The sequence below is a fragment of the Haematobia irritans genome, chromosome 4, assembly GCF_050003625.1.
Source record: "Haematobia irritans isolate KBUSLIRL chromosome 4, ASM5000362v1, whole genome shotgun sequence".
NCBI classification, from domain to species: Eukaryota; Metazoa; Arthropoda; class Insecta; order Diptera; family Muscidae; genus Haematobia; species Haematobia irritans.
In genome coordinates, this window is record NC_134400.1 from 92,726,893 (window position 1) to 92,798,981 (window position 72,089).

Genomic DNA, 72,089 nt, shown 5'->3' on the forward strand with positions numbered 1-72,089 from the left:
AAAAGCTCTTCCAAAAAATGTCCTCCAAAGATGTTCTTTATTTAAACTACACACAAAAAAAAATTTTTTGATTTCAATCACGAAAATCGCGGATTCAATCATTTTTTTAATTGAAATGTCTTCAATCACGAAAATGATAGTATCAATCACCCATTTTGATTGAAAACCAACAAGATTTTTAATTAAAAATTTAATTGACTTTTGTCACGGAATCAATTAATTGTGTGATTGAATCAATTAAAAACGTGATTGATTTTTAACATAAAATTCAATCACAGTTTTAATTGAATCAATTAAAATTTTAATTAATGTCGCGACAAAAATCAATCAACTATTTGATTCATTCAATTAAATAATTAATTGAAATTGGCTATAAATTTCGATCAAAAAATTTATATATTGCGACCCCAAAATCGTATTTAGTTTTTTTCTTTTGAAATAAAAGAAAATATGTGTTTCTTATAAAACATATTTAATATTTTATTATTTTTTGAATTATGCAATAGACAAATAAATTTGGTTCTTGTCATTTGTGTTTTGTTCTAACATAACTTACAAATACAACTACTATCAATAACAACTATAGGGTGAAAAAAATAAATTATATAAATCATTATCTTCCTTATAATAATAACCATGTTAGCATGTTCCTTCTAATATGTAGATGCGCCTAGATTTCCAATAAATCAGCAGCCTGTAAGCTAAATTAGTTTTTCTGAAAGTAAACAGAATAATTTGAATTTAATTTTGTTCAATTAAAAGTTAATTTTTTTTAAACATTACCTGCATAGAATATCAAGTTTAATTCTTAGTTCCAGGTTGCAGATTTATAATCTTCTTTTGCAGTTGTAGTCTTTTAGCATAAAAAGGTGTATTAAGGAGCTCGGTAATTTAATTTTAGTAACAATTCCTTTCCAAAATTTCCACACATTAAAATTGTCTATTAAAATTTGAACCAATCAAAGACAAAAATAATGGGAAAGCAATGTAATATTTGGTATTATATTGATGATACTTTGCAAATTCTGGAAATAGAAAAAAATATAAATGGAAAATACATATTTTTATTATTATCGGATATTTTTCATATTTTTAAATCCAAAAGAAAGAACTTTTTTACCATTACATAATTCAGCTCATTAGTTTATATACCAGATATACTGCTCTCTACTTGGGTTCAAACTGAAAAAGGGAGGTAAAACAAAAATGCAATTTAATGCCAACGCTACTTCGCAACTTCAAGGTGAATCTTCCAACAAACCCATACCGCTCTTGGTTTTAAGAAAACTAGGAGTGAAAAAGTTTATAATTTTAAAATCAATACGGTACCCACTTTTTATTGCAAACATATTATTATATATTTGATAAAATGATGGAGTTGATGGGATTGATTGGTCAATTTCACGAAATAAAATTGGTCACTAAAAGAAATGAATAAAAAATATATTATTTTAGTCCGTTTAATGTAAACAGACTTCAATGGAAAACGGTATTCACATTTCACAATTTCTTACCTTCAATAAACGTAGATTATTTTCCATTTTTACAATACCACAAAACACAAACACAGGTAATTTCAAATGCGTTCTGTTATATATTTTTTTCAAACCTTTACCACGTGTCCGTTTGTTGTTGCACACTTTATTTATTTCAACCCTTTGCTATGATTTATGCACACATTTTGAATGCAGCAGACAGAATGTCGCCAATCATGTTTTTCAATTTACGCGAAAAACAAAAACCCAACCGTTCGTTACGAGTTACTTCCACAGACTGATCTCTCCATCATACATTGTTGAATAAATACCCATTCTCTTGTTCTCTTTTCGCTCTTTCCATTGCTCAAAATTATTCAGTTTCAATCACAAAGGTGATTGGATCAATCACATGTGTAATTGGAAACGGAAAAAATGTCAATCACGTTTGTAATTGAAAATTATTTCCGAATTGATTAACAAATTGATTGAATCAATTAATATTTTAATTGGAAACGTAACAAATATCAATCATTTTTTTAATTGGTTTTTATTCGGATTTGATTAAATAATTAATTGAATCAATTAACATATTAATTGAATCCGTTTCCAAATTCAATTAAGTGTTTAATTGTAAAAATTTTGGTGATAATTTTTTGTGTGTACACAGGAAGTTCTTTTAATTCAATTTTTTATAACTCACTTTTTTCATATTTTCAAATGGTAATTTAAAATTTTTTTGTTTCAAATAGGTTAAAAAAGAGTAAGGATTAATAAAACGCTACAAATTATTTAAAAAAATGCTAAATCCATTCTAGAAAAATTGCGAATTTTTTGAAATATTTGAAGTCAAAAGATTTGAACAAAGGTTAGAATGCATTAAAAATCATAAAAAAATATAAAAAAATATTTATTTGGCAAAATATGACAATTTGTTGTTAATTTACATCCAAAACACTGAATTCGAATCACGCCTTAAGAAGTGAAGCAAATTCTGTGCAACGGCTGTGGAAATGGTGGACATCCGTCCTGTGACAAGCCCATGTTCTGCGCCAATTTTGCACCACTTCCGGATTCAAAAAGCACATTTTCACTACATTTTTTGGCGACGCTTTTTTTGCTGGGATTCTATGGACATCAGCGATCTCCCTAATCTTAATCTATCTTGAAGTAACAATCAAATTTAAATTACAACCCTATTGACAAATGCTATAGGTAAAAATTCAATTTAATTTCATTACATTGGATATTTTAGTTTGAAGTTATGCGTGTTAAAACATTAGAAGTATTTCAAGGTTGTCTATAAAATATGGTTTCAGTTCCTTCTTGAAGGAATTTAATACCGATATTCCTTTAAATAAGCTGGAAGTATATTATATTCGGTGGGACCAGCATATTTTATATGTTGCTTGGTTAGTTCTAAGCGACAACGAACAATGCTTAGAGCATGTGCTTGACGGGTCATTCTTTGTGTTATTGATATATTCCTATTAAAGCTTATTTGCTGTTTACAAAGACCTCTAATTGGCAAGATATTCCGAGCATACTCTCTGTAAAGATCAATTGTACGAAATCTTCGTGGAAGGTTGAAAACCATCTTCAAAGTCTATTCTGTGCAGCCTGTAAGGATTTTAAAGATACAGTATTCCTTACTGCATATATCATTGGTAAATAAGATAAATGTGAATGCACAAGAGAATTATAGAGCATAATTTTAGATTCGACGTTAAGTTTGTTTTTAAATTTGTGTAACATTCCTATACCAGCTGATATCTTCGACTTCATTTGATTGATATGACTTTCCCACGAAAGGTTTTGACTCAGATTTACACCGAGGTATTTCACACTTTCAGATTCAAAAATCTCATTTCCATCTAAAGGGTGATTCTTTTGAGGTTAGGATTTTCATGCATTAGTATTTGACAGATCACGTGGGATTTCAGACATGGTGTCAAAGAGAAAGATGCTCAGTATGCTTTGACATTTCATCATGAATAGACTTACTAACGAGCAACGCTTGCAAATCATTGAATTTTATTACCAAAATCAGTGGCAGAAAATCCGCTTTTTTATCGACAAATTTTGTTCAGCGATGAGGCTCATTTCTGGTTGAATGGCTACGTAAATAAGCAAAATTGCCGCATTTGGAGTGAAGAGCAACCAGAAGCCGTTCAAGAACTGCCCATGCATCTCGAAAAATGCACTGTTTGGTGTGGTTTGTACGCTGGTGGAATCATTGGACCGTATTTTTTCAAAGATGCTGTTGGACGCAACGTTACGGTGAATGGCGATCGCTATCGTTCGATGCTAACAAACTTTTTGTTGCCAAAAATGGAAGAACTGAACTTGGTTGACATGTGGTTTCAACAAGATGGCGCTACATGCCACACAGCTCGCGATTCTATGGCCATTTTGGGGGAAAACTTCGGAGAACAATTCATCTCAAGAAATGGACCGGTAAGTTGGCCACCAAGATCATGCGATTTGACGCCTTTAGACTATTTTTTGTGGGGCTACGTCAAGTCTAAAGTCTACAGAAATAAGCCAGCAACTATTGCAGCTTTGGAAGACAACATTTCCGAAGAAATTCGGGCTATTCCGGCCGAAATTATCGAAAAAGTTGCCCAAAATTGGACTTTCCGAATGGACCACCTAAGACGCAGCCGCGGTCAACATTTAAATGAAATTATCTTCAAAAAGTAAATGTCATGGACCAATCTAACGTTTCAAATAAAGAACCGATGAGATTTTGCAAATTTCATGCGTTTTTTTTAAAAAAAAAGTTATCAAGCTCTTAACAAATCACCCTTTATATGTACACTGAGATTTGTATCATTTTTCAAAACATAAGGGCGAAATCTAATAAACTTTGTTTTAGTGGATTTTAATATTAATTTGTTAACTCTCAAATACTCACCTAACACAGATGCATCATACTCAATCTGCGTTTTCAATACTTCTGGAAAATCATAGTTATAAATAAGGCATATGTCATCCGCGAACATATATAATTTCCCGCAGAATTTAACATTCTTTAAATCATCGATATAGATTAGAGCATTGCATCGGTCATATATTTTTGTGTTCGAGAACATCTCGAAGCCCAACAAGTAAGGTAGAGATTTGTAGTCGTTCCCGTTTGGACCGATTTTTGTACGTTCGAATACAACCATAACTCGTTCTCGTTTGTGTTGTATGAAATCAAGCAAACAACTTCAGTCTTCGGGATCAAACACAACGAGTCAAATTGCTTTCGAGAACAGAGTGAAGGAATCGAGGAATCCGATTCTTTTTTGCCCTCATATAGTAACAACAACAACTTTTATATGTATTGTACGTTTGTTTAGTTGTACGTTGCCGTAAACAAAGATTATAGAAGATGAAGATGGGAGATTGGCTACTGAGCACATCAAACCATTTACCACATTAGTTTAATACTCGAACCAAACGCGTATACGCCATGTATTGACATAGCATTAAAATGCAAATAAAAAAAAATTAAGAGCACGAAATAAATTTCCATAAAGGGGAAAATGTGTTGCCTAAAATTTAACATTATTTCATTAAGAATATTACATTTTTCATTAAAAAAATAAAAACTAAAAACAACTAAAAGATTACAAACATGTATTAAACTAATCTGGTAAATGCAACATTTGGTATGACGCAAACCAATCTCCCATCTTCCTCAAATCTATAATCTTTGGCCGTAAAGACGTTTGTGTTCTACGTTTCTATGTAAAGGGTACTAATAGCACAAAAAAATATTGCTCTAGTTGTTAAGAGAAACATTTTGGACAAAAATGAGTTTGATGATATTTTTGGGCAATATACTAAACATTATTTAGAGATGCATTTCACTTTTAAAAGTAAGTTTTTCGTATTTAATTCTGAGAACAAAATTTAAAATAAACTAGAAAATGCGTCGTCTATGCTATGCACAAATGACATTCGTATTTAAAGGCAATAAAATATTTTGTCTTTCCAAATTATTTTTTAGACGCCAAATAAATAACTTCTTTTCTCATTAAGCATAATTCCATTTCTTGTCATAACATACTCGAGAACTTTGCAAATACCCAAAACTACCGTTGAATGTTCGAGTATTCTCGATTATCCCGTTTCACCAAATGCATTTGAATGTTTGCTTGCGAACGAGAATTGGAACGAATGCACAACTTCAGTCAGTGACGTCACGACAACATTCGCTCGATACTGATTTATGGGGTTCATTTCAAACCATGTCTCATTCATACAATTACATTCATTCGAACCGATTCGATCAAGCGAGTGCTCGTATTCTCAGTGATGCCAATTTGGCGCTTTTAGCACAAAATTTAGTGCTTTTTGATTTCCAAAAAGCACCAAATTGCCTTTTTAGTGCCTTTTCAAAAAAAGCACCAACTTGGTGCTTTCTGGCATTTTCATTTAGTGCTTTTGGTGCTTTTTTCAATTTGAACAGTATTAAGTTTAATTGACGGTATCTTTTCATAGAAAAATTCGGATTAGACTTTCAAAAGCTTAAACTCAACTACATTGCCAAATGTAGAATTTGATTGTTATTAAGGTAGTATAACAGGTTGGCTGATAAGTCCCCGGTCTGACACATAGATGGCATCGCTAGTATTAAATGCATATTATTTTTATATAGTACCAACCTTCAAATGATTCGTGTCAAAATTTGACGTCTGTAAGTCAATTAGTTTGTGAGATAGAATGTCTTTTGTGAAGCAACTTTTGTTATTGTGAAAAAATGGAAAAAAGGAATTTCGTGTTTTGATAAAATACTGTTTTCTGAAGGGAAAAAATACAGTGGAAGCAAAAACTTGGCTTGATAATGAGTTTCCGGACTCTGCCCCAGGGAAATCAACAATAATTGATTGGTATGCAAAATTCAAGCGTGGTGAAATGAGCACGGAGGACGGTGAACGCAGTGGACGCCCGAAAGAGGTGGTTACCGACGAAAACATCGAAAAAAATCCACAAAATGATTTTGAATTACCGTAAAATGAAGTTGATCGAGATAACAGAGGCCTTAAAGATATCAAAGGAACGTGTTGGTCATATCATTCATCAATATTTGGATATGCGGAAGCTCTGTGCAAAATGTGTGCCGCGCGAGCTCACATTTGACCAAAAACAACAACGTGTTGATGATTCTGAGCGGTGTTTGCAGCTTTTAACTCGTAATACACCCGAGTTTTTCCGTCGATATGTGACAATGGATGAAACATGGCTCCATCACTACACTCCTGAGTCCAATCGACAGTCGGCTGAGTGGACAGCGACCGGTGAACCGTCTCCGAAGCGTGGAAAGACTCAAAAGTCCGCTGGCAAAGTAATGGCCTCTGTTTTTTGGGATGCGCATGGAATATTTTTTATCGACTATCTTGAGAAGGGAAAAACCATCAACAGTGATTATTATATGGCGTTATTGGAGCGTTTGAAGGTCGAAATCGAGGCAAAACGGCCCCATATGACGAAGAAAAAAGTGTTGTTCCACCAAGATAACGCACCGTGCCACAAGTCATTGAGAACGATGGCAAAAATTCATGAATTGGGCTTCGAATTGCTTCCCCACCCACCGTATTCTCCAGATCTGGCCCAGCGACTTTTTCGTGTTCTCAGACCTCAAAAGGATGCTCGCAGGGAAAAAATTTGGCTGCAATGAAGAGGTGAACGCCGAAACTGAGGCCTATTTTGAGGCAAAACCGAAGGAGTACTACCAAAATGGTATCAAATAATTGGAAGGTTTTTATAATCGTTGTATCGCTCTTGAAGGGAACTATGTTGAATAATAAAAACGAATTTTGACAAAAAAATTTGTTTTTTTGTTAGACCGGGGGCTTATCAGCCAACCTGTTATATTCTTTTTAGAATCAATATTGGTATTTAGGGTATTGTTTAGAACCAAATTGTTTAGAACCAAATTGGCGCAGGCATATTTATACTCATACCTGGTAATAAATGTTCCCATGCAATGCTCTAATATAGATCTTAAATAGCAAAGGTCCTAGTACGCTGCCCTGAGGAACCCCACATAAAACAGGAAGTATATCGCTTTTTTCTTCCCCAACTTGTACATACTGCCTCCTATTTTCTAAATAACTTCTGAATAATAAATGTGTGTTAGAAGATACCCGAATACTTCAAGTTTCCTCAAGAGAATATGATGATCTACCAACTCAAATGCCTTAGTCAGGTCAAAGAATACGCCAGCCACTCCTTTCCTCCCACTGTCTATTCCATTATATATAGTATCAATTACATTAACTATACATTCTTTCGTGCCACTCCACCTTCTAAAACCATACTGACGTCCAAATAACAATCTATTTTATCCTCAAGATACTCAGTCAGCTGCAAGAGTATTATCATTTCCAACATTTTACTAACAGTAACATAGTAAGTGATGATATTGGCCTGTGGTTTTGAATCATATTATTGTCGGTGCATTTTGGTATTAGTATCACCCTCTGAATTTTTAATATATCTGGGAAAACAGCTTCGTTAATCATGGTATTGAAAACCATAGTCAGATACTGTGAAGTAGCATACTTCCTTATCAACAGTAAATTTGCCGTGATTCCATCATAGCCAGGGGCTTTATTCTTACCAATTTTCTCTAGAACATTCTCAACTATATCAGACGATATTGGCTCAAGATCAAACCTGTGATTTGTTGGTGCTAATGTTTGAAAAATATTCACATTGTCAGATCTATATCTCACCATCGCCGAACGTAAATGAGTTATTGTATCCACGAAATATTGGTTAAAATCCGTGGCCTTATCCCGATCAACAGTTAATAGAATATTACTCTCAGCCGAAGTGTCTGGAATACTAGTCTTATCTCTACCTAATTGTCTGTTGAGAAATTTCCATTTTTATACCCTTCACCACTACTGTGGTACAGGGTATAATAAGTTTGTGCATTTGTATGTAACACCAAGAAGGAGTAATCATAGACCAACCTTTTAGTATACGGATCGGCTTAGAATTAAATTCTGAGTCGATTTAGCGATGTCCGTCTGTCTGTCTGTCTGTTGATGTATTTTTGTGTGCAAAGTACAGCTCGCAGTTTTAGTCCGATTGTCCTAAAATTTGGTATAGGGTCCTGTTTCGGCTCAAAGACGATCCCTATTGAAATCGGTTCAGATTTAGATATAGCTGCCATATATATTTTTCACCGATCTGGTCATAATTGGCGTGTATATCAACCGATCTTCCTCCAATTGAGTACATCCGAATATTTTATGGGTCTCGAAAAACTTGCAAAATATCAGCCAAATCGGTTCAGATTTAGATATAGCTCCCATATATAGTTTTCTTCCGATTTACACTCATTTGCCCACAGAGGCCAATTTTTAACTCCGATTTCGTTGAAATTTTGCACAGGGAGTAGAATTAGCATTGTAACTATGGGTGCCAAATTTGGTTGAAATCGGTTCAGATTTGGATATATCTCCCATATATAGCTTTCGCCCGATTTACACTCATATGACCACAGAGGCCAATTTTTAACTCAGATTTCGTTGAAATTTTGCACAGGGAGTAGAATTAGCATTGTAACTATGCGTGCCAAATTTGGGTGAAATCGGTTCATATTTGGATATATCTCCCATATATAGCTTTCGCCCGATTTACACTCATATGACCACAGAGGCCAATTTTTTGCTCCGATTTAGTTGAAATTTTGCACAGGGAGTAGAATTAGCATTGTAGCTATGCGTGCCAAATTTGGTTGAAATCGGTTCAGATTTAGATATATCTCCCATATATAGCTTTCGCCCGATTTACACTCATATGACCACAGAGGCCAATTTTTAACTCCGATTTAGTTGAAATTTTGCACAGAGAGTAGAATTAGCATTGTTGCTATGCGTGCCAAATTTGGTTGAAATCGGTTCAGATTTAGATATAGCTCCCATATATATGTTTTTCTGATTTCGAAAAAAATGGTCAAAATACCAACATTTTCCTTGTAAAATCGCCACTGTTTAGTCGAATAGTTGTAAAAATGACTCTAATTTTCCTAAACTTCTAATACATATATATCGGGCGATAAATCATAAATAAACTTTTGCGAAGTTTCCTTAAAATTGCTTCAGATTTAAATGTTTCCCATATTTTTTTTACTAACATTGTGTTCCACCCTAGTGCATTAGCCGACTTAAATTTTGAGTCTATAGATTTTGTAGAAGTCTATCAAATTCTGTCCAGATCAAGTGATATTTAAATGTATATATTTGGGACAAACCTTTATATATAGCCCCCAACACATTTGACGGATGTGATATGGTATCGAAAATTTAGATCTACAAAGTGGTGCAGGGTATAATATAGTCGGCCCCGCCCGACTTTAGACTTTCCTTACTTGTTTTCTAATATCTCCTTTACATTTCCCTAAGTTATGCACGTAGTAATTATTCATTAATTACTACATTTCTTAATAACATTACTAATCCGTTTCAGACTTGCGCTCAAATCTTTATTGTTCCTATCCTTTCTTCTTCGCGACAACAATTTCTTCTTTAACTTAATTAAAGATTCCAAACCATCGGTCATCCAAGGATTAATTTGACGTCTTACATCAACACGTACCAAAGAAGTCTCTGTGCTATTAACTAAAGCCGGAGAAGATACATCTATAAGACTTCTCACTTTATTGTAATTCTTTTTTGTTTGGAGAAAGAACGTTCCCCACTGCAGGTAGTAACCATCTTGCTTGAAAAGATTCTCATTTCGATTTCTACATTTGGAAATGTGTCGTCAATGTTGTTTTCTTTCAAAAGTTTATATATTTTTAACATAGAATTAGTTCCTCATTTTCACTGTCCACAATTTCCAAGTTAAATGCAAACATTCCATTTGTAATTCTTTCTCATTAACATCTTCATAATAAAATTCAGCAATCTGGCAGGAACTAGGGGGCCCTGGGCACTTGCCCAGAGTGTCCAGTGGAAAAGAGGCGTCTGCCTACAGTAGTTGATGGCTTTATCCTGTTTTTATTGCATGTGAATAGAGCGAGTAAAGTCGAACACATTCTGCTATTTCGTTAATGCATTATATATTTGCAATAAGGTGATAACGTACAATGTCACATCACTAAAAATTGTAAAACAAAAAACAAATAGTGTGATTGACAAAAACGTTTTTTGTAGAGCTCTACTTTCCTTTTATAAACACAAACAGTATGTGACACTTTAAGTTTTCCATGTGCATGTGTATTTCAAAGAAGTTCCACAAATATTTCTGTTGAAATCGTGAAATGGCAAAAATAATACATTTTTAAATGGCGTAAAAATAATTTCCTTTTGCACCATGCCTGAATATATTCTGCTGGAACATAAGACATGAGGAAAAAATAGACAAACATACTGCGCATCTATGGAAATACTCTGGCGACAAAACAGAGGAGCATTTTGAATAGTCACTCATAGGTTCATATTAAAGGGGACCGCTTTGAATACTATTAAATTTGTTTTTGATTTTTACATGTAAAGTTAAATATTGATAGAAGAATTTGTGGGTTTTTATTTGAGGGTTCCGTGTGACGCCACATGTGTGCATGTCATTCACGACTTTTTCTATGGGCGTTTTGGCGTGTTAAGACTTCGATAGACTTCGCTTAATCAGCCTTAACCCTCTAATGCCCAATCCCGCCTTTAGGCGGGCTTCCTTAAATGAGGAAGCTTTTAGTAAAACACACCTTAAGCCAACAAAAATGGGTAAAATAAAAAGAAAACTTAGTTAAAACTGCTCAAGAGGCTTTGCAGCATATACTGAATTTTACCGTATAAATTTTTCTTTTGCCTTTTTCTTGATTTTGTATCGTTAACATTGAATATTTATTCAGCTGGCAAAAAAATTGGCGCATTAGAGGGTTAAGTATCCCTACACATAACGTGCACAAAAATAAAATTCCGTAGTTAAACTAGCGCTAAATTGAACTTACTTTTATTGGAAAAAAATATTTCTTTGTAGTTTTATTATTTTTTGCGAAATTTTCCACAGCCCAATGAAATTTTCGTTTTTTTAAGTATGTCTCAAACATGTTATGAACTAAACGTGGGTATAAAGTTCAATGGCCGTACACATAAGTTCAATATGAACCAAAGCAAATGAAAATTTTCGTACGATTCCTAAAAATAGTAAGAATGAACTAATGTATGATTAAAATGGTCATGATTTGGCGCCAATGATTTTCTTCTTTACTTTTAGTTAACTTTTTCTTCTATGCAGCGTTGCCAATTTAGCTATTTTCCCGCCAAATTTGGCTTTTTTTGAAGTCGTTTAGCGGGAAAAATATGTATGTATATTCAAATCGTAAGCATTTTATGTTCGTCAGCCGGATTATTATCGTGAGCGTGTTTTTTCGAAATTCGTACTCACGCACACTCACTTTCACACTACACGCTCACAAAAAATCGCTTCTGTAACATATACTCCCAAACATATTTTGCTTCAAGCATATACATTTTTGGGTATTGCCCAAACATTTATATGTTTGATCTCTTCCAATATATAATATGTTTGGAAGCATATTGGTCTAAACAATATATGTTTGGGTAGTCTAAGTTCCAAACATTTTGTATTTTTGCATCCAAATTCAATAATGTTGTCTTCCAAAAAACAATATGTTATTATGTGCAAAATGCAAAATGGTGCAAAATGTTTGGAAGCATTTTGCACCCAAAAATATTATATGCTTAAAAAAAATTCTCCCAAACAATATTGTGCTCAAAATTTTATTTATTTATTTATATATTTAAAATCATAATGAATTAGGAAAATAAACAGGTAATATAGGTGCTAACAACATAGGTTTTCGACCTGAATGCTCAAAATTTTGTTTCTGCCCAATTGTATATTCCCCCACATCTTTCTCACTTCCACGAGATTTTTTAGTTCTTAGCACCTTTTGCTGTAATACAAACATTGTAGAAGAAATTATTCAATTGTATGATTTTTTTTATTTTAATTTTACCTTTTGCCGGACGGGGATTCGAACAGCGGACCACACAGTTTGTAAGGATCAAAGAAGTAGCTGATCAATTGCCCAAGGAAAAATAAAATGTTAATTTTGTAATAACAAGCAACAACCACCAACTTAATTCAAGATCGCTCCCCGTTAAATAGCGCTCCAAGCTACTAAACACATATATGTTTATAGGCTATTTCTAAATTAATATATGTTTGCATCCAAGCATATTATATTTAAAAACATTTGATGTCCCAAACATAATATGTTCTAACATATTAACATATATGTCCCAAACATGTTATGCTAGTTTATGAACATTATATGCTTGCACTCAAAAATATTGTGTTTAAAAATTTGTGTTCCAAACATATAATGTTTATAGCCAAACATATGAAAAACAGTCTTTTTCATCCGTGTAGGCTTTCGCTTTTCCAAATCCGAATTGCCGAGCCTCACGCTTGACACCTGCCATCAGATTTTGTACAGCCACCTTGTCCACCTTCTTCGCCGCAGAAAGCCAGGTTGCCTTGAACTGCTGCTCGTCCTAAGCAGTTTTTTTGGTCTTCTTTAGGTTTCGCTTGACAATAGCCCAGTATTTCTCAATTGGGCGGAGCTCTGGCGTGTTGGGAGGGTTCTTGTCCTTGGGAACCACCTGCACGTTGTTGGCGGCGTACCACTCCATGGCCTTTTTACCGTAATGGCAAGATGCCAAATCCGGCCAAAACAGTACGGAACAACAGTGTTTTTTCAGGAACGGCAGCAGACGTTTATTCACTCTTTCACGTAAATTTCTTGGTTGACAGTCCCGGAAGCTATGAAAATGCTGCTTTTCAAGCCACAGGTACAGATGGCTTGCCAAACCAGATATTTCTTTGCGAACTTTGGCAGTTTTATGTGCTTGGAAATATCTGCTACCTTTCCCCTTCCTTTTGACGTATAAAACTCCTGTCCCGGAAGCTGTTTGTAGTCGGCTTTGACGTAGGTTTCGTCGTCCATTACCACGCAGTCAAACTTCGTCACCATCGTCGTGTACAGCCTCCGGGATCGCGCGTTGGCCATCGTATTTTGTTTATCATCGCGATTTGGAGTCACTACCTTCATGTAAGTCGATAGTCCGGCTCGTTTTTGGCTCGATGCACGGTTGTAGACGATACACCCAGCTTATTTGCGGCATCTCGGAGAGAGAGGTTAGGGTTTCGCTGGAAACTACCGGCAACTCTCTTATGTTATGCTAGTTTATGAACATTATATGATTGCACTTAAAAATATTGTGTTAAAAAATTTGAGTTCCAAACATGTAATTTTTACACCCAAACATATGAAAAACAGTCTTTTTCGTCTGTGTAAGAATGGGTTTTATTCTCTTGGGTAAAATTAGTAGAAGTGTACACGTTCACGAATTTATCATTAATTCAGCGGTTTTAAACCAATTAAAACGAAATATATTTATATATTCTAATTCTAGTGCAATTGGATTTGTTGATGATAATTGCAAGTTTTTACAGGGAAAATGTTTTTACTGTGAAATGTAAACGAAGGACTACCAGTAAAAATTTGTGATAGTAATCAAAATGTATCGAGTATGCCAACAGAGCTAATATGATTTAAATATTGTTATAGTTTCACAGAAGTAGAACTAAAATGAATACAATTAAAAATGATATGCATTTTAAGTGAAATAAAGCCTTTAAGTTCGCCAAATTTCAATCAAAAATGTAACTTTTCATACAAAAACAAGTATATACGGCCGTAAGTTCGGCCAGGGCGAAGCTTATGTACCCTCCATCATGGATTGCTTAGAAACTTCATCTAAACACTGCCATCCACAATCGAATTACTTAAGTTGCGGTAACGCTTGCCGATGGCAAGGTTATCTTAAAACCTCCTAACACCATCTTCTAAATTGTATGTAAGTCCATACGTGATATATATTAAATCAAAAAAGATCGATCCAATACGTATATAATTCAGTTTGACAAAGTAGACATAAAATTTTGACAAATTTTTCTACAGAAATAAAATTTTAACAAAATTTTCTATAGAAATAAAATTTTCACAAAATTTTCTATAGAAATAAAAATGTTGACAAAATTTTCTATAGAAAGAAAATTTTGACAAAAATTTCTACAGAAATAAAATTTTAACAAAATTTTCTATAGAAATAAACTTTTGACAAAATTTTCTATAGAAATAAAATCTTGGTAGATTATTTTTGGCTCGAGTGGCAACCATGATTATGAACCGAATAAAATTTAAACAAATTTTTCTATAGAAATAAAATTTTGACAAAATTTTCTATAGAAATAAAATTTTGACAATCATGAAAATTTTATTATGAACCGAATAAAATGTTAACAAAATTTTCTCTAGAAATAAAATTTTGACAAAATTTTCTATAGAAATAAAATTTTGACAACATTTTCTATAGAAATAAAATTTTGACAAAATTTTCTATAGAAATAAAATTTTGGTAGATTATTTTGGCTCTAGTGGCAACCATGATTATGAACCGATATGGACCAATTTTTGTGTGATTGGACCAATATTGGTATGGTTGTTAGCGACCATATACTAACACCACGTGCCTAATTTGAACCGGATCGGATGAATTGTGCTCCTCCAAGAGGCTCCGGTGGTCAAATCTGGAGAATGTTTTATATGGGGGCTATATATAATTATGGACCAATATGGACCAATTCTGGCACGGTTGTTACAGACCATATACCAATACCATGTACCAAATTTCAGCCGGATCAGATGCAATTTGCTCCTCTTTGAGGCTCCGCAAGCCAAATCTGGGGATCGGTTTATATGGGGGCTATATGTAATTATAGACCGATGTGGACCAATTTTTGCATGATTGTTACAGACCATATACTAACACCATGTACCACATTTCAGCCGGATCGGATGAAATATGCTTCTCTTAGAGGCTCCACAAGCCAAATCTGGGGATCGGTTTATATGGGGGCTATATATAATTATTGACCGATGTGAACCAATTTTTGCATGGTTGTTAGAGACCTTATACCAACACCATGTACCAAATTTCAGCCGGATCGGATGAAATTTGCTTCTCTTTTAGCTCCGCAAGCCAAATCTGGAGATCGGTTTATATGGAGGCTATATATAATTATGGACCGATGTGGACCAATTTTTGCATGGTTGTTAGAGACCATATACCAACACCATATACCAAATTTCAGCCGGATCGGATGAAATATGCTTCTGTTAGAGGCTCCACAAGCCAAATCTGAGGGTCCCTTTATATGGGGGCTATACGTAAAAGTGGACCGATATGGCCCATTTTCGATGCCATCCGACCTACATCGATAGCAACTACTTGTGCCAAGTTTCAAGTCGATAGGTGGTTTCGTTCGGAAGTTAGCGTGATCTCAACAGACGGACGGACGGACGGACGGACGGACATGCTTAGATCGACTCAGAATTTCACCACGACCCAGAATATATATACTTTATGGGGTCTTAGAGCAATATTTCGATGTGTTACAAACGGAATGACAAAGTTAATATACCCCCAGCCTCCAAGAGGCTCCGGTGGTCAAATCTGGAGAATGTTTTATATGGGGGCTATATATAATTATGGACCAATATGGACCAATTCTGGCACGGTTGTTACAGACCATATACCAATACCATGTACCAAATTTCAGCCGGATCAGATGCAATTTGCTCCTCTTTGAGGCTCCGCAAGCCAAATCTGGGGATCGGTTTATATGGGGGCTATATGTAATTATAGACCGATGTGGACCAATTTTTGCATGATTGTTACAGACCATATACTAACACCATATACCACATTTCAGCCGGATCGGATGAAATATGCTTCTCTTAGAGGCTCCACAAGCCAAATCTGGGGATCGGTTTATATGGGGGCTATATATAATTATTGACCGATGTGAACCAATTTTTGCATGGTTGTTAGAGACCTTATACCAACACCATGTACCAAATTTCAGCCGGATCGGATGAAATTTGCTTCTCTTTTAGCTCCGCAAGCCAAATCTGGAGATCGGTTTATATGGAGGCTATATATAATTATGGACCGATGTGGACCAATTTTTGCATGGTTGTTAGAGACCATATACCAACACCATATACCAAATTTCAGCCGGATCGGATGAAATATGCTTCTGTTAGAGGCTCCACAAGCCAAATCTGAGGGTCCCTTTATATGGGGGCTATACGTAAAAGTGGACCGATATGGCCCATTTTCGATGCCATCCGACCTACATCGATAGCAACTACTTGCGCCAAGTTTCAAGTCGATAGGTGGTTTCGTTCGGAAGTTAGCGTGATCTCAACAGACGGACGGACGGACGGACGGACGGACATGCTTAGATCGACTCAGAATTTCACCACGACCCAGAATATATATACTTTATGGGGTCTTAGAGCAATATTTCGATGTGTTACAAACGGAATGACAAAGTTAATATACCCCCATCCTATGATGGAGGGTATAAAAAAAGCTTTGTTTTTTTTCTAGCGGTTTTTGGTGAACCAATTCAGACAACGCAGCTTCTATGAGAGGAAGTAATTTCGTGAACAGCATTTAAAATGTACAATAGGACATTAAATTTTTGGGTGGTTGTGGGTGGGGAAAATATTATATACCCCCCTGTTCTGGTTTACGAATTCGCAAAACGTAAATTTTTATACCCTCCACCATAGGATGGGGGGTATATTAACTTTGTCATTCCGTTTGTAATACATCGAAATATTGCTCTAAGACCCCATAAAGTATATATATTCTGGGTCGTGGTGAAATTCTGAGTCGATCTGAGCATGTCCGTCCGTCCGTCTGTTGAAATCACGCTAACTTCCGAACGAAACGAGCTATCGACTTGAAACTTGGCACAAGTAGTTGTTATTGATGTAGGTCGGATGGTGTTGCAAATGGGCCATATCGGTCCACTTTTACGTATAGCCCCCATACAAACGGACCCCCAAATTTGGTTTGCAGACCTTCTAAGAGAAGCAAATTTCATCCGATCCGGCTGAAATTTGGTACATGGGGTAGTATATGGTCTCTAACAACCATGCAAAAATTGGTCCACATCGGTCCATAATTATATATAGCCCCCATATAAACCGATCTCCCGATTTGGCTTTCGGAGCCTCTAAGAGAAGCAAATTTCATCCGATCCGGCTGAAATTTGGTACATTGTGTTAGTATATGGTATTTAACAACCATGCAAAAATTGGTCCCCATCGGTCAATAATTATATATAGCCCCCATATAAACCGATCCCCAGATATGGCTTGCGGAGCCTCTAAGAGAAGAAAAGTTCATCCGATCCGGCTGAAATTTGGTACATGGTGTTAGTATATGGTCTCTAACAAGTATGCAAAAATTGGTCTACATCGGCCTATAATTATATATAGCCCCCATATAAACCGATCCCCAGATTTGGCTTGCGGAGCCTCTAAGAGAAGCAAATTTCATCCGATCCGGCTGAAATTTGGTATATGGTGTTAGTATATGGTCTCTAACAACCATGCAAAAATTGGTCCACATCGGTCAATAATTATATATAGCCCCCATATAAACCGATCCCCCGATTTGGCTTTCGGAACCTCTAAGAGAAGCAAATTTCATCCTATTTGGTACATGGTGTTAGTATATGGTCTCTAATGACCATGCAAAAATTGGTCCACATCGGTGCATAATTATACATTGCTCCATATAAACCGATCGCCAGATTTGACCTCCAGAGCCTCTTGGAAGACTAAAATTCATCTGATTCAGTTGATATTTGGTACGTGGTGTTAATATATGGCCTCAAACACCCATGCAAAATTGGTCGAAATCGGTCCATAATTATGTATAGCCCCCATATAAACCGATCCCCAGATTTGACCTCCGGAGCCCCTTGGAAGAGCAAAATTCATCGGATTCGGTTGAAATTTGGTACGTGAAGTTAGTATATGGTATCCAACAACCATGCAGGAATTGGTTCATATCAGTCCATAATTATATATAGCCCCCATATAAACCGATCCCGAGATTTGGTTTTGGGGCCTCTTGGAGGAGTAAATTTCCTCCGAGTCAGTTGAAATTTGGTACATTGTGCTAGTATATGGCCGTTAACAACCATGCCTAACTAGGTCCATATCGGTGTATAGTTATATATAGCCCTCAGATAAATCGATCCCGAATCACACAAAAATTGGTCCATATCAAGTTCATAATTATATATAGCCCCCATATAAGCGACCCCCATATTTCAATTCTGGCTCCATACGTACCGTGCAAAAGTCCATATCGATTCGTAATTATTTGTAGACTTACATACCTTTTTGTCTAATATATACCAAGTGTGGACTAACTCACAATTTAGAAAACGATTTAAGATACCACAACCCAAGTAATTCGTTTGTGTATAACAGTCTTTCGTAGAAGTTTCTACGCAATCCATGGTGGTGGGTACATAAGATTCGGTCTGGCCGAACTTACGGCCGTTTATACTTGTTTTCACTTACTTTATTTTTCGAACTACAATTATTTATAACACGAAATTTTTATACACTGTTCTTATGAGTAAGGAATTTAATCAGAAGAAATTTCTTGGTAAAAAAATGGAATAGTTGAGACGTTATTGAAAAATTAAAATTTCGCGTATTGCGAATTCGTAAACCAGAACATGGAATCATTCTGAATATTGAGGCTTGAATGGAAGACATACTATAAATCTACCAGTATTCGATCTCCTCGTTGTGTTTCTGTATAGTTCTTCACAGTATTCCTCTTCTGCGTTCATGGTACTTATCTTTGGCGGCTCTTCCAGTTTCCAAAATTTCTTAATTCACATCAAAAACACTGAATCGCACCTTAAGAAATGATGCAAATTCAGTGCAACGGCTGTTAAAATGGTGGACATCCGTCCTATGACAAGCCCATGTTGAATTCATCGCTTCTGCGCATATTTTGCACCACTTCCGGATCCAAAAAGAATATTTTCACCACATTTTTGGCGACACTTTTTTTTGCTGGGATGTTTTATCTCAATAATAAGGGGCCTCCGTTTTGTAGCCAAGTCCGAATGGCGTTTCAAATTACGTTGAAAACATTTAAACAAGCTTTGAAACACTCAGAATTAGCACAAGCCTTACTGAGAGGGGTAAACCAACCTTTTTAAGGCGTTTCACATTGCGGAGCCCCATTACTTTCATTTGTATCGGGAACAACGTTTACTACACCATATATACGAGGTTTCAAATGACGCACATTGGTTCCAAAATGGGCTGCCAATAAAATTTCAAGAAAAATCGTAACTTTTTTCGATAAAATGTAAATAATAATTGTAAATAATATTAGAATCAAACATTTTTTTGGGTAAACACAAACAAGAAAATTAATGTACACAACAATGCATTTTCATAAAAAAACATAACGAAGTCAGTTTTGTATAACAATAAGATTAACATAAAATTCATTTTCTAAAACAAACAAAACAAAATATTTCGTAATTTTTGTATAAAAAACACTATTTTTCCAAAATAATTAATTCAGTAACATTTTTATTTATAAATAAAATATTGTGAAACTCAAGAAAAAGTCCCGTGTTTTCCAAAGCAAATGGTTTTTTATGATGTATCCGATAGATATGTCTATATGTGGTTATTTATTTTTTTTACTGTAAAGTAAAGTATAGTAAAAGTTTCTATTGCACATTCTGGGTAAATCATTGTGGAGGAATCATGATTATTTGTAAGAATTTTGACAAAACTCCCAAAGCCAAAGTAGTCCACGTTTTATTTCCGAATTTTATTTGTCAAAAATTTTCAAATTTATTTTAATATTTTCAAAAATTTCTTCAAAATGTAAAAAGTTTAACTCCTTAAACTGTGTCTAAACAACGAAGCTAATATTGTCAAAATCGGAGTTGTCCATTTTTTTGAGTAAAAAATCGTCAAAATGCCGATAAATCGGCAAAATTGGCAGCCCTACCCACCACTGAAACTTTTTGGTGTTCGTCCAGACTTGGATTGAAACCATTAACCATTGTATGCGCGGTGGGCGTGCTAGCCAATTTTAGTATACCGCCTATCCTATGGAGTATAAAAATTAAATAAAATGTGATTGGAAATACGAAGTGACTTCTTCGACCAACAAATATTTTTTTTTCTAATTTGTTAACTCCGTTAAATTATTAAGTAAATGTGTACAGGAATATTATTAGATATTTTCTTCATGTCAAGAAACTGTTGTAAACATGTTAGCTGAATTGCAATGAGGTTTTAGTTCGGTCCTCCCTAATGTACATCCGTTGCATACATATAGAAATGAGCAGACTTAATTTCTTTAGTTTTAAGTTTTAAAATTTATAGAAAAACTTTCGTTTTGTAAGCAAAAGATTATTATGGAATAATGCAGTTAACACAAACTTTTTGTATCCATCCATTTACACAAGTTTAAAGCATTAAAAATGGAAGTGCTGCAACACTCAGCAAACGTATGTTTGGAGAGGTTTTGCTACAATTACTGACAATGGTACACTTTCATCCCTTTAGAATTCAGTTGCATAAAATAAAACTTATTATTCTACGAAATTGGATTTGAAATTTTCACATATGGAGACAAAAGTAAGGTTTAACATCTGTAAGAAACTTTTCGCATAGGAATTCTTCTTAGATCTCATTAAAAATCGTATGAAAATACCGCGCTTCAGATGCTTCTATATATCAGTTATGTACTTTTATCTCTATGGGCTTATATACATAAAAATATACTCGTGAAAAAAAAAATACATAAGCTACATAAAACAAAAACAAGTACGAGGGCGGTTCGGAAACTTCTTAGCCTATCAATGAAAGAGAATAGTTAGTTTTTCAAAAATATTTTTATTTTTCAATATAATCTCCTGAAACTTCAATACACTTAGTCCAACGCTTTTCTAGCAATTCTATCCCTTCATTAAAATACACCCAGAAAAAAGTGCCTTCGAAACTAAAGGAAAAAATTTTCATCAATATAGTTTATCCATTTTATTTCCATCAAGGTAAATTTTTGTTAAAAATAATAAAATTTACTCGTTTCAGTAAAAAAATCCTAAACTGTAAGCAGTTAGGAATAGTTCATTAACTAGAATAAGGCATGGAATTTTACTCATACTATTTTCTTCGCTGGGTATAAGAATTTACTACTGAAAAAGAAAATTTTATTCACCGATAACAAAGCATTCGTAAAAATAAACAAAAACCGAACTAAAACCAAGTTTCCTCAAAATTAGTAAAATTTCTTATAAAATGATAATTGCGACTTCCTTTATAATAGAAAGTTTTTCATACATACGAACAACACTTGGCACAGAAAAATATTTTAGTTCATTCGTACTAAGAAGTATGCAATCCTTTCAAAACTTAAGGAAACACACTTGTTAGAATATAGGAAACTTTCCTAAATTTCTATTGTCTACCTGTAATCGATACCTGTCATCGTAATCGATGTGTTTGCGCGTGGGTGTAATCGATATGTTTGCGCGTCGGTTGTTTTTCTAGTTGGAATCGCGTTGTTTTGGTATACGGAGAGATTGTTAAAAAATAATATGGTAAAATAATATAATAAATAACAAATAAAATATATAAAATATTTGTTATTTTAAATTAGTGAGAAAAATTTTCGTTTTTAAAAATAAATCTATCAATGTTCGTGATAGTGTATAAAGGAAGAAAACACCAGCAGAATATGTAGGGTCGCTTGTAGCACTTGGATTCATTTTGTTACACTTTCATGTAATTCGAATAATTTGGTTATAATATTGGTTTTATGATTTCATAAATAAAGCTTGGATTTGAATAGTATTTAAAACTTAGTCTACGATATGGTAGACTCAGGTTGAAGGTAGTGTTACAGAATGAGATAGATGTAAATTAAGTATATTTTCGGAGAAATGAAATAAAATAAAATGAAACAAAATAAAATAAAATGAAATAAAGTAAAATAAAGTAAAATAAAATAAAATAAAAAAATAGTATCCTAAAATGAGTTTTTGCCAGGATCCGAACCTGGGCGTGTGTGACCATAGTCGAAGGTGTTGTCCACTGGGCTATCGAAAGCTTGAAGGACGACTTGACTATTTTCATAGTGATTCCCTCTATTGATAACGCTAGAATTGCTAGCTTGATTTATTGATCGCGTTTCTTGAATATGTTTTTCTTTTTTTTTTTGGGTTTGTGGGTGTTCATGCCATTTTCGAAATAGCAGGAATTTTCCAACATTGTTTTTGGAAAAATCCAGCCTACTAACGCTGGCTTTCCATTGCGTTCTCTTGCTATAAATAGGAGTTCTTTTGCCCAAATTCTCAGTTTATCTCGTCAATTGTTCAATTTGAAATCGGACAGCGCAGCGAACATTTAAATTTTTTGTATCCTGAACTAAAAATTTGTATTTTCATTTTGTAAGTATGAAAATAAAAGAATTGATTGTGCTTTGTTCTTTGGATTGAAAACTTGTATGTTATTAATTAGGACGAGATAAATTGGATTTGGACGAAATTTCTTCTATTTGTGGACATTCCTTGGTTTTTGGATTTTTCCCAGAGGATATTCGGTGGCATTTCTCCTGTATTTTGGCCTCCAATAGTCATTTCACCCGCCTGTGATTTGGGCCAGGACAAAATTATCCTGATTTTACCGGGTTTACCATTTTTCCATACCAGGAGCGCAGGTAAACCATAAGCTGTTTTATTTCGCTAAAAGGTAATATACATGTATTGGTTTCGTCCCATCCAAGCATCGATGCTTATTTTTGGAAACCTTGTTTGTGTTTTAGGCATCTTATTTTTTTGAATTTTCCTTGGGCATATCCGACTTGGAAGCACTCTGCATGGGTACGGGCAACCCTCAGCGAAAAACCCGCAACATTTTCCGAATTGACCCCTATATGATCTTTATTATTTTCTCCTGAGGATACCATAGATTTATTGGCTGGTCCAGATCGAACCACGAATATTGTGGAGTGATTGTGTGAAAAGAAAAGTGTTCGCTACAGTTTTTATAGTTTTTGCTGTCCGGTTTAAAGTAAAACAAAGACAGTAAATTTGAATTGAATCCGGAAAAGTTCTTAGTTTAAAAGTAGTTATTTTAATTTTTTTAGTTAAAGTTTTGTAAATATGCAGATATCGTGTTTTTAAATCGTTTCGGTTTCGTATGTATGTGAGTGAAAATCGGTCGTAAATTGATTATTTAAATCAACCAAAAACCACAAAGACAATTAAATACAATTATATTTCAACATTTACGACACCAACACCAATATAAACCAAATTCAAAAATTTAGTGATTTACCGGATATCCCATGAAGGATCCTTCATCGTTGGAACCAATAAGTAGTAAGTCATTTATTTCCTTTTCCTATACTTATTCCCGGCATTACCAACCATCAAAACACTGGTTTTAGTTTTGCAACAAAAATCATTATTTTGCAAAGTCACCAAGAAGGGGAATTTTCTCCTAATATTGATGTTTGGTGTGTAGGTGAATAACTTTTACATGTAACCACGATCAAAAGTCACCCAACGCTCACGTAGTTATTTTGCCAATCAATCAAAAATTAGTTGATAGCCCAGTGAGAGCACTCGCGACTTCCAACCATAAGGTTGGGGGATCGAGCCCGCTTTCGGTCATTTAATTTTTTTTTATTTTCAATTTCCTTGTTTTTAATTTCATCTTGGTTTTATTTTTTTTATTATGTTGTTTTTGTTAATTAATAAAATTAATACTTTTTTTTTTATTTTATAAAATCAAATATTATTTATTATTGACTTTTATGATGGTGTGGTGAATATATATTATAGTGTAATTAAAAACAGTATTTGCCACTCATTATAATTGTGCATTTGGCCAACCATCCATAAGTCATTAGCTAGCTTAGTGGTAAGACTCGCGGCTTGCAATCGTGAGGTCGTAGGTTCGAGCCCGGTTTGGGTGATGTGATTTTTTTTCTTTTGTGCAAAGTAACGCATTTTTTATCTTATTAAAAATTGTTATATATGATTTTGAAAGTAAAAATAGCAGTGATTGATATAAGATCTCGATAATGGTGACAAAGTTTTGATTTTGATTATATGTAAAGTGTATCTTGTATTGTTGTTGTTGTATGGACGTATAAAGCCACACTATCGAATCCCGGCTCAGTTGAGTGAAAATTAATTTTCTTTAATTTTCGGTTTTCTCGTTTTTTTATGATTCGACAATTTAAAATAACGCATATCTTGGAAATTGAGATTCAATATCTTGATCCTAAGCCCTAGTGTGAGAGAGGGTTTTGCTATCGAATCCTATCGTGTTGGAAAAAAATAATTTTATATTTTGCTTAAACTTGATTTTTTCCGTTTTTTTATTATTTTAAATTTCGGAAAACCTAAAAATTAGTAAAAGGTAAAAGTTAAAAATTAATTTAAATCTGTTTTGGTTTAATTTACTTTTTTTCGTTATTAAATATTATTTCGGTTTATCTTTGAATATTATTGGACTTTTCGCGGTAAAAATATATTTAACCACTCATATACATATACATATTTATATATATACCATGATATCCGAACTGGATATATTCTTTTTCAGCTATTTTGTTTCTGTAATTACTCGTGAAATAACCGATCTCTGCATATCAATAGTGTGTTATTTTTTTTCTTGCTTTGCATTTTTTTTGGGATAAAATAGAATATTAGGAATATATTGATTAGTGTTAAGGAAATTTTGTATTGGTATAATTCAGCATTTTTTTCCAAATTTCGTTACGTATTAAATGCTTTTGGATTATTTCGAAATATTAATTGAATTCCTTTGCAAGTTGCCTTGATTTTAAGATGAAATGTTTTCTATGAATTATTCGGTTGAATAAATAATTATGGAGCACTAAATATATATTTTTTTGATTTCCTAACTGGGAGATGGGTTGAAGGTTGTTTGGGACCATGTATAAATTCATTGCATACGGCTCATGGTCAAGGTTGGGAGGGGTAATATCAGATGTCAACATCCACACATCTGCTTAGCATCGAGTTTTCTTAATTTTTCCCGATTCTTTCTATCCTATCCATCTTATTTTATCGCACGCATATTTTAAGTAATAGTTATTCTGTGGTTTTTTTTTTTGGCACATACTGAACCTGGTAATTAAGTTTGAACCCCACCGATAGCCGACGAGCAGAGGCCGGATACCAGATGCGTGCCACTACATATTGGTTCAGAGCAGACTTGCCACTATTAGGAATTCCTAGAACGTTGTATGCTACAGATAATTTATTATTTATGGCGCCCAACGTGGGGCCAACACAGTTTTAAATTTTTTAAATTATTTTTTTCCATCTTTGAATAATTCAAAATATTTCGTGTGGCTTCACCTAGATTTTTTTCTCCTTTCATTCTATTTTTCTTTTTAACTATTTTTTTCACCATTTGTATAGGTGTGATAGATTGTCGTAATTTTTGGCTTGTAACTTTTTAGACTTTGTGCTCAAACCGATCTATTATATCTTATACTCTATATTTTTGTGTTATAGATCTTTTCATTGACGAATTCTGGAATAGTTGTTATTGGATTTTATATGGCTAATGGCAAACCGTCTTCGTTTGTGATAACATTTATAGTACCCTCATCGTTTTTGGTTTTATGTTTTTAAAAGAGCTAGTTTTCAGGATTTTTGTTATTGGATACATTAGGCTAGTAGCAAACCGTTTACATAGTTTTTGGTAAACATGATTCTCTTCTAATAACTGTTTTAAGCAAGACAGGAAATTTTGACAATTTAGTACCGTCTATGGCTTTTCTTTTAATTTTCTTCTATTTTTAAGGAATTTTCGATGCAGAATAATTCTCAACCCATCACCAGTGATGGATTTCAAATTTTATGATATTGGTTATTTTTTCCCTGTCGATACTGTTGAGTATCTATCGTAATTATTCTACCACTCACTGCTAATATTATTTATTATTATTAGGTGTTTATAAGAATTTTGTTGGGATTTTAATTTTTTTTTGGAATTTGAAATTTAGGTTATTTTGTAATTGTATTTTGTTCCGGATTTATTTTTTTAAGGTTTTATTTTGTTTCTTTTGGAATGTCGCAAGATACGGAAAATTTGTCATTGCCTACTGGATCTGAATGTCCACTTTGTAATCATTTGATTACTAGTCCGCTTTATGGCATTGCTTCATCTTGTTCACATACTTTTCACAAGTCGTGTCTTGCTAAATATATTAAGAAAAATAAAAATTGCCCTTCCTGTGGTGTGATAATAACTGTAGCTAACCAACCTTCGCCTATGATGACTCGTCTTCAATCGCAGAGAGCTCTAGATTTCGATACCAGTCGAGTAGGTTTACAGGCTGCTGGCGAAACTTCACCGCCGTCACAAAATCAGGGTCAAGAGAGATCTGTTGTCCAGGAAACATTAGGCGTGGGGGACACTCAGTCTCCGGTGATGAATCGTACAGTTGATCAGGAAAATATTCGTAGCTTGATTACTGCTGCTGTAAATGCTCAACAGGAAGAGATGATGAACCGAATTACAGAACAATTAGCTAGAATGATTGATTCAAGCATTCAGTCCAGTTTAAGTCGATTTAATCAACCCCCTCACACAAATCAGATTTCGTCACCTGTAGCGTCGAATTCTCGGCCTATTAATACTTCTCCTGCAGATCCTTTGTCAGTTCAAACTTTGGAACAATTGTTAGGGATACCAAATGATACGAACCGGTCGTCAAATTTGCCAGCTCGAAATCTGGCCGGCTCAAATGTTTCTAATACCCCGAGTTTAGATTCGTCTATTCGGCCTGATAAAGTTGGTCACATTATTAGTAACTGGAAACTCAAGTTTTCTGGTGACCGAAATGGGATGTCTATTGAAAATTTTCTCTATAGAGTAGAGGCTTTGACTAGGGAAACCCTTGGAGGAAATTTCGAATTGCTTTGTCAACATATTTCTACATTATTTGAGGCAAAGGCTAGCGAGTGGTACTGGAGATACCATAAGTCTGTTTCAACTATTCGTTGGTCTAGTTTATGTTCGGCTTTGAAAATCCAATATAAAGACTCTCGTACTGATGTTGATTGGAGAGAGCAGATTCGTGATCGGAAGCAAATGTCGAATGAGAGTTTTGATTCGTTCTACGAGGCCATTGTCAATATTAGTGACAGGTTGTCTCAGCCTTTAGACGAGAAGATTCTTGTCGAAATTCTTAGGCGAAATCTTTTACCGGAGATCCAGCATGAGATACTCAATGTTCGGATTGATTCCATAGCGCATTTGAGGGATATATGCCGTCGTAGAGAATTTTTTTTACAGGATATTAGTAAGAGACATTTTCCGTCAAAACCGACAAATTTTCGTAAGAACGTTCATGAATTATTGGCAGATTCAGATGATCTTTTAGGGGATTTTGATGAAATATCCGCTCTTTCATTAGTTTGTTGGAATTGCCGTAAAAGTGGCCACCGTTACCAGGATTGTTTGGAAGATCGTTCCATATTTCGCTTTGGTTGTGGTGCTCCAAATATTTATAAGCCCAATTGTTCTACCTGTAATCCAAAAAACGGCCAGCCCAGTGCGCTGAAAAGTGCACGCAAACTGACGAAATCATCGAGCACGAACACCGATTAAAATCTTTTTATGTTGAAGATCCAATTATACGACCGAATACTGGAACTGATTTTCCGATTTCTATTTCCCCAGAAAAAATTTTAAAACCAATTATGTCGACAAATTCGATTTTAACTGATGCTAATAATCAAGTTAATAGCGATTATGTTTCTTCTGATTTGACCAATTTTAATCGATTTTCACCTAAAAGGGGTGAAGTTGGGGAACATCCTCCGACTTACTTTAAGCCTTTCCATGTACGTTTAGCTGAGTATGAGGCTAAACGAGCTGAGATTTTTAACAGTTCACCACTCACTAAAAAGCAATCTCGTTCTACGGAGCGTATGCGTGATTTCTGGAATGTTATTAAACATACGCGTAGGGAACTTCTGTCCGTTGGTTCTGATAAACACGATGATATTAGGCCATATGCTCCTGTTGTACTTTTTGGTAGGACTATTAGTGGTTTATTGGACACGGGTGCAACTGTCAGCTGTTTGGGATCGGATGCTGCTAAAGAATTTTTGGAATCTAAAAGGGATTTTAGAAGATTTAGGACATTTGTTCACACCGCTGATGGTAAGGGTATTACTGTTCTGGGCAAAGTGGATACTGATATTGAATTTAAAGGAGTTTCGAAAGCTATTTCCCTTTATATTGTACCGGATTTGTCTCAAAATCTATATTTAGGTATGGATTTCTGGAAAATGTTTAATTTATTGCCGCCCGATTTGCTATCTTCTTTAGTTTTGCGACCTAGTCCAAATCAGGTTTCTGAGATTTCTATTCAACAGGCATTGTCAGATTTAGATAAACGTCGTTTACAGGCTGTGGTTGATATGATACCATCGTTTGCGAGGCAAGGACTTGGTCGTACCTCTGTTATTTCTCACACGATTGATGTAGGTAATGCTACGCCGATCAAGCAACGGCATTTTCCCGTTTCGCCTGCTATGGAGAAACTAATTTATGACGAGATTGATCGGATGCTAGCAATGGACATCATAGAGGAGTCTGATAGCGCGTGGTCTTCTCCCATGGTTCTAGTACGCAAGCCGGGGAAAGTTCGACTCTGTTTGGACAGCCGGAAAGTAAATTCAGTTACCGTCAAGGATGCTTATCCTTTGCCCAATATTGACGGCATTTTGAGTCGACTTCCTCGTGCTGAGTACATAACGAGCTTGGACCTTAAGGACGCCTTCTGGCAAATTCCTCTTAACAAATCGTCGAAAGATAAGACAGCATTTACCGTTCCTGGCCGCCCCTTGTATCAATTTAAAGTTATGCCTTTTGGCTTATGCAATGCTCCTCAGACCATGTCACGGCTGATGGACAAGGTGGTACCGGCGAATTTGCGAACGGAGGTGTTTGTCTATCTGGACGATTTGTTGATAGTATCCGATTCTTTCGATCGTCATTTAGAGGTTTTGCTAATTATCTCGCAACAGATCAAAAGTGCAGGGTTGACAATTAATATTGAAAAGTCGAAATTTTGTGTTCCTGAAGTTCGTTATCTTGGTCACCTTATTGGACATGGGGTTATTCAGACAGATCCAGAGAAAGTTTCAGCGATTGTTGATTTCCCGACACCTCGGTCTGTTAAGCAACTTAGACGATTTTTGGGTATGTCTGGTTGGTACCGAAAGTTTATCAGGAATTACGCGTCGGTTACTAGTCCTTTAACGGATTTACAAAAGGCTAACAGGAAATTTGTATGGAATGAAGAAGCTCAAAAAGCTTTTGAAGAATTAAAGTCCATATTGTCAACCGCCCCAGTGCTGCATAGTCCAGATTTTTCGCAACCATTTTATATTCATTGCGATGCTAGCAGTACTGGTATAGGAGGCGTTTTGGTGCAAAAATCAGCGGAGGGTGATGAAGTTCCTATTGCCTTTATGTCAAAGAAACTGAACCAAGCCCAACGCAAATATACAGTCACCGAACAGGAATGTTTAGCTGCTGTGCTAAGCATAAAAAAATTTAGAGCTTATGTGGAAGGACATGAGTTTACTATAGTGACCGATCACGCTTCACTGAAGTGGCTCATGTCCCAAACAGATCTCAATTCAAGGTTGGCACGATGGGCATTAAAGCTTCAAGGGTTTAAGTTTAAGATTGAACACCGTAAAGGTTCGAGAAATATAGTTCCTGATGCACTTTCGCGTACTAACTGTGAGGATTTGTCCGAACTCGAGATATTCGAATTGTCCGATGTAGACAGGACTGGAGTTTTCGTGGATTTGAATTCCGAACATTTCAAAAGCCAACAATATTTGGATTTACTAGATAGAGTTGGTAAGACAATTGACAAGATGCCAGATTTAAAGATAGTCGATGGCTTTCTTTACAGACGGACGGAACACTGCACCGGAGATCAATTGCGAGATGATTTCGCTTGGAAACTATGGGTTCCCAAAGAATTAGTTTTGGAGCTTCTTAGGAAGGCACATGATGGTCCACTTTCGTCCCACTGCGGTATAAACAAGACCTTGGAGAGGATTCGTCGTTTTTATTTTTGGCCTAATCTGGTGAACGATGTTCGCGAGTACATTAACTCGTGTGAGATTTGCAAGAGTACGAAACATCCCAATTTTACTATGCGACCACCCATGGGGAAGACTAGCGAGACATTCAGATTTTTCCAAAAATTATACGTTGATTTCCTCGGTCCTTACCCACGTTCCAAGGCAGGGAATATTGGAATTTTTATTGTTGTCGATCATTTCAGTAAATTTTGTTTTCTGAAGCCTGTGAAGAAGTTCACTGCGGATGTTGTCGTTAAATATATGGAGCAAGAACTGTTTCACACTTTTGGTACCCCCGAAACTGTTGTATCCGACAACGGGTCCCAATTTAAATCTTCTCAGTTTGGGAAATTAATGGAGACGTATGGTGTAAATCATGTTTGTACTGCGGTACATTCGCCCCAAGCTAATGCTTCGGAGCGAGTGAATCGTTCAGTACTAGCTGCGATTAGATCCTACCTTAAGCACGACCATAGCTCTTGGGATGAATACCTTAGCAGCATCAGTTGTTCTCTGCGATCTTCGTTTCACACATCCATTGGTAGCTCACCATATTATATGGCTTTTGGTCAGAATATGATCACAAATGGTAAGACATACTGCCTTTTGCGAAGGCTTGAAATGCTAGAGGATCGTGGTGTTCGCTATGATAGGGATGATACTTTGGATATTGTTAGAAAGAATGCCTCTAGGAATATGGCAAAAAGGCAGGAGCAAAACGAGAGGCAGTATAACTTGCGTTCCAGAGTGGTGAATTACGTTGAAGGTCAGGAGGTATATAGGAGGAATTTCAAACAAAGTAACTTTGAAAAGGGTTATAATGCAAAATTGGCTCCACCTTTCCTGAAGGCCAGAATAAGGAAGAAAATTGGCAACGTTTACTATGAGTTAGAAGACTTGAACGGTCGTGCAATTGGTATTTATCATGCAAAAGATATAAGGCAATAGTTTTAATTTTGGATTCATTTGATCCCTCTTGCTACAAGCGGGATCAGCTTTGTGTCTCCTCCGGATCCCAAACCTGATTTTAGCGGGGGGGAATTGTAGGGTCGCTTGTAGCACTTGGATTCATTTTGTTACACTTTCATGTAATTCGAATAATTTGGTTATAATATTGGTTTTATGATTTCATAAATAAAGCTTGGATTTGAATAGTATTTAAAACTTAGTCTACGATATGGTAGACTCAGGTTGAAGGTAGTGTTACAGAATGAGATAGATGTAAATTAAGTATATTTTCGGAGAAATGAAATAAAATAAAATGAAACAAAATAAAATAAAATGAAATAAAGTAAAATAAAGTAAAATAAAATAAAATAAAAAAATAGTATCCTAAAATGAGTTTTTGCCAGGATCCGAACCTGGGCGTGTGTGACCATAGTCGAAGGTGTTGTCCACTGGGCTATCGAAAGCTTGAAGGACGACTTGACTATTTTCATAGTGATTCCCTCTATTGATAACGCTAGAATTGCTAGCTTGATTTATTGATCGCGTTTCTTGAATATGTTTTTCTTTTTTTTTTGGGTTTGTGGGTGTTCATGCCATTTTCGAAATAGCAGGAATTTTCCAACATTGTTTTTGGAAAAATCCAGCCTACTAACGCTGGCTTTCCATTGCGTTCTCTTGCTATAAATAGGAGTTCTTTTGCCCAAATTCTCAGTTTATCTCGTCAATTGTTCAATTTGAAATCGGACAGCGCAGCGAACATTTAAATTTTTTGTATCCTGAACTAAAAATTTGTATTTTCATTTTGTAAGTATGAAAATAAAAGAATTGACTGTGCTTTGTTCTTTGGATTGAAAACTTGTATGTTATTAATTAGGACGAGATAAATTGGATTTGGACGAAATTTCTTCTATTTGTGGACATTCCTTGGTTTTTGGATTTTTCCCAGAGGATATTCGGTGGCATTTCTCCTGTATTTTGGCCTCCAATAGTCATTTCACCCGCCTGTGATTTGGGCCAGGACAAAATTATCCTGATTTTACCGGGTTTACCATTTTTCCATACCAGGAGCGCAGGTAAACCATAAGCTGTTTTATTTCGCTAAAAGGTAATATACATGTATTGGTTTCGTCCCATCCAAGCATCGATGCTTATTTTTGGAAACCTTGTTTGTGTTTTAGGCATCTTATTTTTTGAATTTTCCTTGGGCATATCCGACTTGGAAGCACTCTGCATGGGTACGGGCAACCCTCAGCGAAAAACCCGCAACATTTTCCGAATTGACCCCTATATGATCTTTATTATTTTCTCCTGAGGATACCATAGATTTATTGGCTGGTCCAGATCGAACCACGAATATTGTGGAGTGATTGTGTGAAAAGAAAAGTGTTCGCTACAGTTTTTATAGTTTTTGCTGTCCGGTTTAAAGTAAAACAAAGACAGTAAATTTGAATTGAATCCGGAAAAGTTCTTAGTTTAAAAGTAGTTATTTTAATTTTTTTAGTTAAAGTTTTGTAAATATGCAGATATCGTGTTTTTAAATCGTTTCGGTTTCGTATGTATGTGAGTGAAAATCGGTCGTAAATTGATTATTTAAATCAACCAAAAACCACAAAGACAATTAAATACAATTATATTTCAACATTTACGACACCAACACCAATATAAACCAAATTCAAAAATTTAGTGATTTACCGGATATCCCATGAAGGATCCTTCATCGTTGGAACCAATAAGTAGTAAGTCATTTATTTCCTTTTCCTATACTTATTCCCGGCATTACCAACCATCAAAACACTGGTTTTAGTTTTGCAACAAAAATCATTATTTTGCAAAGTCACCAAGAAGGGGAATTTTCTCCTAATATTGATGTTTGGTGTGTAGGTGAATAACTTTTACATGTAACCACGATCAAAAGTCACCCAACGCTCACGTAGTTATTTTGCCAATCAATCAAAAATTAGTTGATAGCCCAGTGAGAGCACTCGCGACTTCCAACCATAAGGTTGGGGGATCGAGCCCGCTTTCGGTCATTTAATTTTTTTTTATTTTCAATTTCCTTGTTTTTAATTTCATCTTGGTTTTATTTTTTTTATTATGTTGTTTTTGTTAATTAATAAAATTAATACTTTTTTTTTTATTTTATAAAATCAAATATTATTTATTATTGACTTTTATGATGGTGTGGTGAATATATATTATAGTGTAATTAAAAACAGTATTTGCCACTCATTATAATTGTGCATTTGGCCAACCATCCATAAGTCATTAGCTAGCTTAGTGGTAAGACTCGCGGCTTGCAATCGTGAGGTCGTAGGTTCGAGCCCGGTTTGGGTGATGTGATTTTTTTTCTTTTGTGCAAAGTAACGCATTTTTTATCTTATTAAAAATTGTTATATATGATTTTGAAAGTAAAAATAGCAGTGATTGATATAAGATCTCGATAATGGTGACAAAGTTTTGATTTTGATTATATGTAAAGTGTATCTTGTATTGTTGTTGTTGTATGGACGTATAAAGCCACACTATCGAATCCCGGCTCAGTTGAGTGAAAATTAATTTTCTTTAATTTTCGGTTTTCTCGTTTTTTTATGATTCGACAATTTAAAATAACGCATATCTTGGAAATTGAGATTCAATATCTTGATCCTAAGCCCTAGTGTGAGAGAGGGTTTTGCTATCGAATCCTATCGTGTTGGAAAAAAATAATTTTATATTTTGCTTAAACTTGATTTTTTCCGTTTTTTTATTATTTTAAATTTCGGAAAACCTAAAAATTAGTAAAAGGTAAAAGTTAAAAATTAATTTAAATCTGTTTTGGTTTAATTTACTTTTTTTCGTTATTAAATATTATTTCGGTTTATCTTTGAATATTATTGGACTTTTCGCGGTAAAAATATATTTAACCACTCATATACATATACATATTTATATATATACCATGATATCCGAACTGGATATATTCTTTTTCAGCTATTTTGTTTCTGTAATTACTCGTGAAATAACCGATCTCTGCATATCAATAGTGTGTTATTTTTTTTCTTGCTTTGCATTTTTTTTGGGATAAAATAGAATATTAGGAATATATTGATTAGTGTTAAGGAAATTTTGTATTGGTATAATTCAGCATTTTTTTCCAAATTTCGTTACGTATTAAATGCTTTTGGATTATTTCGAAATATTAATTGAATTCCTTTGCAAGTTGCCTTGATTTTAAGATGAAATGTTTTCTATGAATTATTCGGTTGAATAAATAATTATGGAGCACTAAATATATATTTTTTTGATTTCCTAACTGGGAGATGGGTTGAAGGTTGTTTGGGACCATGTATAAATTCATTGCATACGGCTCATGGTCAAGGTTGGGAGGGGTAATATCAGATGTCAACATCCACACATCTGCTTAGCATCGAGTTTTCTTAATTTTTCCCGATTCTTTCTATCCTATCCATCTTATTTTATCGCACGCATATTTTAAGTAATAGTTATTCTGTGGTTTTTTTTTTTGGCACATACTGAACCTGGTAGTTAAGTTTGAACCCCACCGATAGCCGACGAGCAGAGGCCGGATACCAGATGCGTGCCACTACATATTGGTTCAGAGCAGACTTGCCACTATTAGGAATTCCTAGAACGTTGTATGCTACAAATAACAACCCTTTCATTTGTCTTCATTTTGGAATCTTCAATTATCAGGTAATATTCAGTGACGCTAACCTTTTGGAACAAAAATGTTTTATGATTTTTTATATTTGTAGGTATTGAAATTGTAAAAGGAGGACAAAATCGTTAGGCAGCAACTTATTAAAAGTGAAAAGTACAAGAAGAAGAAAGAGTGCGTTGTACAGTTGATAATATCACACGGAAATTGGAAATAGTGGAATAATAAACTAATATTTCAAAGAGATTCGGTGCTGTTGATTCTTAATAAATATATTCAATATATTAATAAAACATGTCTTTTATTGAAGATAAAGTTGCTTATAGAAATAAATAAAATTGTATTTAAAAACGAAGGTAAGCAGTTCTAATTATGAAGTAAAAGTTTTACCACAAATGTGTAAGATTTGTCCAAATGAATGAAAAAATTTCAATAAAATCATTCCATATATGAATTCAAATTAGTTAAATTTTTTCATTCTGTAGTATAGTGGTACATAAATATAGGAAAATGTTAACTAATATATGGAATACATTATTCGTAATTTCTACGAAAATCACATCCTTCAAACAAATAAAAATGGCTTTGGCGCTATACGAAGTTCAACTTTCTTCACAATGAGTTCATTTTAACTTAAAGAAGGGGTCACTTTTTTCTGGGTGTAGTTTTCCTCAAGGCCTTCAAAATAGTGGTTTACAACTGCAGTTGCATCTTCATTTGAGGTAAAACACTTGCCAGCAAGGAATTTTTTAGATTTGGGAACAAGTAAAAGTCACTGGGAGCTAACATAAATCAGGAGAATAAGGTGGGTGGTCAAGCAACTCGTACTTTAATTCGTTGATTTTAGCCATTGTTAAAAGACTCGTGCTGGTGCGTTGTCTTGGTTAAATTTTTTTTTTGTGTTGTAAGCCAGGACGTTTTTCTCGAATTTGTACATTTAATTGATTCAAAAGGTTGCAGTAGTACTCTGAATTTATTGTTTTACCCTTTTGCAGACAGTCAATCAATAAAGTACCTTTGAAGTACCAAAAAAACCGTTGCCATAACCTTACACTCAAAAAAAAGTGAACTCTCTATTTCACTAAAGCCAATTTAACTTTATTTTAGTTCATGCAATTATTATGTTTAGAGAAAGTTTTCTTTACTCTAATAATGTATTACGTACGTTAGTTAAATTAACTAAACCCGAGAAAAAAAATATACTGCAATGAAGCATAAAGATGAACTAAATTCGTGTCTTCCACAAAATAGTTCAGAATTTCTTTAAATTTGTAAATTTTACCCAAAATGCGTCCATCATGAACTTCGTATGTCACTAAAGATATTCTTGCAATTTTGAACACCAAGTTTTTCCTTCAAACTACAAAATTTTCTTTAACAGGTGAAAAAACTTATTTATGTCTAATAAATTTTCTTGAATTTGTCGAAAAATATGTACTTATTTTTATGACATCGGCGTGATGCCAACGTTTGTAATACTGTTTAGTTAAAATTTTCTACAAATATTCAAAATTTTTTAAAATTAACCGAAAGTTTTCTTCCTGGTGGGTTCACTGTTTTTTCAGTGTACCAGCCGATTGAATTGTTTTTGCCTTCTTTGAGGCATTTCCTCCAACTTCAGTCCATTGTTTGGATTGTTCTTTTGTCTCTGGAGTATAGTAGGTTATGAAATGACGCTTAAAATCCATTTTATTTCGCTTCAAACGATCCAAACAAGCTTGAGAAAATTCATTCTTATGCGTTTTTGATCGACTGTTAACAAATGCGGCACCCATCTTGCAGAAAGCTTTTTCATTTATAGTTCTTCATGCAAAATTAAATAGACTCGATCATTTGAGATGCCCATGATATTAGGAATTTCATGCACTTTTATTCGTATCATATCATATCATACACTTTTTCTACAATTTCGTGTTGCTGTTTTTGGACGTCCACTACGTGGTTCATCTTCAATACTTGTACGACCACGTTTAAATTTAGCAACCCAATTTTTTACTGTTGCATATGAAGGAGCACTTTCACCTAACACATTCACCATATCATTATGAATTTCTTGTCCCGATAAACCTTTTTTATGTAAATATTTAATGACAGCACGCATTTCTAATTTTTCCATTGTAAAATAATTGTGGATGCGTCTTTTTTGAACACCTGTTTCTATATGAAGGAGTTTCCAGTTTCCAAAATACTTAACTTTTTTCTGTTTATACTGAGCTTTTTGTGCTAGGCTAAGAAGTTTCCGAACTTCCTTCGTATATACAGCAGTAAGTTCGGTCGGGCCGAATCTTAAATACCCACAACCATGAATCAAATGATATAGTTTACTTTGAAATTTCAGGGGGGTTTGATGACAGATATTCTCCCAAGCAGAGCAGTTCAACGAGTACACTTCCCGAAGATAAATTTAAAGATTGTATCTATAAAAACTATATCAGATTCTGGATTTATAAGAAACAATTTTGTTTGAGTTTTAGAGGAATCATTAACATCTCTTGCAAGAAACTGATGAAATATCGCCTTGATTTAAAATCTAAAATCTGTAGATTTTTACCCCCTTTATTTAAATGATTACGAGAAGTAAAATCTGGAAATTTTTCATACAGTGTCAATTTTCATGATCAGTGCGCCTTCTATACCCTCAAGAAGCGAAATCGGCCTATAATGAGGCCTTACCAAATGAACCGATAAAAACTAAATCCAATACACATTTTTGTGACTCTAAACCCAGCAAAAAATACTTCAGCAGTAAGAGTTTAGTTGCGTTTTTTGGTATACAATAAAGTAGGCAGTACATCCACACTGTATGTATCGGTGGCAATAACGTAAACGAGTAATAAAACTAGTTTATGATCATTCGTTTATGTTATTGCAATCAATTCGGTATAGATGCACGAAAGGTAGTGCTGTTTTCCTTTACACACAAAATAATATAATTTTTGAGCTAACAATAAATTGTTGTTACAGACAATTTTGAAGTTCAACTAAATTTTTGTTGATATAACAAAATTAGTTGCTAAAGTGACTAAAATCGTAATTGTATTTACAAAATACGTTGTTAGCTCAAATTTAAACATAATTTTAATTGTATTGAAAATCAACTTAATTGATATTTTTTGTGTGTATATCAATAATGCTATAAAATAGGAAACTTAGGATTATACCCAGCAGAAAATGGAGCATTATTTCAGCAGTATTGTAAGGGAGAGGCAGTACCAACTGTTTACAAAACAACCGAATCAGCGCTGATTTTTGTGGGCGATGTCCCGATTTCGAGCAGCTTCTACATAGCGCTGATATAATTGCTCATTTTAATAGAAATATTGCCGAGAAGTGATATATAATCTTAAATATAGCATTGTTGGCGTGCAGGAAAACAGCACAACCTTTCATGTATCTATGCTGCATGAATTGGTTGCAATAACGTAAACGAATGATCATAAATTAGTTTGCCACCGATTCATGCAGTGTGGATGCACTGCCTACTTTAAAGGGTGATACGGCCAAATTTGGTCAAGGGAAAACGCGTGTAAATCGGTGAAATCGTTTATTTAAAAATCAAATTAAATTTCTTTTTCAAGTTCCAATTAGTATAAAATTCACGAAAAATGTTCAGTTAGGCTTTCGCTTTTCCAAATCCGAATTGCCGGCCCTCACACTTGACACCTGCCATCATATTTTGTACAGCCACCTTGTCCACCTTCTTCGCCGCAGAAAGCCAGTTTGCCTTGAACTGCTGCTCGTCCTTAGCAGTTTTTTTGGTCTTCTTTAGGTTCCGCTTGACAATAGCCCAGTATTTCTCAATTGGGCGGAGCTCTGGCGTGTTGGGAGGCTTCTTGTCCTTGGGAACCACCTGCACGTTGTTGGCTTCGTACCACTCCATGGCCTTTTTACCGTAATGGCAAGATGCCAAATCCGGCCAAAACAGTACGGAACAACAGTGTTCTTCTGGAAAGGCAGCAGACTTTTATTCAAACACTCTTTCACGTAAATTTCTTGGTTATCAGTCCCGGGAGCTATGAAATTACTGCTTTTCAAGCCACAGGTACAGATGGCTTGCCAAACCAGATATTTCTTTGCGAACTTTGACAGTTTTATGTGCTTGAAAATATCTGCTACCTTTCCCCTTCCTTTTGCCGTATAAAACTCCTGTCCCGGAAGCTGCTTGTAGTCGGCTTTGACGTAGGTTTCGTCGTCCATTACCACGCAGTCAAACTTCGTCACCATCGCGATTTGGAGTCACTACCTTCTTGTAAGTCGATAGTCCGGCTCGTTTTTTTTTGGCTCGATGCACGGTTGCAGACGATACACCCAGCTTATTTGCGGCATCTCGGAGAGAGAGAGGTTAGGGTTTCGCTTGAAACTACCGGCAACTCTCTTTGTCGTCTCAGCGGCTTCCGGTTTTCGATTTCCCCCCGATCCAGACTTCCTGGCTGTCGACAAAAGTTCCCCAGACACTTTCATTACATTTGTAACGGTTGATTTGGCAACTTTTAGCGATTTTGCCAGCTTTGCGTGCGAGTAGCTCGGATTTTCGCGATGCGCGAGCAAAATTTTGATACGCTTCTCTTCTTGCTTGGACGGCATTTTGACAACTGAAGAGTGAATTCCAAAATCAAAATAGAAGCAACATTCTACCCACACACACCTTCAAAATGAGGGGTGTTCAGGGTTTTTAAATGCAAAATTGAAAGAAATACGTCAAGTTTATATTGACCGTATCACCCTTTATTGTACACCAAAAAGCGCAACTAAACTTTTACTGCTGAACCATTTTTTTGCTGGAATATATCACTTCTGAGCAATATTGCTATTGTAATGAGAAATTATATCAGCGCTATGTAGAAGCTGCTCTAAATCGGGACATCGCCCACAAAAATCAGTGCTGATTCGGTTGTTTTGTTAGCAGTTGGTACAGCCTCTCTCCTTACAATCCTGCTGAAATGGTGCTCAATTTTTTTTCTGGGAAATACCAGTATATTTACAATTTCAGATAAATCGGATTAAAACTACGGTTTCTAAATTCACAAGGAGTTAAATCGGGAGATAATCACCATTTTCGGCATACCTCTTTGTGGTCCTAAAATACTTCTAGATTAAATAAAAACTTCGGTTTGTAGAAAACCAAACAATAAAATCATTTTTTGCACACCTATTTATTGTCCTAAAAACCCTCCAGATTTTCAATTTCAGGCAATTTAAACAACACCTACGGTTACTACAAGACCAAAAAGTAAAATCTGGAGATCGGTATATATGGGGGCTATACTAAAATATTGACCGATACTCACCATTTTTGACACATCTCTTTATGGTCCTAAAATACTTCAAATTTCATGCATATGGGATAAAAACTACAGTTTCTATAAGCCCAAGAAGTAAAATCGGAAGATCGGTCTATATGGGGTATATACCAAAACATGGACCAATACACGCTATTTTCGGCACACGTATTTGTGGTACTAAAATACCTTCAGATTTCCAATTTCAGGCAAATTGGATAAAAACTACGGAGTATATAACTCAAGAACTAACATCTGGAGATCGATCTATATGGGGGCTATACCAAAACATGGAGCTATACACGCCATTTTTGACACACCTCTTTATGGTTCTAAAATACCTCTTGATTTCCAATTTCAGGCAAATTGTATAAAAACTACAGATTATAGAAGCCCAAGAAGTAAAATCTGGAGATCGATCTATATGGAGGCTATAACAAAACATGTACCTATACTCACCATTTTTGGCACACCTCTTTATAGTCCTTAAAATACCTATAGATTTCCAATTTTAGAAAAATTGGATAAAAACTACGGTTTCTATAAGCCCGGGAAGTAAAATCGGGAGATCGGTCTATATGGGGGCTATACCAAAACATAGACCTATATTCACCATTTTTTGGCACACCTCTTTACGGTCCTAAAATACCTCTAGATTTCCACTTTCGGACGAATTGGATAAAAACTACGGTTTCTATAAGCTCAAGACCCCAAATCGGGAGGTCGGTTTATATGGGGACTATACCAAAACCTGGACCGATTTAGCCCATCTTCGAACTTGACCTGTCTGCAGACAAAAGACGAGTTTGTGCAAAATTTCAGCACGATTGCTTCATTATTGAAGACTGTAGCGTGATTAAAACGGACGGACATAGCTAAAGGGTGATTTGTTAAGAGCTTGATAACTTTTTTTTTTTAAAAAACGCATAAAATTTGCAAAATCTCATCGGTTCTTTATTTGAAACGTTAGATTGGTCCATGACATTTACTTTTTGAAGATAATTTCATTTAAATGTTGACCGCGGCTGCGTCTTAGGTGGTCCATTCGGAAAGTCCAATTTTGGGCAACTTTTTCGAGCATTTCGGCCGGAATAGCCCGAATTTCTTCGGAAATGTTGTCTTCCAAAGCTGGAATAGTTGCTGGCTTATTTCTGTAGACTTTAGACTTGACGTAGCCCCACAAAAAATAGTCTAAAGGCGTCAAATCGCATGATCTTGGTGGCCAACTTACCGGTCCATTTCTTGAGATGAATTGTTCTCCGAAGTTTTCCCTCAAAATGGCCATAGAATCGCGAGCTGTGTGGCATGTAGCGCCATCTTGTTGAAACCACATGTCAACCAAGTTCAGTTCTTCCATTTTTGGCAACAAAAAGTTTGTTAGCATCGAACGATAGCGATCGCCATTCACCGTAACGTTGCGTCCAACAGCATCTTTGAAAAAATACGGTCCAATGATTCCACCAGCGTACAAACCACACCAAACAGTGCATTTTTCGGGATGCATGGGCAGTTCTTGAACGGCTTCTGGTTGCTCTTCACTCCAAATGCGGCAATTTTGCTTATTTACGTAGCCATTCAACCAGAAATGAGCCTCATCGCTGAACAAAATTTGTCGATAAAAAAGCGGATTTTCTGCCAACTTTTCTAGGGCCCATTCACTGAAAATTCGACGTTGTGGCTCGTTAGTAAGTCTATTCATGATGAAATGTCAAAGCATACTGAGCATCTTTCTCTTTGACACCATGTCTGAAATCCCACGTGACCTGTCAAATACTAATGCATGAAAATCCTAACCTCAAAAGAATCACCCTTTATATCGTTTTAGAATATATATACACGCAGAGAAGAAACATGATTGTCACAATCATATTCGAAGAGCAAAATAATATGATAGGAGCTATTTTTTCTCATTGAAACAAAAAGAATTTTGTTTCAATGAAAAGACAATGGTCACGATGTTATGGTATTCATTAAAAATATTTTTCTCCTAGTTAAAAGAACATGGTCACAACCTAAAATGTTTTGATCTTTATGAAAAAACTTTTTTCATCGTCGAAAAAAGGACGCCACTTGAGAAAAGAAAACACAAAATTAATTTTATTTGTTTGTTTTTATTTATTTATAAACTAATTCATTGTTTATTTGTATTTATAATGCCGTTCAACCAAACATCATATATTATTATACACTCTATTTTATTTCAATTTCAACAATAAGTAATTATTCCATATTTACATCGAGCTCATCAAATGTACAAACGCAGACATCATGTAACTGCAAATAAAAATAAATTATACCATACAGCAAAATGCAGAACAAAAAAACAGGTACATTTTTCAATTACACTTTCCTTTTTATACCCTCCATCATAGGATGGGGGTATATTAACTTTGTCATTCCGTTTGTAACACATCGAAATATTGTTCTAAGACCCCATAAAGTATATATATTCTGGGTCGTGGTGAAATTCTGAGTCGATCTAAGCATGTCCGTCTGTCCGTCCGTCTGTTGAAATCACGCTAACTTCCGAACGAAACAAGCTATCGACTTGAAACTTGGCACAAGTAGTTGTTATCGAAGTAGGTCGGATGGTATTGAAAATGGCCATATCGGTCCACTTTTACGTATAGCCCCCATATAAAGGGACACTCAGATTTGGCTTGTGGAGCCTCTAACAGAAGCATATTTCATCCGATCCGGCTGAAATTTGGTATATGGTGTTGGTATATGGTCTCTAACAACCATGAAAAAATTGGTCCACATCGGTCCATAATTATATATAGCCCCCATATAAACCGATCCCCAGATTTGGCTTGCGGAGCCTAAAAGAGAAGCAAATTTCATCCGATTCGGCTGAAATTTGGTACATGGTGTTGGTACATGGTCTCTAACAACCATGCAAAAATTGGTTCACATCGGTCCATAATTATATATAGCTCCCATATAAACCGATCCCCAGATTTGGCTTGCGGAGCCTTAAAGAGAAGAAACTTTCATCCGATCCGGCTGAAATTTGGTACATGGTATTGGTATATGGTCTCTAACAACCGTGCAAAAATTGGTCCACATCGGTCCATAATTATATATAGCGCCCATATAAACCGATCCCCAGATTAGGGTTGCGGAGCCTCAAAGAGAAGCAAGTTTCATCCGATCCGCTGAAATTTGGCACATGATATTGGTATATGGTCTCTAACAACCATGCAAAAATTGGTCCACATCGGTTCATAATTATACAGTAGAATTCATTTATAGCGACCTCGGTTATAACGACCACCCGTTTATAACGACGGATTTTCAAAGCAAGTTTGGTTCTTAATAGTTTGTACATGCGCAAGCATTCGCTTAGAACGACTCCGGTTTTAGCGACCATCTGCTTTTGACGACCAATTTGCACGTCTGCTTTGGATTGGACATTCGGTTATAACGACGATATAAGTTCTGTGTACTAATTTTTATTTTTTTTTCATTCCATTTTTTGTCGTCAGCCAATACTAAATAAAGAAACATATACTGCGGGGAATCACAGAATTTGTTTTCGTCATTTGCACCCAAACAGAGGTGCAAATGACAAAGAAGAAATATTCAAACCAGTTTGGGATGATTTCCAGTTCAAGCCAGGATTGGGATGAGTTCGTAAATGTCGATGACAACGTCGTGACATCAGAAAAGCCTTCATTGAGAGAAATAGTGGAGAACACAAAAGAAAATGATGAAACTCACAGCGATAATGAACCAGATGACGAAGATGAGGCAATCAAAATTCCAACTAGGACAGAAACCTTCAGTGCGGTGCACACATTAAAACAGTATTTACGATTTGGGAGTTCTGATATATCAGAGAGTTTATATTGTTCCGTTGAAATTATTGAAATTATTAAAAGAAATTCTTGTAAATAGAAAACAAACCACAATTCTAAACTATTTGCAATCTCAATAAATATGAATATACATGATAAAAAAATTTAAAAATATTTTGTACACTTATTTGGATACAACGACGTTCGGTTATAACGACGTATAATTTCGGTCCCTTGGCCGTCGCTATAACCGAATTCTACTGTATATAGTCCCCGTATAAACCGATCCCCAGATTTGGCTTGCGAAGTCTCCAAGAGAATCAAATGTCATCCAATCCGGTTGTAATTTGGAACATGGTGTTAGTATATGATCTTTAACAACCGTGCCATAATTGGTCCATATCGGTCCATAATTATATATAGCCCCCATATAAAACGTTCTCCAGATTTGATCTCCGGAGCCTCTTGGAGGAGCAAAATTCGGTCGATCCGGTTCAAATTAGGAACGTGGTGTTAGTATATGGTCGCTAACAACCATACCAAAATTGGTCCAATCACACAAAAATTGGTCCATATCGGTTCATAATCATGGTTGCCACTAGAGCCAAAAATAATCTACCAAAATTTTATTTCTATAGAAAATTTTGTCAAAATTTTAATTCTATAGAAAATTTTGTCAAAATTTTATCTCTAGAGAAAATTTTGTAAAAATTTTATTCGGTTCATAATAAAATTTTCCTCATTGTCAAAATTTTATTTCTGTAGAAAATTTTGTCAAAATTTTATTTCTATAGAAAATTTTGTTCAAATTTTATTCGGTTCATAATCATGGTTGCCACTCGAGCCAAAAATAACCTACCAAGATTTTATTTCTATAGAAAATTTTGTCAAAAGTTTATTATACCCTCCATCATAGGATGGGGGTATATTAACTTTGTCATTCCGTTTGTAACACATCGAAATATTGCTCTAAGACCCCATAAAGTATATATATTCTGGGTCGTGGTGAAATTCTGAGTCGATCTAAGCATGTCCGTCCGTCCGTCCGTCTGTTGAAATCACGCTAATTTCCGAACGAAACAAGCTATCGACTTGAAACTTGGCACAAGTAGTTGTTATCGATGTAGGTCGGATGGTATTGAAAATGGGCCATATCGGTCCACTTTTACGTATAGCCCCCATATAAACGGACCCCCAAATTTGGCTTGTGGAGCCTCAAAGAGAAGCAAATTTCATCCGATCCGGCTGAAATTTGGTACATGATGTTGGTATATGGTCTCTAACAACCATGCAAAAATTGGTCCACATCGGTTCATAATTATATATAGACCCCATATAAACCGATCACCATATTTGGCTTGCGAAGCCTCAAAGAGGAGCAAATTGCATCCGATCCGGCTGAAATTTGGTACATGGTATTGGTATATGGTCTCTAACAACCGTGCAAAAATTGGTCTACATCGGTCCATAATTATATAGGGTGATTCTTTTGAGGTTAGGATTTTCATGCATTAGTATTTGACAGATCACGTGGGATTTCAGACATGGTGTCAAAGAGAAAGATGCTCAGTATGCTTTGACATTTCATCATGAATAGACTTACTAACGAGCAACGCTTGCAAATCATTGAATTTTATTACCAAAATCAGTGGCAGAAAATCCGCTTTTTTATCGACAAATTTTGTTCAGCGATGAGGCTCATTTCTGGTTGAATGGCTACGTAAATAAGCAAAATTGCCGCATTTGGAGTGAAGAGCAACCAGAAGCCGTTCAAGAACTGCCCATGCATCCCGAAAAATGCACTGTTTGGTGTGGTTTGTACGCTGGTGGAATCATTGGACCGTATTTTTTCAAAGATGCTGTTGGACGCAACGTTACGGTGAATGGCGATCGCTATCGTTCGATGCTAACAAACTTTTTGTTGCCAAAAATGGAAGAACTGAACTTGGTTGACATGTGGTTTCAACAAGATGGCGCTACATGCCACACAGCTCGCGATTCTATGGCCATTTTGAGGGAAAACTTCGGAGAACAATTCATCTCAAGAAATGGACCGGTAAGTTGGCCACCAAGATCATGCGATTTGACGCCTTTAGACTATTTTTTGTAGGGCTACGTCAAGTCTAAAGTCTACAGAAATAAGCCAGCAACTATTCCAGCTTTGGAAGACAACATTTCCGAAGAAATTCGGGCTATTCCGGCCGAAATGCTCGAAAAAGTTGCCCAAAATTGGACTTTCCGAATGGACCACCTAAGACGCAGCCGCGGTCAACATTTAAATGAAATTATCTTCAAAAAGTAAATGTCATGGACCAATCTAACGTTTCAAATAAAGAACCGATGAGATTTTGCAAATTTTATGCGTTTTTTTTTTAAAAAAAGTTATCAAGCTCTTAACAAATCACCCTTTATTAGAAACAAAAAAAAAACAGATTAAATACGTATATAATTCAGTTCTTGGCCGGTATATGATATACGATATATAGATTTAGTTCGTTAGTTTAGGTGGCAGCCCGATGTATCAGGCTCACTTAGACTATTCAGTCCATTGTGAGTGGTGAACTTCTTTCTTACCACTAAGTGCTGCCCGATTCCATGTTAAGCTCAATGACAAGGGACCTCTTTTTTATAGCCGAGTCCGAACGGCGTTCCACTTTGCAGTGGAATCACTTAGAGAAGCTTTGAAACACTCCGAAATGGCACCAGCATTACTGAGGTGGGATAATCCACCGCTGAAAAACAAGGCAAGGCGGGCATGTTAACCATTGTACCACGGTGGGTCCCCAGGGACCCCCCTAATATGGGGGCTATTTACAATTATGAACCGATATGGACCAATATTTGTGTTTTTGAGGATAGGTTTACCTGGGAGCTATATATAACTATAGACCGGTATGGACAAATTTTGCATGGTTGTTAGCGGCCATATACAAATTTCAACTGAATTGGATGAATTTTGCTCCTCCAAGAGCTCCAGAGGTCAAATCTGGGGATCGGTTTATATGAGGGCTATATATAGTAATGGACCGATATCGATCAATTTTTGCATGGTTGTTAGAGACCATGTAATAATACCACGTACCAAATTTCAACCGAGTATGATGAATTTTTTCACAAACACTTTATTTCCCTAAATATTAATAAATAAGGTAATAAGATGGCTTATAAAGTCCTACAATTAATTTTGAACGGGTTATAAGTCATTTTAGCCTTTCAAAACCAAATTTTCTTTTAGTTATGGCTATATCTTTCACAATCACAACAACTACTTGTTTGTTGGTACTACTTTTTTACTGTCGAAAAATCGTATTCCATAAAACAAAAATATTTTTTAATCAAATGCAAAACTATAAATATCTCGAAACAAGAAATATATGACTTAAACCACTTTCAAAATCAAGGGCTCATAAACTTTATGGCGTCTGAGACCAATATTCCGATGTGTTACAAAAATATGAATTGCTTCCTAAAAAATCTTTATTTTAAAAAAGCGGCGTCTATGGGTTGGAATCAATAGCAAGTGAACCCAAGTAAACTTGTTATACCCTCCACCATAGGATGGGGATATATTGACTTTGTCATTCCGTTTGTAACACATCGAAATATTGCTCTAAGACCCCATAAAGTATATATATTCTGGGTCGTGGTGAAATTCTGAGTCGATCTAAGCATGTCCGTCCGTCCGTCCGTCTGTCCGTCTGTCCGGCTCTCCGTCCGTCTGTGGAAATCACGCTAACTTCCGAACGAAACTAGCTATCGACTTGAAACTTGGTACAAGTAGTTGTTATTGATGTAGGTCGGATGGTATTGAAAATGGGCCATATCGGCCCACGTTTACGTATAGCCCCCATATAAACCGATCCCCAAATTTGGCTTGCGGAGCCTTCCGGAGCAGCAAAATTCATCCGATCCGGTTGAAATTTGGTACGTGGTCTAAGTATACGGTCTCTAACAACCATGCAAAAATTGGTCCATATCGGTCCATAATTATATATAGCCCCCATATAAACCGATCCCCAGATTTGACCTCCGGAGCCTCTTGGAGGAGCAAACTTCATCCTACCCGATTGAAATTTGGTACGTGGTGTTAGTATATGGTCTCTAACAACCATGCAAAAACTGGTCCATATCGGTCCATAATTATATATAGCTCCCATATAAACCGATCTCCAGATTTGACCTCCGGAGCCTCTTGGAGGGGCAAAATTCATCCGATCCGTTTGAAATTAGGTACCTGATGTTAGTATACGGTCTCTAACAAGCATGCAAAAATTGGTCCATATCGGTCCATAATTATATATAGCTCCCATCATTGGCGTAGCTAGGGGGGTGCTGGGGGGGGGCTATGCCCCCCCAGAATAGTTCTTGCCCCCCCAGAATAATCAAAGCTACAGTTGATTTATATTTTAATTCAAGCTTTGCGATGTGTTTAATCCAATTAAGATTGTGGCAGAGAGAGTATGTTAAGCATATTTTTTAGTATTGATATTTACATTACAACTAAAAACACGTAATAAAAACACTAAAAGGAAACTTGAGACGCACATTTTCAAAAATAGTCAATTTATAACTACGTTGATTAAAATCATAAATCGTCACATGCCCAATTTACCATCTAAAATCGTCAAAATCACGAAAAATCCACAGAGTTGGCACCGCTGCTCTCGACAGTTGCTTCGTTGTATTCTGTTCTCAGAGAATTTTTAAAAACTAATCGAAGATAGACGTTTTATAATATTCAATTTATTTTTTGCCTTTTATTTAATTTTTTATTCTTAGTATTTTTTATACACGATGAATATATTAAGTTTATGTTTTGCTTTATGATTTCTAGTCCTGTTTTAAAACACACATTTTAAATAAAATTTAAAAATCATATGTTTGTTGTCTTGAATTAAAAATAAATTACAAACAATATTTTTCAAACACATACTTAAAGCAATGCTTTTATTTTTTGTTATATTAAATAATGGTAAGTTGCTATTTGATTATTTATAGCGGTGTCGTGGAACCGGCTCCCACACACAATAAAATATTTTTTGTCTTCAACCATGAAATTAATTGATCTAATTAATTATACCCTTCACCACTACTGTGGTACAGGGTATAATAAGTTTGTGCATTTGTATATAACGCCAAGAAATAGTGGTCATAGACCCATCTTTTAGTATACCGATCGGCTTAGAATTAAATTCTGGCTCGATTTAGCGATGTCCGTCTGTCTGTCTGTCTGTCCGTCCGTCTGTATATATTTATATATATATATATATATATATATATATATATATATATATATATATATATATATATATATATATATATATATATATATATATATATATATATATATATATATAATTTTGTGCACAAAGTACTGCTCGCAATTTAAGTCCGATCGTCCTCAATTTGGCATAGGGCCGTTTCTTGGGACAGAGACAATCGCTATTGGTTTAATGAATCTCGCAAATCTTGCAAAATATCAGCCAAATCGGTTCAGATTTAGATATAGCTCTCATATATATCTTTCGTCCGATTTAGACTCATATGACCACAGAGCCCAAAATTTACTACCGATCTTCATGAAATTTTGCACAGAGGGTAGAATTGGCATTCTACCAATGCTTGGTACACTTGATTGAAATCGGTTCAAATTTAGATATAGCTCCCATATATATCTTTCGTCCGATTTGAACTTATATGGCCACAAAAGCCAGAGATTTGCCGTGATTTGCTTCAAATTTTGCACAAGGGGTACGTTTAATAGTATCGTTAAGTGTGTCAAATTTTGTTAAAATCGGTTCAGATTTAGATATAGCTCCCATATATATCTTTCGTCTGATTGAACTTATATGGCCTCAAAATCCAGGGTTTTGCCGTGATTTGCTTCAAATTTCGCACAAGGAGTACGTTTAGTAGTATAGGTAATTGTGCCAAATTTGGTTGAAATCGATTCAGATTTAGATATGGCTCCCATATATATCTCCCGTCCGATTTGCACTCATATGACCAGGGGGGCCAAAGTTATACTCCCATTTACGTGAAATTTCGCATAGATAGCAGAATTATTATTCTAACTATACATGTCAAATTTATTCAAAATCGGTTCAGATTGTATATAGCTCCCATATATACGTACACCAGAGTTGGGGAAATATGGTCGACTGTTTCATATTTTAGACCCATTTTCAATGGGATTTTCCTCCAATTGACTGGATAGTTTCCACAGAGAATACAAATATGGCCAAAATTCTCACAGTTTACACAAAATTCTGTGATGATTTCCCCATATCCTACACACTGCAATGCCAAAATTTCCACAGAACGGATGAGTTTTAAATAAGGCTCCAAGTCGCCCTACACATATCTTGGCGAGATCTAACCAATATCCTTGTAAAATCGCCACTGCTGAGTAGCAAAAATTGTAAATATTACTCTAATTGTCCTATATCTCGAATACATATGTATCGCCTGAAAAATTAAAAATCTCTTTTGTACAATTGCATTAAAATTTCTCTCGCTTCATATTTCCCATATTTTTTACTAACATTGTGTATCATCCCAGGGCGTTAGCCGATTTAAATTTTAATTCTAGAGTTTTTGTAGAAGTACAAAAAATTGTTTCCATTAAAAGTATTTGTATCTGGAAATGCAAACCTTTATATAGCTCCCAGCAAATTTTAAGTAGTTGAGATGGTAACACAAATGTTTGTCTACATAGTGGTGAAGGGTATAATATAGTCGGCTCCGCCCGACTTTAGATTTTACTTACTTGTTTTTAATTGAAATGTATTCAATCAAAAAAAATGATAGTATCAATCATCAAAGCCAATTAAAAATTTAATTGATACAACTAATTTTTGTGATTGAGTTTTTTTTGTTTTTGATTGATTTTGCTGCATATTGCCTTTAACACCGCAATAAAATTGAGGATGTATAGTTTTATCAATAGGGGTAATTTATCGCTTCGGAAATTTCGACAAAATTTTGAAGGATGTCTGGGGGGGGCATAGCCCCCCCAGAGAAAATTTCTAGCTCCGCCAATGGCTCCCATATAAACCGATCCCCAGATTTGAACTCTGGAGCCTCTTGGATGAGCAAAATTCATCCGATCCAATTGAAATTTAGTACGTGGTGTTAGTATATGGTCTCTAACAACCATGCAAAAATTGGTCCATATCGGTCCATAATTATATATAGCTCCCATATAAACCGATCCCCAGATTTGACCTCCGGAGCCTCTTGGAGGAGCAAAAGTCATCCGATGCGGTTGAAATTTGGTACATTTCGTTAGTATATGGCCTCTAACAGCCATGTAAAAATTGTCAAATTTTATTACTATAGAAAGTTTTGTCAAAATTTCATTTCTATAGAAAGTTTTGTAAAAAGTTTATTTCTATAGCAATGTTTGTCAACATTTTATTTCCATAGAAAATTTTGTCAAAATTTTATTTCTATAGAAAATTTTGTAAAAAATTTGTTTCTGTAGAAAATTTTGTCAACATTTTATTTCTATAGAAAATTTTGTCAACATTTTACTTCCATAGAAAATTTTGTCAACATTTTATTTCTATAGAAAATTTTGTCAAGTTTTTATTTCTATAGAAAATTTTTTCAAAATTTTATTTCTATAGAAAATTTTGTCAAACTGAATTATATACGTATTTAATCGGCCTTTTTTTGTTTAATATATACCCCTTATGGACTAACTTACAATTTAGAAGACAGTGTTAAAAAGTTTTACGATACCTTGCCATCGGCAAGTGTTATCGCAACCCAAGTAATTCGATTGTGGATGACAGCCTTTAGTAGAAGTTCCTACGCAATCCATGGTGGAGGGTACATAAGATTCGGCCTGGCCGAACTTAGTGTGATAGTAATATTTCCTCATATTAAATATTACATGCCTGTGTCCTAAATTTCGTCTTAAATTAACTTTATTATTTCCTATTCCAGTAATGCTCCAGAGGCTGTATTATTGCGTGTATTCATACATGAATCCCAGCAAGATTTGAAAACAAAGCAAGCATTTTTGAGTCTATGCAACAATATTAACTGGTATTTGGATACAGCATGCCTCCCAGGTATTCCATTGTTCTGCCTAGATATAGTTTCCCTATTAATTGCCACCAGAGGATGCACATTGTAAGGTTTTGAGTTTACATTGGACTTACAATGCACTGGTAATACACATACTATACAGTGCAACAAACAATACACCCTCACACCCTCCCGTTACAATGGAAACAATGTGACCATAAATGCAGCAACCGTCTGTTTAGAACAAAGGGATGTATTTCATCCAAAGCACATATCCCTCACCATTATCTTGTCATTACATAGCAGTGTTGATGTAGCTATTATTTCATTGGTAAGTCAGAGAGGCCTAAAGATAGTAGTACGTAGGCATGGCAATCTGGTTCGATGTTGTTAGCCTCGCTATAATTAACCACTGACGAGACAGTAACAAGCGAGATTAAGTGCGCCCTTAATTATATGCCGGCAAACCGGGTAATATGATACTTGAACGTGTATGATCCATTAGAAACCTTTGCAGGCCGCATGGGAAATATGTGACGATAAGTTTGATATTCTGTTTCTTATATATCGAAACATGGATTTTCGAGTAGAAATGGACATGTTAGTTGTATTCCACTCACGCTTACGTACTCTCACATTTTATAATTTTGGCCGATATGTGTGATGGAAACTTACGGACACCTCTCAGTTATCCTGGTGACATTTGTAAATATTTCAAATTTTCTCTATGTGGTTTTATATATAGTACTAGCCGAAACCGGCCCGCTTCGTTGCGCTTTCTGAAACATATCTTTAGGATCATTTTACGTTAACATAACTAAGGCTATGGTCACACTATGCAAATATTTGACAAAAATGAGTGTCAAACATTTTTCCAGAATCATTTTTCAACTATCTGGATACGGTTTTATGAAAATAACCCTACCATGATAGTATATATCAAATATGAGTTCAGTCCATTGTGATACCAAAGATTATAGAAGATGAAGATGGGAGATTGGCTACTGAGCACATCAAACCATTTACCACATTAGTTTAATACTCGAACCAAACGCGTATACGCCATGTATTGACATAGCATTAAAATGCAAATAAAAAAAAATTAAGAGCACGAAATAAATTTCCATAAAGGGGAAAATGTGTTGCCTAAAATTTAACATTATTTCATTAAGAATATTACATTTTTCATTAAAAAAATAAAAACTAAAAACAACTAAAAGATTACAAACATGTATTAAACTAATCTGGTAAATGCAACATTTGGTATGACGCAAACCAATCTCCCATCTTCCTCAAATCTATAATCTTTGGTCAAAAACATGCATCTTTTCCATTAAAATAAAACAACTTTATTTTTGTTTGACCGTGTTTGCTCTTGCAAAATTTTTGTAAGATCAAATAAATATTTGACGGAATGTGGCGCAAATATTTGCCATATGGTGGTCACACTATGATCAAACATGGTAAATATTTATTTGATGTCAAACATCTTTCTTTGCCGAAAATCAGCTGTTTTGTTGTTTGCTTCAAACAAAAGTTTGTTGGTCAGATTATGGCAAAGAAATATTTGACAGTTTTGATCAAATATTTGACTAGTCTGACCGTAGCTTAAGAAATTTTGTATAAAAATGATCAGAACAGAATAGCGAAGTCTAATATTCGTCTGACACTCTTCGTCAGCGAAGTATAATCTTCGTCAGGCATACTCCTTCCCCCGCGTCTGCGAACTATAAGCTGCGTCAGACAAACTTCTTCCCCCTCATTCGCGAAGTATAATCTTTGTCAGACAAATTTCTTTCCCCTCATCCTCGAAGTATAATCTCCGTCAGACAAACTCCGTTCCCCGTGTTTGCGAAGTATAATCTTCGTCAGTCGTCCTACGTTCCAGTGGACGATCTCTGGCCTTATAACAAACAGTACCCCGAGACCCGTCTGTCCATCCCAGTGGAGAGTGACTTACCTACGTGTGCCAACTGAACTATTGACTGTTTATTTGTCATTGTTGTGTGATTTCTTCTGTATAAAACATGTGTCAATAAATAATTGCATTTGTGTAATAAAGAAATAAGCAGTGAGTCTCTCTAGTTATTCAATATTTATTAAACTTAACGCCAGTTAAACCTTACAGTCCTGTATGCCAACTCTCAAATCTGTATATATCCCATATGAATTCAGGTTTATGTTTATACCGTATTATTGCCAGAATCATTGGTGTATAAGTAGAATGCAGCAGAACTATCAGTTGTTCTTTTACGTAATTGTACTACAGATTTAATAGCCCTCTCAACGTATAGTATTATCATGAAAAAGTGCTGGAGTAGTTCAGCTTACTCCAGCTACAGCAACTTATGTGCATGAAGCTCATATATCACCTAGAGTCTCTTGGTATATCTTAAACCTTCTTCAAATAACCCTAACACCGCGAGTATATTTTTAGCTATCGTGATATGCAATTCTCTTCCGTGGTGGCAATTGCTTCGTAGTAGTTGTTTATATGAGAACATCCATCCAGCCTGTTGACACACAACATTGTTTGCCTAATTTTTTATTGTCTCAGTTGGTTATCCTTTCTCTTGACAGTGCCAGTAAATGTTATGATACGCTGCCAGGTGCTGGAGTTTGGGGGAGCTGATGTTAAACATGCGAAATGTGGCTCAATGGTCTTCTCCTGGTCTCAGATAAGAAACAGCATTTAAACCTGAATAGATTTCCGCTTGAAGCAAGGCATTAGCACATAAGGCCTTAAAATATATGTTCTATTAAAACGCATCGAACTAAGTTCACTGGGTCGGAGAATTGTTATCTTTAAAGAAATTAATACTTGGAATACATCAAAATATTAGACACCCTAGATCACCATACATAAATGGTGCTCGACGTATGTGACATATCCTGAAAAAAATTGTTTTGTACCATCCACCATAGAATGAGAGGCATATTTATTACGTCATTCCGTTTTTAACGCATCGAAATATTGGTCTCAGACCCCATAAAAAGTATATATTCTGGGTCGATCTAGCGATGACCGCCCGTCCGTTGAAATCACGTTAACTTCCGAAAGAAACACGCTATCGACGAGAAGTTTGGCACAAGTAGGTTGGGTGGTATTGTAAACGGGCCACTTTTAGGTATAGCCCCCTATATAAATCCACCCTCAGATTTGGCTTGCGGAGCCTCTTGGAGGAGCAAATTTCATTCCAGTTGAAATTTGGTACATGATGTTAATATATGCCCTCCAAAAACCATGCAAAACATGGTCCATATCGGGTCATAATTAAATATAATTCGATTCCCAGATATTAGTTCTTGAGTCTCCTGGACGTGCAAACCATTTTCGATTTAGAGAAATCGTCCTTAAATTAACTGAAATATTCAATCTTTAGATTTAAGATAAAATCGCTTAAAATATAGGCAAAGACTTATTTTGAAGATTTTGTATCTTTGATTTCAATTTTGTTTTTTGGAATTAAGAAAACGTTTTTTACATTTTTGTATCTGTTAAAATTTATATTTATACCCTTCACCACTACTGTGGTACAGGGTATAATAAGTTTGTGCATTTTAATGTAGCTCCATCAAGGAAAAGTCAGAAATTGAATTCTGAATCGAGTAATTTTGTGTGCAAAGTACAGGTCGCAGTTTAAGTCCCATCGTCCACAAATTTGGCATAGGGTCATTTTTCAAGCCAAAGAGAATCGCTATTGATTTTGGAAAAAATCGGTCCAGATTTAGATATAGGTGCCATATATATTTATCACCGATCTGGTCATAATTGGCATTTTTATAACCGATCTTCTTCAAATTCCGTACATATGAATATTTTATGAGTTTCGAAAAACATGCATCGGTCCATATTTAGAATAGCTCCCAAATATATCTTTCGCCCGATATGGATTTAGTTGGTCCTAGAGGCCAGAATTTTTCCTTAAAACTTTGCACAAAGAGTATAATGGATGGTCAAATATGCTAAATTTCGTTGAAATCGGTTCAGATTTAGCTCCAATATATTTATCTTTCGCCCGATTTAGTTTCATATATCAACCGGAGACCAAATTTCCATTTCGATTTACTTGATTTTTTTTATTTTTGGCTTTAGCTTTATATTTCCCTTATTTATACCCTTCACCACTCCTGTGGTATAGGGTATAACATGTTTGTGCATTTGTATGTATTTGTATGTTCATGTATTTTTGTGTGCAAAGTCCAGCTCGCAATTTAAATCCGATCGTCCTCAAATATACAACTTTAGCCCCTATGGCGCCAGCGGCGAAAGTTTTATTCCTAGTTAAGGTCAGTACTATATTCGATTTTCGCGTTGATTTATTTCGCGGTTCATTTATTAAAACAGTTCAATGTAAAGCAGTTTCTTGTTCCTCTAGATTTTGGCAAGACTTTACAAGAACATGTTTGTTTTCATTAACAATTTTGATTATTTAAGACAAATGGTGTTTTCTTTTCTTGTAAAAAATTCACATTTTTTGCATTTCGCCCGAAAAATTTACTTTTTAGGATCTTTTCTAAAAAAATGCAAAAGTGCAAAAAGGTTTCGAATTCTGTTACCACGCATAGAGGCAAATTGCGGGCATTTTCAATACTGCCGACAAACAAGAATGCTTCGATTGCCCTGAGAAACAGAGTTGTATATGCTGTTGATTGTGACGTGAAAAAAAAAAAACATTTTACCACATATTGTCTTGGGGAGTCACCGTGGTGCAATGGTTAGCATGCCCGCCTTGCATACACAAGGTCGTGGGTTCGATTCCTGCTACGACCGAACACCAAAAAGTTTTTCAGCGGTGGATTATCCCACCTCAGTAATGCTGGTGACATTTCTGAGTGTTTCAAAACTTCTCTAAGTGGTTTCACTGGAATGTGGAACGCCGTTCGGACTCGGCTATAAAAAAGAGGTCCCTTGTCATTGAGCTTAACATGGAATCGGGCAGCACTCAGTGATAGGAGAGAAGTTCACCACTGTGGTATCACAATGGACTGAATAGTCTAAGTGAGCCTGATACATCGGGCTGCCACATAACCTAACCTAACCTAACCTAACATATTGTCTTAGCTGTCACAAAATTCAAAAAAATTAATATTTTGAAAATGGAAAATAAAGACATGACTTTACTAGTGGCGCGACATATAATCGACGAATCATTAGATTCGTCATCATCATCCGATGAAGAAGAAACCATAGCAATATTACAGCCAGAAAGAAAAGTTCATTGGCGAGTAAAGAATTTTGTGGAGAATGTCATTCATTTGTATTAAGATGCAGAGGTTAAGGTCATCAATGCAATACAAACATCAACATTAAATGTATTTCTAGTTTTAAAACAACTTCCGCGTAAGTCGCCAAAGTGTCGCATACCTAATGGAACGTTTTAGTCTGCCATAATTGAGCGCTCGTACACAGAAAAAAATATCACCAAAATATTTCCAATTAAAAAGTTAATTGAAGTTGAAATTTTTTTCAATTAATAAATTAATTGGTATAATTAACTTTTTAATCAATATAGAAACATTAAGTTAATTTAGTCAATGATTGAAAATTTAAAAATTTTTAATTAAAAATTTAATTGATACAATTAACTTTTATTCAAATTCGGAAGACTAAGTCAGTTAAAAAAGTGATGAAAATTTTTTTAAATTTTTAATTATTTTTTTTTTTCAAACAATCAATTGTTAATTCAAATAAAAATTCTGAGCCAATTCAGAATGTAATTGAAAATAGTTACCTTTTTTAATTACAAAATTAATTGAGTTTTGCAATCAACATCAATTAAATTTTTAATTGAATCAATTAAAAAATTAATTGAAATTTGGTAATGAAATCAATTAATTTTTTAATCAAAATTTTTTTCTATGCCCAATTAAAACTGTGATTGATACTATCATTTTCGTGATTGAAGACATTTCAATTAAAAAATTAATTGGATCAATTAATTTCGTGATTGAATCAGAAAAAAAAAATTTTTGTGTGTACGAAGAAGGAAGACCTAAAACCAACGTAGAGAAACAATTGTTAGCATTTTTATGTTAAGTTCTTCTTGAGGCTTACCCTACCAGTATTGAAAACATTTCAAACTAGGTTCTGCGGCAACAAAACCACTATCAGGGAAGTGGCAAATTTGTTTGATATGAGCCGTTCTTGTATCCATCGCTCTTTTAGCAATGTTTTGGAATTTATGATTAATGTCATAGTAATCAAATTTCCACGAACTCCTGAAGAGAATCTTATGTTTTGGGCTGAAACATAAGATTCATACATTCATAAAAAGTAATGTCCTTTTGTCCGACACTAAAAGTGTGTTTTATTCATTTTATTTCGGAGAAAGTATTTTGGAATAAGTATCTTATTTAATACACCAGTCTTATTTGAAGGATTACGTTACATAGAAATTCAAAATTTAATTTTGATCAAAGGTACTGGGTTCATAATTACATTCTAGGAACATTTGGTACAATTTTTCACGAATGTAAATTTTTTAAATAATAAGTCATGTATTAACATAAGTCATGTATTAACATATTCCGGCTCCAAGGAATCTTCAGGAATAAGCGCGTTGGCGCTTAGCGCTAGAAGAGTTGTTGCTTTCAATAGCAATCTTTTTTCTTTTTACAACTGTTTTGTAGACACAAAAAAATTTCACGAAAATTTTTCCAATTAAAATTTTAATTGAGTTTTAAAAAATATTCAATTAAAAATTTAATTGAGTCAACAAATTTTTTAATTGAAACAAAAATCAATGTATTTCCCATAGAGGTCAAGCATCATCCGTGTCTCGCCATCAGTCCAAACTAAAAATCAGCATGTATTTATATTGTATTTCAATGCATTTGTAGTCTGTAATATTTACCTTGTACTCGTTTAAATGATTGTGGACTAATTTCAATGTTTTCGTCCATATTTTATACAAAAAATGGTAAACAGAATTACGGATGAGATGTGAAAGTTGTTTATATTTTATTGTCGATTTTATTATTTCGTTTTACGTTTGCCCTGTTTGCTCCTTTGAATTCTTTTCAGCCCATTGGAATGGTAGAATTTTCTTTAGGTTGTTGCCGCATTTGGAAAATGCACACTCTGTATAGACAAAATGAAGGCAAAGCACTTTTTTCAGAAAAGAAAACACATTAAGTAATCGTGAAAATAAATTGGTTTTGAAATCGAAAACCGAACATAGTACCCAACTTTAGGTAAAATTTTGCACAGGAAGTAAAACTAACATTATAAATATGCATACCGAATTTGGTTGAAATCGGTTCAGATTTAGATATGGCCCCCATATATATCTGTCGTCCGATTTACAGTCATATGACCACCGTATGTCAAAATTTCACTCCGATTTACCTAAAATTGTGCACAGGGAATGGAATTGACATTTGTACAATGCATGCCAAATTTAATTTAAATTGGTTCCGATTTATATATAGCTGCAATATATCTTTCATCCGTTAAGCACTTATATGGCCCCACACAGAAAAAAATAACACCAAAATATTTCCAATTAAAACGTTAATTGAAGTTGAAATTTTTTTCAATTAATAAATTAATTGGTACAATTAACTTTTTAATCAAGATAGAAACATTAAGTTAATTAATTCAATGATTGAAAATTTTTAAATTTTTAATTAAAAAGTTAATTGATACAATAAACTTTTAATCAAATTCGGAAGACTAAGTCAGTTTATGATGATGATGAACATATTTTTTTAAATTTTTAATTACAATTTTTTTCAAACAATCAATTGTTAATCCAAATAAAAATTCTAAGCCAATTCAGAATGTAATTGAAAATAGTTACCTTTTTTTAATTAATAAATTAATTGAGTTTTGCAATCAACATCAATTAAACTTTTAATTGAATCAATTAAAAAATTAATTGAAATTTGGCAATTAAATCAATTAATTTTTTAATCAAGAATTTTTTCTATGCCCAATTAAAACTGTGATTGATACTATCATTTTCGTGATTGAAGACATTTCAATTAAAAAATTAATTGGATCAATTAGTTTCGTGATTGAATAAAAAAAAAAAATTTGTGTGCAGAGGTCAAAATTTCACTCCGATTTTGCACAGAGAGTAGGACTAACATTCATGCTACGCATGCAATTTGGAGAAAATCGGTTCAGATTTAGATATAACTCATATGTATCTTTCGTCCGATTCAGATTCATATGACCACGGAGGCCTAAGTTTAATTTCGAAAATTTTGAAGTTTTGCACTGAGAATTTAATTAAAATTTTAGCAATGTGTGCCAAATTTTATCAAAATCGGCTCAGAAGTTGACAAAGCTTCCATACATATGTTCTTCCGATTTTAGCACTTATGACCCACATTTTCCTTGTAAAATCATCACTGCTAAGTCGAAAACTCGCAAAAATTATTCCAATTTTCCTATACTCTATTTCCAATATTTTTTACTAACATTGTGGTCCGTCCCGGTCATAAGGGTATAATATAGTCGGGTATAATATAGTCGAGACCCTGTCCGACATTAGACTTTATTAACTTGTTTTAAACTAGCATTAGTTTGTACGTGAATAGCTTTATTAATATATCGCAAAAAGAGAATTCCATGCATGAGATCTGATTCCTTATTTCTATTTTATTGATCCTAGATTTAAGGTTAAATATGTCCCAAAAATTGTGATTATTTTAAAGAAGCCGCATCTTTGGCCCGCAATCAATACCAACATCATTAAGGGAAGTTCAAAATTTTTGGATCCAAGTAAACGTTTTTTGAGTTTAGGTGCATAATTATACCCTTCACCTCTACTGTGGTACAGGGTATAATAAGTTTGTGCATTTGTATGTAACGCCAAGAAATAATTCACGTATTTATGAACCGACGTTCTTCACATTTTGTACATCTGAATGTTTTGTCAGTCCCGTAAAAACTACCAAATTTCAGCTAAATCGGTTCAGATTTATATATAGCTCCCATATATATCTTTCGTCCGATTTTGACTTATATGGCTTCAAAAGCGAGAGTTTTGCCCTGATTTGCTTCAAATTTTGCACAACGAGTACGTTTAATAGTATCGTTAATTGTGCCATATTTAGTTGAAATCGGTTCAGATTTAGATATAGCTCCCCTATATATCTTTCGTCCGATTTTGACTTATATGGCTTCAAAAGCCAGAGTTTTGCCCTGATTTGATTAAAATTTTGTACAATGAGTACGTTTAATAGTATCGTTAATGGTGCCAAATTTAGTTGAATTGGTTCAGATTTAGATATAGCTCCCATATATATCTTTCGTCCGATTTGGATTTATATGGCCCCAAAAGCCAGAGTTTTGCCCTGATTTGATCCAAATTTTGTACAACAAGTTCGTTTAATAGTATCGTTAAGTGTGCTTAATTTGGTTAAAATCAGTTCCGATTTAGATATAGCTCCCATATATATCTTTCGTCCGATTTGGATTTATATGGCCTCAAAAGCCAGATCGGTTCAGATTTTGATATAGCTCCCATATATATCTTTCACCCGATTTTCCGTCATATGACCACAGAGGTCAAAGTTGTTATCCGATTTACGTGAAATTTTGCACAGGGAGTAGATTCAACATAGTAACTATGCATTTGAAATTTGATTGCAATCGGTTCAGATTTCGATATAGATTCCATATATATGTTTTTCCTATTTAGGCAAAACTGGCCGAAATACCTACATTTTCCTTGTCAAATCGCCACTGCTAAGTCGAAAACTTATCAAAATGACTCAAATTTTCCTATTACTCTTGTCAAATCGCCACTGCTAAGTCGAAAACTTATCAAAATGACTCAAATTTTCCTATTACTCTATTACACATCTATCGACCGATAAATCATAAATACACTTTTGCGAAGTTGCTTCAAAATTGGTTCATATTTAAATGTTTCCTATATTTATACCATTTACCACTACTGTGGTACAGGGTATAATAAGTTTGTGCATTTGTATGTAACGCCAAGAAATAATAGTCATAAACCCATCTTTTAGTATACCGATCGGCTTAGAATTAAATTCTGAGTCGATTTAGCGATGTCCGTCTCTCTGTCTGTCTGTCCGTCCGTCCGTCTGTCTGTATATGTAATCTTGTGCACAAAGTACAGGTCGCAGTTTACGTCCGATCGTCCTCAAATCTGACATAACGCCTTTCTTCGGGTAGAAGACAATCGCTATTGATTTTGGAAAAAATCGGTTGAGATTTAGATATAGCTGCCATATATAGTTATCACCGATTTGATCGTAATTTAGTTGAAATCGGTTCAGATTTAGATATAGCTCCCATATATATCTTTCGTGCGATTTGGACTAATATGCCCACAGAGGCAAAAGTGTTACTCTGATTTACGTGAAATTTGGCAGAGGGAGTAGAATTGAACTTGAAACTTTTTACAGGCAGTAGAATTAAGGTTCTGCATATGCGTGTTTATTTTGGTTGAAATCGGTTCAGATTGTGATATAGCTCCCATATATATCTCTCGCCCGATTTACACTCATATGACCACAGAGGCCAATTTTTTGCTCCGATTTAGTTGAAATTTTGCACAGGGAGTAGAATTAGCATTGTAGCTATGCGCGCCAAATTTGGTTGAAATCGGTTCAGATTTAGATATATCTCCCATATATAGCTTTCGCCCGATTTACACTCATATGACCGTAGAGGCCAATTTTTAACTCCGATTTAGTTGAAATTTTACACAGGGAGTAGAATTAGCATTGTAGCTATGCGTGCCAAATTTGGTTGAAATCGGTTCAGATTTAGATATAGCTCCCATATATATGTTTTTCTGATTTCGACAAAAATGGTCAAAATACCAACATTTTCCTTGTAAAATCGCCACTGCTTAGTCGAAAAGCTGTAAAAATGACTCTAATTTTTCTAAACTTCTAATGCATATATATCGAGCGATAAATCATAAATAAACTTTTGCGAAGTTTTCTTAAAATTGCTCCAGATTTAAATGTTTCCCATTTTTATTTTTTACTAACATTGTGTTCCACCCTAGTGCATTAGCCGACTTAAATTTTGAGTCTATAGATTTTGTAGAAGTCTATCAAATTCCGTCCAGATCGAGTGATATTTAAATGTATGTATATGGGACAAACCTTTATATATAGCCCCAACACATTTGACGGATGTGATATGGTATCGAATATTTAGATCTACAAAGTGGTGCAGGGTATAATATAGTCGGCCCCGCCCGACTTTAGACTTTCCTTACTTGTTTTTTACTAACATTGTGTTCCACCCTAGTGCATTAGCCGACTTAAATTTTGAGTCTATAGATTTTGTAGAAGTCTATCAAATTCTTCCAGATCGAGTGATATTTAAATGTATGTATTTGGGACAAACCTTTATATATAGCCCCCAACACATTTGACGGATGTGATATGGTATCGAATATTTAGATCTACAAAGTGGTGCAGGGTATAATATAGTCGGCCCCGCCCGACTTTAGACTTTCCTTACTGGTTTTTTACTAACATTGTGTTCCACCTCAGCGCATTAGCCGACTTAAATGTAAAATCTATAAGTATTGCAGAACTCTGTACAGATCTGCTCAGATATACAGAATATATGTGTATGGATTCATATAGCATCCAACACATTGGACGGATTTGATATGGTATCGAATATGTGGACTTACAAAGTGGTGAAGGGTATAATATAGTCGGCCCCGCCCGACTTTAGACTTTCCTTACTTGTTATTTATATAAGTCTATTCATTTAACCTGTTGTTTTGTTCTCTAATGTTGCGAATTATCGATATCTTTAGAATAACACTATCATTTGGGGACAATGGGGGGAAAGTTGTGAAACACTAAGGCCATTCGGTAGTTACAAGAAAATCGACATATTGCGATTACTATTCGTATACTCGGAAGATGGGGGTATATATGTTTCCATCCTATCAAAGGCATTCGTTTTTGAAGAACAATCTCTTATCTCTTGTCCGAATTTTGCAAAAGAACAAATTTTTCGCTTCTCTTTTTCCCTTCCACACACAGCCACTCACAAACAACGCTATCAAGCAGAAATTAGCATCTGTTCTATGAGTACATGAGAGTACGTTTTCACCGCAAGAGAGTATAAATCAATTAATTAAAGATTTTTAACGACGAGGACACTCACGCTCATTGCCTTGGAGAAATTTATTGAGGATAATCTACATTAAATGGACATCGAGGGAATTTTCTAATTAAATAAAACCGTGTAAGTGGTCATGTGAGTGGACTCACTATATGGTTGTGTGTGTAAGCAGAATTGTGTTCTTGTGGCATTGTTGAGATAAGTAATCTATCGATTTTCTTTATTGGTTTTTATGTGAAGGGAAATCAAGAGCCATTTAAGATTTATGGAGTTAATTAATTGTGGTTAAGTCCATCCAAGGCAACAGTTGTGTAACGTCACTAAATCTTATGTCAATTTCGAATTTATCAGATACCCGTATACTAAGTAGATTGTGTTAATTTCTAATTAAAGGTAAGTACTATGTTCGCTTTTCGCGTTGAAATTTTCGCGGTTACTTTATTAAAACAGTTCAATATAAAGCAGATAAATTAACTCAATTGATGTGCAATTTCTTGTTCCTCTAGATTTCAGCAAGACTTTACAGGAATATGTCTGTTTTCATTTATAATTTTGATTATTTCAGGAAAAGTAATTGCGAAAATAAAGTGATTTTCAACTCGAAAACCGAACATAGTACACACCTTAAAACAAAAACGTTTACACTGAAAGAAGAGTTTTCGTTTCTGAGGAACTTAATTTTTAGTAAAGTTTTCTTTTGACTTTAGAAAAATATTCTTTAAAAGCAAATAAGAAAAGTTAGGCCCAATCGTTGAATCGCATATAATACATTTGGGTTTAGTTGGTCAGAAAAGGGGAATTACGATTGACTAAACATTTTTTCCCGAAGAGAGAATTGTTTTGGTGGTTGTATTTAAAACATTAGTCTGTTCGAATAATGAGGTTGTGAAGAGTTTTTATATCCACCGAAAGGGGATCTATTTCCGACCAGTATACTTATTCTATAGTAATCTTATTCTTGATCATAGGGATTATTCATTCTTTGATTGTACACGCAAAGAAAAAAACGTTTGGAAAACGTGTACCGAAAACATTTTTTTTTTGTTAGAGTTTTTTTTTGATTTTTTTCGAAAATTTTAAGCCTTTACCAACAACAAAATTCGTTTTTTACAAAATTTTTATTTTTTCAATAATTTTTTTTAACCAACAACACAGTCCATTTCATTTATATCAAGCACGGTTATTTTCTGAGTATTTAAAAAGACACATTTTACAGTTTCATAGTAAACATTTAATATAGTAGTATGTAATGTTGAACATCTTTTCGGAATCTTCCAAACATATCTGGAATATATGTAAAAAAAGAAAAATTTTGGTGTTTGGTGGAAACAGGGATCGAACCCACGTATGCACGACGGACGTACTAACCATTGCTCCGCGGTGCCCAACTAAATGTATGTTTCTGTTAAATAAAGTTTCGGATCGTGGGCGCCGAAAACGAGAAAAAGTGCGATCATTTGCTTGGAAGTACTTCGTACTCGAGCAACTTTTATTGGATTTGGCTCATCTTGAAACACCCATACAATCGACTGCTATTTACTTTCGGCCCCAAACGCGTAAATCCACCATTCATCACCAGTCACGATCCACAGACAGACAGATAGACGGACAGACAGACAGACAGACAGACGGACATCGCTAAATCGACTCAGAATTTAATTCTAAGCCGATCCGTATACTAAAAGGTTGGTCTATGATTACTCCTTCTTGGCGTTACATACAAATGCACAAACTTATTATACCCTGTACCACAGTAGTGGTGAAGGGTATAAATATGGGAAACATTTAAATCTGAAGCAATTTTAAGGAAACTTTGCAAAAGTTTATTTATGATTAATCGCTCGATATATATGTATTAGAAGTTTAGGAAAATTAGAGTCATTTTTACAACTTTTCGACTAAGCAGTGGCGATTTTACAAGGAAATTGTTGGTATTTTGACCATTTTTGTCGAAATCAGAAAAACATATATATGGGAGCTATATCTAAATCTGAACCGATTTCAACCAAATTTGGCACGTATAGCAACAATGCTAATTCTACTCTCTGTGCAAAATTTCAACTAAATCGGAGTTAAAAATTGGCCTCTGTGGTCATATGAGTGTAAATCGGGCGAAAGCTATATATGGGAGATATATCCAAATCTGAACTGATTTCAACCAAATTAGGCACGCATAGCTACAATGCTAATTCTACTCCCTGTGCCAAATTTCAACTAAATCGGAGTTAAAAATTGGCCTCTGTGGTCATATGAGCGTAAATCGGGCGAACGATATATATGGGTGCTATATCTAAATATGAACCGATTTCAATAAAATTTGGCACACTTGACTACACTATCAATTGTACTCCTAGTGCAAAATTTCAAACAAATTGGGATAAAACTCTGGCTTCTGGGAGCGTATTAGTGCATATCGGGCGAAAGATATATATGGGAGCTATATCTAAATCTGAACCGATTTCAACCAAATTTGGCACGCATAGCAACAATGCCAATTCTACTTCCTATGCAAAATTTCATCTAAATCGGAGTTAAAAATTGGCCTCTGTGGTCATATGAGTGTAAATCTGGCGAAAGCTATATATGGGAGATATATCTAAATCTGAACCGATTTCGATAAAATTTTGCGTACTTAAAGGGTGATGCAAAAGATTACTTTGTGCCAAGTTTGACGGCGATCGGTTAGTAAAAAAGTACAACGTCACCCCATTTGTCGAAATCGGGCGATACGGATATATAAGAGCTATATCTAAATTTGATCCGATATCTTCCAATTTCGTCCTTTTGCCCAAAAAACAGCCTGTACAAAATTTCACCAAAATCGGTTAAAAATTGCGACCGGAATCCTGTGAATAACAAATACATGGACAGACGGACGGACGGACACCAAGCGCTAGATCGACTCAGGAGGTGATTTTGAGTCGATCGGTATATATCTTATGGGATCTAAAATCAATATTTCTGTTAGGCACATTTTTTGGCAGATCAAAGTTATCATACTCTGACCACTATGTGCACGCATAGAAAAACATGTTTGGACATGGTGCCGCATCCATTTTAATGCTTATATATAATTGCCGCGAAAACCATGTATTTTGTCTGTGTAAAAATAGATTTCGAGAGGAGAAAAATGTTTGGTGGCAATAAGCATTTGAATGGTTCTCAAATATCGCAAACATGTTCTATCATTTAAATGATAGAATTTGAGACCATTAAATGGTCGGGAAAATCATGTACCTGACCATTCAATTTTTTTACTTTTTTACAAGGAAAAAAGTATTTTTATAGGTTAAGTATAGACATGTCTAGTATCATTAAGGGGTGATACGGACAAAATTTGGTCAAGGGAAAACGCGTGTAAATCGGTGAAATCGTTTATTTAAAAAAATCAAATTAAATTTCTTTTTCAAGTTCAATTAGAATAAAATTCAGGAAAATTATTCAGTTAGGCTTTCGCTTTTCCAAATCCGAATTACCGGGCCTCACGCTTGACACCTGCCATCAGATTTTAAACAGCCACCTTGTCCACCTTCTTCGCCGTAGAAAGCCAGTTTGCCTTGAACTGCTGCTCGTCCTTAGCAGTTTTTTTGGTCTTCTTTAGGTTCCGCTTGACAATAGCCCAGTATTTCTCAATTGGGCGGAGCTCTGGCGTGTTGGGAGGGTTCTTGTCCTTGGAAACCACCTGCACGTTAGGTTAGGTTAGGTTAGGTTATGTGGCAGCCCGATGTATCAGGCTCACTTAGACTATTCAGTCCATTGTGATACCACAGTGTTGAACTTCTCTCTGCACGTTGTTGGCGGCGTACCACTCCATGGCCTTTTTACCGTAATGGCAAGATACCAAATCCGGCCAAAACAGTACGGAACAACCGTGTTTCTTCAGGAAAGGCAGCAGACGTTTATTCAAACACTCTTTCACGTAAATTTCTTGGTTGACAGTCCCGGAAGCTATGAAAATTCTGCTTTTCAAGCCACAGGTACAGATGGCTTGCCAAACCAGATATTTCTTTGCGAACTTTGACAGTTTTATGTGCTTGAAAATATCTGCTACCTTTCCCCTTCCTTTTGCCGTATAAAACTCCTGTTCCGGAAGCTGCTTGTAGTCGTCTTTGACGTAGGTTTCGTCGTCCATTACCACGCAGTCAAACTTCGTCAGCATCGTCGTGTACAGCCTCCGGGATCGCGCTTTGGCCGTAGTATTTTGTTAATCATTGCGATTTGGAGTCACTACCTTCTTGTAAGTCGATAGTCCGGCTCGTTTTTTGACAAACGTTCCCCAAACACTTTAATTACATTTGTAACGGTTGATTTGGCAACTTTTAGCGATTTTGCAAGCTTTGCGTGCGAGTAGCTCGGATTTTCGTGATGCGCGAGCAAAATTTTGATACGCTGCTCTTCTTGCTTGGACGGCATTTTGACAACTGAAGAGTGAATTCCAAAATCAAAATAGGAGCAACATTCTACACACACACACCTTCAAAATGAGGGGTGTTCAGGTCCACCTTCTTCGCCGCAGAAAGCCAGTTTGCCTTGAACTGCTGCTCGTCCTTAGCAGTTTTTTTGTCTTCTTTAGGTTCCGCTTGACAATAGCCCAGTATTTCTCAATTGGGCGGAGCTCTGGCGTGTTGGGAGGGTTCTTGTCCTTGGGAACCACCTGCACGTTGTTGGCGGCGTACCACTCCATGGCCTTTTTACCGTAATGGCAAGATGCCAAATCCGGCCAAAACAGTACGGAACAACCGTGTTTCTTCAGGAAAGGCAGCAGACGTTTATTCAAACACTCTTTCACGTAAATTTCTTGGTTGACAGTCCCGGAAGCTATGAAAATGCTGCTTTTCAAGCCACAGGTACAGATGGCTTGCCAAACCAGATATTTCTTTGCGAACTTTGACAGTTTTATGTGCTTGAAAATATCTGCTACCTTTTCCCTTCCTTTTGCCGTATAAAACTCCTGTCCCGGAAGCTGCTTGTAGTCGTCTTTGACGTAGGTTTCGTCGTCCATTACCACGCAGTCAAACTTCGTCAGCATCGTCGTGTACAGCCTCCGGGATAGCGCTTTGGCCGTCGTATTTTGTTTATCATCGCGATTTGGAGTCACTACCTTCTTGTAAGTCGCTAGTCCGGCTCGTTTTTTGGCTCGATGCACGGTTGTAGACGATACGCCCAGCTTATTTGCGGCATCTCGGAGAGAGAGGTTAGGGTTTCGCTTGAAACTACCGGCAACTCTCTTTGTCGTCTCAGCGGCTTCCGGTTTTCGATTTCCCCCCGATCCAGACTTCCTGGCTGTCGACAAACGTTCCCCAAACACTTTAATTACATTTGTAACGGTTGATTTGGCAACTTTTAGCGATTTTGCCAGCTTTGCGTGCGAGTAGCTCGGATTTTCGCGATGCGCGAGCAAAATTTTGATACGCTGCTCTTCTTGCTTGGACGGCATTTTGACAACTGAAGAGTGAATTCCAAAATCAAAATAGGAGCAACATTCTACACACACACACCTTCAAAATGAGGGGTGTTCAGGTCCACCTTCTTCGCCGCAGAAAGCCAGTTTGCCTTGAACTGCTGCTCGTCCTTAGCAGTTTTTTTGTCTTCTTTAGGTTCCGCTTGACAATAGCCCAGTATTTCTCAATTGGGCGGAGCTCTGGCGTGTTGGGAGGGTTCTTGTCCTTGGGAACCACCTGCACGTTGTTGGCGGCGTACCACTCCATGGCCTTTTTACCGTAATGGCAAGATGCCAAATCCGGCCAAAACAGTACGGAACAACCGTGTTTCTTCAGGAAAGGCAGCAGACGTTTATTCAAACACTCTTTCACGTAAATTTCTTGGTTGACAGTCCCGGAAGCTATGAAAATGCTGCTTTTCAAGCCACAGGTACAGATGGCTTGCCAAACCAGATATTTCTTTGCGAACTTTGACAGTTCTATGTGCTTGAAAATATCTGCTACCTTTCTCCTTCCTTTTGCCGTATAAAACTCCTGTCACGGAAGCTGCTTGTAGTCGGCTTTGACGTAGGTTTCGTTGTCCATCACCACGCAGTCAAACTTCGTCAGCATCGTCGTGTACAGCCTCCGGGATAGCGCTTTGGCCGTCGTATTTTGTTTATCATCGCGATTTGGAGTCACTACCTTCTTGTAAGTCGATAGTCCGGCTCGTTTTTTGGCTCGATGCACGGTTGTAGACGATACACCCAGCTTATTTGCGGCATCTCGGAGAGAGAGGTTAGGGTTTCGCTTGAAACTACCGGCAACTCTCTTTGTCGTCTCAGCGGCTTCCGGTTTTCGATTTCCCCCCGATCCAGACTTCCTGGCTGTCGACAAACGTTCCCCAAACACTTTAATTACATTTGTAACGGTTGATTTGGCAACTTTTAGCGATTTTGCCAGCTTTGCGTGCGAGTAGCTCGGATTTTCGCGATGCGCGAGCAAAATTTTGATACGCTGCTCTTCTTGCTTGGACGGCATTTTGACAACTGAAGAGTGACTTCCAAAATCAAAATAGGAGCAACATTCTACACACACACACCTTCAAAATGAGGGGTGTTCAGGTTTTTTAAATGCAAAATTGAAAGAAATACGTCAAGTTTATATTGACCAAATTTTGACCGTATCACCCTTTATATACCCCGTACGGACTAACTTACAATTGAGAAGACGGTGTTAAGAAATTTTAACATACCTTGCCACCGGCAAGTGTTACCGCAACCCAAGTAATTCGATTGTGGAAGACAGTCTTTCGTAGAAGTTTCTATGCAATCCATTGTGGAGGGTACATAAGATTCGGCCTGGCCGAACTTACGGCCGTATGTACTTGTTCGTATTACAACTTTCCAAAGATTAATTTGACTTTCACATTAGGCGACTTAGCAGGCCAGTCAAGCACCCTCAATTTTTCATCATGTAAAACCTTTTTTCGGAAGGTTCAAGTGTGGTTCATTGTTGGGTTTAATGAACTGCCTGAATGTATTCTGCTAATTGGTTGATAGTTTTGCTGCAAGTAGAGGATGCTGATGAGGAATGTGGTAATTCCGAAACGTGCGTCCATCCAACCATCTTGCAGTCTATAGGGCTTTGCCCAAATAAATTTAACAAACATTCTTTTCCTCTGTTGGTTAAGCTACACTTGTAGTTTAGTCAATACATGGTTTTAAGCTGAAATCAAAAAACAACAACAATGCTTAAAGAACAAAACCAACAATAACAAAACAAAAGGAAATCCATTGTTTTATCAGCTTTCACGTGTGCTGGAGGTCATAATCGCGCTGAGTAATCCATACAGAAGGCATTTGCCGGAATGCTCATGGCAATATCACATGGGACAAACTGTTTTTGTAGACTTCCGACAGCATAATACCCTCGACTCTATAAATCGGGCCAATAACTTGTCCTGAAAAACACCCCCACACCTTAATATTGCCCCCACCATGTTTGTCGGAAGTTTTTATATTTCTTGGATTAAAACTTTCCTTGGGACCTTCGAACTAAACTTCTACCATTCCACTATGGGGCAAATGACCAGATTCTGCGTCAAAAACTCAGTTTTTTGATAGTGAAAATATGAAAAACTGATAATGTAAATCTGTTACAAACATCCTAGTGGCAACTCATTGTTTCAAAAACAATCTGGCAAAGTTTGCACTTTTTAGTTTGTTTAAATTTTTATACGTTAGTGAAAAAACAC

General features: G+C 35.4%; 2 long non-coding RNA genes across 2 annotated transcripts; both read left to right on the forward strand.

The window, feature by feature from the left end:
- The first annotated feature begins 22,734 nt into the window (after window positions 1–22,734).
- On the forward strand, window positions 22,735–24,023 carry LOC142235148 (uncharacterized). The gene is made up of 3 exons (XR_012721811.1): window positions 22,735–22,886; window positions 22,957–23,187; window positions 23,261–24,023. It is a non-coding gene; the product is annotated as an uncharacterized LOC142235148 (long non-coding RNA).
- A 7,887-nt stretch (window positions 24,024–31,910) lies between these two features.
- Window positions 31,911–33,490, forward strand: LOC142234919 (uncharacterized). Its single transcript, XR_012721745.1, has 3 exons — window positions 31,911–32,354; window positions 32,425–32,655; window positions 32,729–33,490. It is a non-coding gene; the product is annotated as an uncharacterized LOC142234919 (long non-coding RNA).
- The last annotated feature ends 38,599 nt before the right edge of the window (window positions 33,491–72,089 follow it).